General features: G+C 49.0%; 8 protein-coding genes across 16 annotated transcripts in view; 2 read left to right on the top strand and 6 right to left on the bottom strand.

The window, feature by feature from the left end:
* Positions 1–1,229: 1,229 nt before the first annotated feature.
* On the bottom strand, positions 1,230–2,593 carry LOC110561068 (cytochrome c oxidase subunit 6B2). Of its 4 annotated transcripts, none has more exons than XM_060367125.1 (4): positions 2,435–2,593; positions 2,190–2,357; positions 1,511–1,611; positions 1,230–1,419 (listed from the first exon to the last, which is right to left on the bottom strand). In XM_060367125.1, exons 2-4 carry the CDS (start codon positions 2,296–2,298, stop codon positions 1,366–1,368), a joined length of 264 nt encoding a protein of 87 aa, XP_060223108.1. In that variant the 5' UTR covers positions 2,299–2,357; positions 2,435–2,593; the 3' UTR covers positions 1,230–1,365. The 4 variants fall into 4 exon arrangements, with proteins under 4 accessions (XP_060223108.1, XP_021513003.1, XP_021513002.1 ...); XM_021657328.2 differs by having other exon boundaries at positions 2,190–2,315; positions 2,435–2,592; XM_021657327.2 differs by having other exon boundaries at positions 2,190–2,312; positions 2,435–2,590.
* A 3,398-nt stretch (positions 2,594–5,991) lies between these two features.
* Garin5b (golgi associated RAB2 interactor family member 5B) lies at positions 5,992–12,381 on the bottom strand. Its single transcript, XM_021657301.1, has 9 exons — positions 12,232–12,381; positions 11,858–12,012; positions 11,516–11,774; positions 8,604–8,628; positions 8,331–8,413; positions 8,144–8,247; positions 8,010–8,062; positions 7,851–7,916; positions 5,992–7,664 (listed from the first exon to the last, which is right to left on the bottom strand). Exons 1-9 carry the CDS (start codon positions 12,379–12,381, stop codon positions 5,992–5,994), a joined length of 2,568 nt encoding a protein of 855 aa, XP_021512976.1.
* Positions 12,382–14,078: 1,697 nt separating this feature from the next.
* Positions 14,079–19,232, bottom strand: Il11 (interleukin 11). The gene is made up of 5 exons (XM_021657329.2): positions 19,089–19,232; positions 17,371–17,543; positions 17,180–17,266; positions 16,927–17,088; positions 14,079–15,256 (listed from the first exon to the last, which is right to left on the bottom strand). Exons 1-5 carry the CDS (start codon positions 19,093–19,095, stop codon positions 15,086–15,088), a joined length of 600 nt encoding a protein of 199 aa, XP_021513004.1. The 5' UTR covers positions 19,096–19,232; the 3' UTR covers positions 14,079–15,085.
* Positions 19,233–23,981: 4,749 nt separating this feature from the next.
* On the top strand, positions 23,982–25,581 carry Tmem190 (transmembrane protein 190). The gene is made up of 5 exons (XM_021657304.2): positions 23,982–24,039; positions 24,131–24,166; positions 24,894–25,019; positions 25,108–25,192; positions 25,278–25,581. Exons 1-5 carry the CDS (start codon positions 23,982–23,984, stop codon positions 25,504–25,506), a joined length of 534 nt encoding a protein of 177 aa, XP_021512979.1. The 3' UTR covers positions 25,507–25,581.
* An 806-nt stretch (positions 25,582–26,387) lies between these two features.
* On the bottom strand, positions 26,388–31,512 carry Tmem238 (transmembrane protein 238). Of its 2 annotated transcripts, XR_009585500.1 has the most exons (3): positions 29,975–31,512; positions 27,837–27,932; positions 26,388–26,490 (listed from the first exon to the last, which is right to left on the bottom strand). XR_009585500.1 is itself a non-coding variant. In XM_021657321.2 (2 exons), the coding sequence occupies exon 1, from the start codon at positions 30,510–30,512 to the stop codon at positions 29,982–29,984; it is 531 nt and encodes a 176-aa protein (XP_021512996.1). In that variant the 5' UTR covers positions 30,513–31,102; the 3' UTR covers positions 26,388–26,490; positions 29,975–29,981. The 2 variants fall into 2 exon arrangements, 1 of the variants encoding a protein (XP_021512996.1); XM_021657321.2 differs by lacking the exon at positions 27,837–27,932 and having other exon boundaries at positions 29,975–31,102.
* A 1,449-nt stretch (positions 31,513–32,961) lies between these two features.
* Rpl28 (ribosomal protein L28) lies at positions 32,962–34,724 on the top strand. The gene is made up of 5 exons (XM_021657298.2): positions 32,962–33,102; positions 33,421–33,509; positions 33,604–33,727; positions 34,242–34,360; positions 34,589–34,724. The coding sequence occupies exons 2-5, from the start codon at positions 33,429–33,431 to the stop codon at positions 34,676–34,678; spliced, it is 414 nt and encodes a 137-aa protein (XP_021512973.1). The 5' UTR covers positions 32,962–33,102; positions 33,421–33,428; the 3' UTR covers positions 34,679–34,724.
* A 5,216-nt stretch (positions 34,725–39,940) lies between these two features.
* Positions 39,941–44,565, bottom strand: Ube2s (ubiquitin conjugating enzyme E2 S). Its single transcript, XM_021657341.2, has 4 exons — positions 44,355–44,565; positions 43,617–43,764; positions 42,267–42,457; positions 39,941–40,425 (listed from the first exon to the last, which is right to left on the bottom strand). The coding sequence occupies exons 1-4, from the start codon at positions 44,355–44,357 to the stop codon at positions 40,096–40,098; spliced, it is 672 nt and encodes a 223-aa protein (XP_021513016.1). The 5' UTR covers positions 44,358–44,565; the 3' UTR covers positions 39,941–40,095.
* A 12,842-nt stretch (positions 44,566–57,407) lies between these two features.
* Shisa7 (shisa family member 7) overlaps positions 57,408–65,311 on the bottom strand; it is an 18,333-nt gene continuing 10,429 nt past the window's right edge. For 4 of the 5 annotated variants that reach the window (XM_021657315.2, XM_021657316.2, XM_060367129.1 and 1 more), the window contains exons 4-6: positions 63,747–63,797; positions 62,776–62,925; positions 57,408–62,344 (exon numbers count right to left, since the gene is read on the bottom strand). In XM_021657315.2, coding sequence (XP_021512990.2) covers positions 61,704–62,344; positions 62,776–62,925; positions 63,747–63,797 — 842 coding nt within the window. In that variant the 3' untranslated portion in view covers positions 57,408–61,703. The remainder of the gene's footprint in view (positions 62,345–62,775; positions 62,926–63,746; positions 63,798–65,311) is intronic. The other variant, XM_021657317.2, reaches the window with a different exon arrangement.

The raw sequence follows: 65,311 nt of genomic DNA, 5'->3' as shown, positions 1-65,311 counted from the left end.
TATTATATTCTGGGACCAGAATAGCTGGCTGCTGATTGGAAAAGATGGGAAAGAACAAAGAATGATTTAGATGTGCTGAGTGTGCTAAAGGGGTCAGTGGAAGAAATGTCACCTGTGGAGAGACAGATGGCCCCATATGAGCACAGGGGTAGACCTACATTAAAAAAAATCAGAGGCAGGGTGCTGGAGAAATAGCTCAATAGTTAAAAGAGTATTTTCTGCTCTAAGTTCCAAGAGATCCAACGCTCCCTTCTGGCCTTCATGGGTACCAGGCAGTCAGAGGTCTGTGTGTGTGTATGTTTGTAGATGTATGCACACCTGAGTATTTTAGTCATGCACATATACATACACAAATATTCATACACATCTTTTAAAATTAAAAAAAAAAACAGACGATATGCTGGGCTGTGGGGCTGCTGAAGGATGGACAAGTCTCTGGGGCCTCTTTGGAAAAAGAGGCCTCTTATGGTGGGGGACAGGATGTTTTTGGAGGAAAATGGGACCAGTAGAGATACAGCATGGTAGAAAGCTGATAAAGTGTCAGAGCCAGGTGCTCAGAGAATAATGGATCAATATTGGATCATAGGATGAAGGTTCCTCAGGATCAGAGACTGGATGGGTGAGGTATGATAACCAAGATGGCCCAGGCAGGATGGGAGGAGGCTGAGATGTGGACATTTGAAGATCGGTAGCAGGCAGGTGTGGCAACTGAGACAGGATACCCTGGAACCCTGTAGGTGGGAGAACATTTTGTTTTGTCATTGTTTCACTGTGCAGTGTAGCCTTGGTTGGCCTTGAACTCACTATGTAGACTAAGCTAGCTTCAAATTCACAGATTCACATGCCTCTGCCTCTGGAGTGCAGATTAAAGGCATGGGCTATCTCAAATCTTGACTTTATGATCAGAGCAGAACCCAAGAGGCTCTCAGCTTGTTTCTACCTGGGAACTGTGTCTGAGTTAAGGCAGCAATCCTTCTTTCCCTCATGTTCAAAAGCAGCAGTGTTACTGCTCAGCCAGTAAGCACTAGCCATGTGTGCACAACAACCTGACTCTGGATTCCTACATGCAGGTAATAAGCCTAGTGCAGTGGCCTGTGGCTGTGAGCCCAGTGCTGGGGAGTTGGAGTCAGGAGGATCCCAGCTAGTCTAGTCCATCAGTGAGTTCCAGGATTAGCACCAGAGACCCTGTCTCAAAAACAGAAAACACAACAAGAAACAAACAACAAACATTAGCAGCACCATAACTTTATTCGTGGTGGTGTGGAGACAGAGTGGAGGAGGTGAGTAACCCAGGCTAGGGCATGGTGAGAGGACAGTGGCCACTGGAGGCTGATGGCTCCAGGGGAGCAGAGCTCAAGTTCATGGTCAGATTTTGCCTGGGAAAGTCCCCTGCTTGATCTGCTCGGTCCACTGCTGTACCTGGAGAGGCAGAGGGGACCCCCTGGTGTTTGCTCAGCCTGAGTCTGAGGCTACCACCCTCTCCGCCAGCCTCTCTTCTCCGCCTTCTCACCCAACTGATGGGACACAGTGAATGGAATACACGGAAATAGTACTCGCAGGGCTGCGTGTTCTTCCCGCGGCGGACCATGTTCTTCATGCACCTGTGGTAGTCTGCAGAGAGCCTCAAGGTGGGAGTAGAGTCCAGAGACAAGCCACGCCCAGTCAAGAACAGTAAACACACCTTTCCTCTAGACCTTGGTCCCACCCTACTATTCTTGCCTTGTCCTTCCAGGACTCATCTGCACCTGTTCCAACCATTAGGGTTCCTCCTTTCTACTATAGACTACCCGAGCCCCCAAACTCCCTTCTTAACTGAGCTACCACCTAGAGAGGTCTAGTCAGCATCACCTTGCCCCTCCAGTACTCAGTTCCAGATGACTACAGATCAGGCTCCTCCCTTCACCTCAGGTACTACTCCTTTTCTCTTGACCTTGTCCCCCTCACTCCTGGTCTTGCCCTTTACTGACAAGGCTTCATCCCTCCTGGCTCAGTCCATTTCACTCCAAGGCACTCTTACTCCCTCCAGACAAGTTGCCTCCCTCCACTCCAAGCCCCGCCCCTCCATGGCTTGGTCCCACCCACTTGGTGCAGGCCCCGCCCCTCCAGGCCACGGCCCAGCCTTCCATTCCAACGGTCCCTGAGGGTCTCCAGGTGGGGCCTCCCCTCTAAGTTGGCCCAACCGGTCTCACCCAGGAAATTCTGGTAGCAGTTACGCGTCTGGTTCTGGTTAGGGAAGCGAGGATCGAAGGGCGGCGTTGCCCATTGGCCCGGAGGGGGCTTCTGTGCTTCATCAAACATCTATGTGGCAATTCCTGCTGGAAGGGGTGTGGTGCTCCTTGAGGCCTAAAGAGAAGCTCCTAGCTTCAACCTTCCCAACTCCTGACCCATTCTAAACCCCATCCACCCTGTCCTCACCAGAATAAAGAGAACCAACCTAGCTGGAACACCAGGCCTGCGGAGTCCACGGTGACTTTAGCTTGAGAGTGAGGCTGAGGCTGAGGCTGATACCGAGAGCGCAAGGAAAAATACGACCCTCAGGCTGCATTGGTTGGCCCCCAGAGAGTCCCAGCCAATAGGAGCCGTCTGTAATGTGGAGGTGGGGTCACTGGAGGCCCCTCCCCCTGTTTCTTGCAGGCTGTGCCCTTGGGCCACCCGTGCACGAGAGCGTTCAGTCACCGAGGCCTTGAGTCTCAGACTAGGATTTTTAATCCCCCGAGTAGCAAGCTTCTCCCTGACATCTGCCCCGCCCCACCCTCTCCAATATATAAACATATTTAGCTCTGGTCTCTATGGGAGAGGGAGGATGTCCCCCTCCCCCACCACACACGGTGTTGTCAGCACTCTGCGTCTTACAGTCGGGGTGCGCAGCACCCTGTCAGCCTATGAGAAAAGGAGGAAAGAGAGTATGATTGCTGGCTCCTGAGACCACTCCTCCAGGGCCAGGTCTTCAGGGTCTCAGGGGTACCTGGCCCCACTGGGCTTCTGGACAATTTGCTGACAGATCGAGTCTCCTGCATTATGTTTTCTTGAATATTTGGGTCGCTGCTTACTGCTGGGAGAGAAAGGCAGAGAATGTTTTAATGGGCTAGCAGGGAGACAGGTATCTAAAGCTGTTATTTATGCCTTAAAAAGCAGTCAGTATATTATTCCTTTCTAGTTCCAAGAAATTTTGATCACACCTCTACACCCTTCCACACATAACACATTAGTAGTCATTCCTCATTCCTCCATCTCCAACTACTTTTAAACCACTATCTGCTTCCTGGCTCCACAGATATATTAACATTTCGTAGAAATATCTTATTTGATTGGCTTCTGGCGTCTGTTTCCTTCACTTGGTATATAATACTTTATTTTTGTTTTTATTTTTTCCTCCCTTGAGGTAAGGCCTGGAAATTGGCTGGCTTGGAAAGGGTTATATAGATCAGGATGGTCTTAACCTTAGAGAGCCACCCACTTCTGCTTCCCAAGTACTGGAGTTAACGTGGGAGAAGGATGGCATACCAAAGATGCTAAGCAGAGATCAGAGGACAATTTGTGGGACTTTGTTCTGTCTTGGAACTCAGCCTGGGATCCAGGCTTGGTGAAAAAGAACTTTTGCCTTCATGTTGAACTCCTGATCCTCATGCCTCCACCTCCCAACTGCTAGGACCAGAGGTGTGTACTACCACAACCAATTTTAGTTGGTGCCAGGATGAAATCCAGGGGCTCCCATCTGCATGCTAGGCAAGCAGCGCTCTACCATGTGAGCTATGTGTCCATTCCCTTTGTCTCATCTTCACCCTTCCTCGCTGAAAAACTTCCTCCCATCTCACAGTTCCGATAACTCTGCCAAAGTCACTTCACCTGAACTGTAGGCTCCTGCACATCCAATCACCTGTTACACATCTTCCCACTCATTTCAAGACCACCACCCGGAGCCCTTTCTGCTCTGTTTTGCCCCACTGCTGCCTGCTGCCTTTGCGTCCGACGGGTCTCTGAAACTCTAAAACACCTCAGCCATGCTCAACATCAGGGATGGTTAACGTTGTCAGCTCGACACGATCCAGCAGCATCTAGGACATGAACTCCTGGGCACATCCATGTGGGATAAATTGGGGTAGAAAGACCTAGTGTCAAAATGGGGCCACCATTCTGGAGTCTGGGGTACCAGCTAAATAAAAATGAGAAAATGGGACTGAGGAGATGACTCAGTGAGTAAACTGCCTGTTGTGAAAACATGAGGACATGACTTTGTAACCCTAGAACCTATGTCAAAGCCAGGGATGGTGGCACACTTCTGTAATCCCAGCACAAGCGGGCTTGGAAGCAGGTGGATGTCCAAGGATCATTAGCCAAGCCCATTCCATCCACAAACGGCAAGCTCTAAACTCAGCGGGAAATTGTCTCAAAAAACAAAGGGGAAAGTCATAGAGGAATACATGTGAAGTTGACCTGTGCCTTCCATATGTGTATGCACAGGCCAGCACGCACACCATCACCCCATGCACACAAAGAAGTAAGTGTGCAGACTTTACACCACTTTACAGTGACGGACTGTACCCTCAAACTATGCACCATTTCCTCCTTTTGTCTGGTATTTTGTCACAGTGTGGAGAACAGTAATATGTGACCCTTTCAGTGCTGCTCACATTATCGATGAGGCAGCTGCTACCCTTCAAAGTGTCTGCAGAATCCAAAGCTTCTTAACACCCTCTTGTCCAGGCCACCATCATCTCCTGGGTGCACTCCCAGATTCCATCTTCATTCCCTCTACGTTCTTGGCTCCAACAAACAGAGCCCTTCCCACATAAGCCAGTTCTAGAAGTGGCCTCAATCCTCCAGCTTGCTCAGAGCCAAAGGCACCATCCTTAAACTTGTCTGTTACAGTTCCTGTGTGAGGGGCTCTTTCACACATCCCCATACCCAGGGGCTCCTTTGACTGCATTTCCTACATCAGGATTCTGTGTAAGGTACACTCAGTAAGGGTACAGTGAGCATGCATGCCTCTGCCTCAGACACTTTACAGTGGCTGTTCCTTCAACAGCAGTGTTTCTCAACCTGTGGGTCGAAATCCCCCCCAAGGGCTGCATATCAGATATTTGTTATTATTCATAACAGCAAAATTACAGTTATGAAATACAAAATAATTTATGGTTGGGGGTCACCATATTTTAAAAGGGTCACAGCATTACAAAAATTGAGAACTGTTGTTATAGGAACTCCCTTCTCCCCAAGATGCTCTGACCCCTTTCTTCTTCCCAATAAGTCTTTCTGTTTTGAGATTAGGTCTTATGTAGCCCAGACTGGTCTCCAACTTCTAACTCATTATGTATAGCCAAGTCTGGTCTTGAACTCCCAATCCATCTGCCTTCAACCTCATGATAGCCAGGATTACAGGCACATGCCATTACACTTAGTTTCCTTGAGTGTCAGGCAATTCAAACGCAGGGCTTTGTGCATGCTGAGCACCTGTCATCTGTGCTACATCTCTAGCCCCCTCTTTCATGTCTTTACACTAACGACTCCAGCTCGGAGGCTGAGGCCATCTTAAGCCACTATGCTAGGCTGGGGTCTGTCCTCTGCATTGTGAAAGTTTGGCAACATGGGCTACCCCTGGCCTGTAGGTGCCAGGCAGTGTATCCTGCTTCTGCCACCCTCACTGCTGGATGCTGAATCCTCAATATTTAGGGTAATATCTGCTACACCACTAAGACTTCATATTTATTCCATGTCTAGTGACATCAGTATTGGGTTGTCTCTGTGCTAAAGTCTGCACTTAGCATATACAATGTCCTGAATGCACTGAGTTCAATCCCAAGAACCTGCTCCCTGTTCCCACCTCTCTCCCCCACCCATCTCCCTCCATGATCTCTCCTTTCTCCTCTCTTTCTTTTACTGTTCTCTCTTTTACATACACACACAATGAGAGGTGAGAGAGAGTATTAAAGTTGACAGTGGATGCCAGTCACTAATCCCAAATACCTGAGTATGATAGGCTCTTAATTCTCTCTATAGCTCCTCAGCCTTCCTGGGTGTTTTTCTCTTATTCTCCTTTTCCAAGACAGTGGGAAAAAGACTTTCTAAGGTTGACCCTTTCACAGCCAGAGGATGCTCTTGTGTTTGTGCCTTCTTGAGTTCGTGGTATTTTACTCCAGGCCTTTGGGACTTCTTGTCTAAGGTCTCTGTCACAGAGGTGGAGAATGTTGTGTAGGATGTTATTGGCTGTGACATGTCCTCCGAACTTGGGCTAGTCATGGTAATGGGAAGCGTAGACATTTCAGGTGTCTTCCGTAAGACGGATATGGAAGTCGTTGACAACTCAGTTGTGGGTTCCTTGGAAGTGCTCAGCGAGTCTTCACCTGGCTTCCCCTTCATCTGGGGCTGTGTGTTCTCCTCCTTCACATTAGCACTGGACTCTGATTGTTCCTTGAGCACTACTTGTGTAGCCTCTGTCAAGTGCATCTGGCTGATGTTAAGGGGCAAATTGGCCAACACAGACATGGCAGATCCTCTGGAAGTCATAGAGAACCAGGAGGGCAGAGACACAGTAGCTGGCTTCAGGTATTGGTGTTTGGAGTTGGCTATGATCATCATCTTGGCAAGGGTGAGCCCCTCCACAGAGAAGGGCCTGTTGTCCTCTGTGCGGGGGCCCTCAAGACCTACCTCCTCAGCCAAGACCCATTTCTCCTGCATCTCTATCTCCTTGGGCTTCAGATCAGGCAAGTTCACAGCTGTTTCCTCTTCCATCTTGTGGGCCCTGTCTTCCGACTTCTCCCTGCCCTTCAAGGCCTCCAGAGTGACCTCCTGCATTTTGCTAATCAAGATTTCCTTGGATTTCTTTTTGTTAGTGGTAGAGGACAGACGCGAGGACATGGTCTGAGCCCTCATGTCTACCACTTTTGTCTTCTGCCCTTCCACGAACATCACTGGTTCCTGTTTCCCTTTGGGCTTTTCTTGAAGCATGTCTCCTACCAGTAGCATGGTAGGATCCACAGGGGCCTTGGCCTGTGTGTTGAGAACGTTCTGCAATTGGGCAGTTGGAGCCTTCTGAAATTGGGCATTTAGTGATAGACAGTCCTTCTTTGGGGGCATGGCTTTCTGGGAACTTGCAGGTGCTTGTGGAAGCTTCTGAATTGGGGATAAATTTTTATTGGGTGAGACAATTAGAACTGGGGCCTTCGGGGGGGGTCCAGGAACAGGTGGGACCTTCTGGGGAATAGAAGGTGGAGCCTTATGGGAGAGGCAGGGTGGGGCTGAAGACTTCTGGGTTGACCGTAGTGCATCTGGGACCTTCCGAGCTGGAGCAGGCTCAGCCTGTACCTTAGTAGACTTGTCCAAAATGAATGGTGTTTTCCGTGTTGTGGCTGGGGCAGATGGAGCCTTCTTGCAGGACAGTGTCCCCAGATATTTTGTTGAGCCTATGGGCCTGGCCTTGTCTTTGGACTTTGGGCAGGAGGGGCCAGGTGGAATCACATAGAAGGCAGGAGGGTAAGTATACGTGTGCAAGGAGGAAGACAGACTGGTGGATTCGGTGTCTATGAGGTCTTCAAGGTCTCTGGACCACATGAAGGTGTCCATGTCACAGGAGTCCATGAAAGGCAAATCAGCGTTTTTGTGAGAGATACACTGTGTGGGTGTCTCAATTAGACCTCCCCGGCCCATGGTATCCTCAGAATCAGATCCAGCCTGTAGATGGATGAGGTGAGCAGGATCAGGGAAATACAAAGGCTTTCAGCCTTCCTCCTCCTGACCAGGATCCCACATCCCAACCTTCCTCCCTCAGACCCTGGAATCTAGGCCCCAGCCTCCTCCCCTGGACCCTGGAGTCTAGGCCCCAGCCCATAGCAAATAGCTGGCCTTTGAACTGGTGTGTTCCTGGTGCAACGTGCCAGAGATGATGCTGAAGATGGTTCGGATGGTGATGCTGTCCTTGTCTGTGGGGCAGAAAGAAGCCTGAGCTCTCTGGGAAAGGGATCAAACTCAAAAGCAGGTTCATGCAGGTGGCAGAGGGTGGGTATTGGCCATACCAGAAACCTGGATCACTGTGTCGGAGCTGTCAGCACAGGGATCTAGGCAGGACCTACAGAAGTGAGATGATGGGACGTTAGTGACATCTGACCCAGGGTCCTGCACACAACTGCCCCAAACCCCCATTACCTACTTCTTTTCTGCAACTTTCATCTGATCCTCAAGAGGTTCCAGCTGTGACCAGATGAGAGGCACAGAGTCCCCGACAGCCTGAGACCTGAGGGTGTGCTTGACCATCTGTCCATGGGCAGAGAGGAGACAGTCAAAGGAGTGGAGTGGCAGCCCCTGGGCCACACACATACAGACGCATGCATGCCCACACACACTGGCTGCCTCACCTTGGCCTTTCTTTGTTTTTGAGAAGAGAATATTTTATAAGGAAAGGTGCGCTCTGTAACTTGAACTGGAGAGAGAGAAGAGAGGAGGGTCAAGGACCTCAGGGGGTGCTGACATGGGGCAGACCCTGAAGACAAGGTGAGCTCAGCCCGGGACTTCAGAAGAAGCTGCCAAGGTGTTTGAGCCCCACCCATGCTTTGAAGGAGGGTACCTGACATGCAGGGGAAGATGGCCCAGCCTTGGCAGAGACGGCTCACCTGTTAATCCGGCTGGAGGCTGGGCCTGCAGACAGAGGGGCAGTTTTCAGAGGCCTCTTACTAGTCTCCCCTGTCTTATCCTCATTCTAGTTTAGTTTAAGATTTGTTTATTTTTCATATTATTATATGTGTAGGCATGAGTGCCTCCATGTATGTAGGTACACCATATCCATGCCTGGCGCCTGCTGAGACCAGAACAGGGCACTGGATCCTCTGGAACTGGAGTTACAGGTGGTTGTGAGCTGCCCTGTGTGTGCTGGCGAACCAAATCCAGGTCTTCTGCAAGAGTAGCAAACACCCTTAGCCACTGAGCCATCTCTCCAGGAACTCCTTTTTCTTCCTTTCCTGAGACAGGGTCTGTGTGGTCCCGTTGTTCTGGAGTTTGCTATGTAGACCAGCCTGGCCTTAAACTCAGAGTTCCTCCTGCCTCTGCCTCGTGATGCCAGGATTTAAAGCACGCACACATACACAGAAAAAGCATACACCACCACAAGCACCACTCTTTCTTTTTAGGTGTGTATTTGCACACAGTTGCATGTGTATGCGTATGTGTGTTTGTGTACAGATGCATGTATATGCATGTGTATGCATGCAAGTATATGTGTGTGCAGATGCATGTGCATACATGTGCTTGTGTGCAGATGCATGTGTATGTGCATGCATGCATATCATGTATATGTGTGAATGAATGTGTGTGTGTTTGTGTGCAGGTACCTGTGTATGTGAGTGTGCGCAGGCTGCATGTGTGTGTATGTGTGTGTGTGCGTGTATGCAGATCATGTTTATGTGTGAGTGAATGTGTGTGTTTGTGTGCAGGTACCTGTGTATGTGAGTGTGCGCAGGCTGCATGTGTGTGTATGTGTGTGTGCGTGTATGCAGATCATGTTTATGTGTGAGTGAATGTGTGTGTTTGTGTGCAGGTACCTGTGTATGTGTGTATGTCTGTGTGCAGGTGCATGTGTGTATGTGTGTGTGCAAGTGTATGTGTGTGTGTGTGTTTGTGTGCAGGTGCGTGTGTATGCATATGTGGTCAGAGAACCACCTTGCTGTCATGCTAGGGCAGGTCATCCACCTCCTCTGGGACGCTCTCACTGACTTGAAGCTCCCCAGTTAGATGATGGCAGCCTGTGAAGCCCTCGGAGTGTCTCTCCTTAGTCCTGGGATTAGTGTGCCCCACACCCAGCATGTGAAACAATTTTTTAAAAAGTACGTGTATGTTTGTGAATGTGGGTGCCAATGCAGGGCAGAGCCATTGGGCCAGCCAGAGCTCCAGGCGGCTGGAGGCCACTCCGGCAGGTCCTCCGTGCTCTGAGCCCCTGACCCGCCTCTCCAGCCCCTTAAGAGTTCACGGCATTTAACTTGTCTATCTTGGAGGTGCATGTGCCGTGTCCTTGGAGGTGGTGACAGTTTTAGGAGTTGGCTCTTCTTTCTTTGCAGGGCCGGGCCCCACCTCAGGTCGGCAGGCCTGGAGGCAAGTGCGTCTACTCACTAGTTCACACCTTCCGTTAGTACGTGAATTCTGGAGGGGGTGATTTGGGTTCTTGAATTTGCAAGGTAAATCTTTTATGGACTGAACTACCTTTCCAGTTCTTTGGTTTTTATTTTAACACAGGCTCTCACTCTATAGCCTACAATAGCCTGAAACTCACTATAGCCCAGGCTAGCCTCAAATTTATTGCAATCCTCCTGCTTCAGACTCCCAAGTCTTGGGAATTACAAGCATGAGCCAACAACCCCTTCCTTCCCACCATCAAGAGTTAGAAATTACAATTTATTAAAAATATAAACCTGCCAGGTTTATTCCTAGCACTTGGGAGGCAAAGGCAGGAGGCTCCCTCAGTTCAAGGCCAGCCTGATCAACAGAGCAAGTTCCAGAACAGCCAGACTACACAGAGAAACACTATCTCAAACCAAAAATAAAATAAAAAATAGAAATCATTCCCAAGAATGGGAAATGAGGCCAAGGCTGGCAGGGTGGCTCAGCAAGTAAAGGCACTTGCTAAGCCTGGTGACCTGAGTGTGAACCCCAGAAACTACATGGTAGGAGAGAACCCACACTCAAGTGTGCATGCATGCTCACACATGTGGGACTAGGCTAGTGAACTGAGGGTATAAGCCAGACTAACCTTAAATTTGTAACAGGCCTCCTGCCTTTATCTTCCAAGTGTTGCAGATTACAGGTACGTGCCTGGGTACCTGGCCACTTTTTCTGGTGTCTGTGTGTCTATCTGTATGTGTGTGCAAGGGTACACATGTGGGGCCAGAGGACAACCACAGGTGCCATTCCTTAGAAACTATCTTTTTGTGAGTGTTTCTTTCCTTTTGAGACAGGGTTTTCTCACTGGCCTGAAATCTACCAAGTAGGTCAGGCCAGGCCAGGATCCATCTGCCTGCCTCTCCAGCACTGTGGTTACAAACATGTGTCACCATACACTATACCCAGAATTTTGTTGTTGTTGTTGTTTTTTTTTTTTTTTTTAGACAGTGTTCCTCTGAGTAGCCAAGCTGTCCTAGAACTTACTCTGTAGACTGGGCTGGCCTTGAACTCAGAGCTCCACCTGCCTCTGCCTCCTGAGCACTAGGATTACAGGCGTGCGCCACCACACCCAGCAGCAAGCAGCATTTTTATGTGGTTTCTGAAGAATTGAACTCAGAGCCTCATACTTCCTACGCAATAATCTCTTTTCTAGCTGAGATGTCTCCTCTGCCGCATGATTTCTGTCTCTGTTAGCTACCCAGCCTGCAACTTCATCCCCAGCTTTTCTTCCTTGGTCCTGTGAGGCCTAGAACCCCCCTTCAGACCCGGCATTCTAGGACCCAGCTCCTCCCCCTCACAGGCACTGGGCTGTGGGTTCTCTTTCCTTTGTAGAATATGGACAGTGGTTTAGAGACCCAGCTCACTGAATTCTCACCTGAAGGCACCAGGTGGAGGCTGGTGCTCCGTCTAGGGGTGTGTCCAGGGGGGGCGTGTCCATGGTCCTGGGTGCCCAGGATAAGGTAGGCTGGTGAAGCAGGTTGATGAGGCGAATCCAGCGGTCAAACAGAAAGGCCAGCTCATGGTCAGGGGCATCCAGTTCCAGGTAATAGTAGCGGCCAGTGATCAGCCTCAGCTTCAGGCGCCAGCTGGGCAGATCGTGGACATAGAGGTGGGCAAGGTCTAGCGGGATCATCCTGTGGGGGGTGGGAGACCCGGTAGTTAGTGCCATAGATAAGGACAGAGTGGAGTGAGCTGCGGTGGAGCTGGAGGAACATACCTGGTGAGGTTGAGATTTTCGCAGTCCCTGTCCTCGGGGGGCTGAGCAAGTAACAGAATGTCAGGCATCACTAGGCCAGGCAAGGAGGCCGCGACAGCCATAGTCAGCTTGTTGGTTCTGTGGTGCACGAACGCAGGAGCCCCATGATTGGTCACCTGGGGCAGCCAGTGAGCAGGGCTGGGACCAGTTCTTTCTCCAGCGTGTCTCCAGCATCCCTCACCTGAGAGCCTCCTTTCTTTCCAAACCCACTTCCTACCTACTGAAGCTGAAATTCCAAATCCTTACTCAACCCACTCTGCCCGGGGGTCCCTCCCTCTTTCTGTGAGTGTCTCAGCCCTCCTCCCCCGTTTCCCTGGGGCACAGGGAGCCAGGACCTGGACAAAGTTACTCTCGAACATGGGCAGCGGGCGAAGGGGCAGGTACTCGCCCTTCTGGAGGGTCTTCTGTAGCTCTCCAAGAATGGGGACCCACTTCTGAGGGTCCTCGGGAGGCTGAGCACGCCCAATGTTCAACAGCCGTTTCATGGTGGCTGTCAGAAAGGCAGGTAGGGGTGTATAGATTCAGGGATCCAGGGCCCAGGTGGAGCCCTGACCCCCACCCCAGCCCACCAGCCTTGGACCCTTGGGCTTCAAGGATGCCAGGAGCTCAGCAGTGACAGAAAGTGGAGTGTCCCCAGAGCTGAGAGACTCTGGTATGGCCATGGCCCTGCAGAGCGGTAGTCAGCACTAGGCTGTGGGAAGAACTTTTGCTAGGGGCTTTGTGACCTCACTAGACACCAAGGAGCTGCTTCCTGGGAACTGTCCAGGGGCCTCATCCTTCTAGAATGTGGTGTGGACCCTGAGCGCTGGGGTAAGTGACTCAGAGCTCCACCAGAACACTCCCTCTCCCGGACCAAGACTGTGATGACACAGACCCCCACCACACCTGGAGTCTGTGTTAGTGCCTATACAGGGACCATTAATCCAAAGACTTGAATTAATAGGCCTAGCTCTGCCACTGCCCCTCCTCCCGACTCTCATCAAGAACCAGGCCCATGCTGAGCCTCAGTTTTCCAAAGGCTCCAGTGTGTGTGTGTGTGTGTGTGTGTGTGTGTGTGTGTGTGGTGTGCACAACTCTTGAATCAACTCAACAATGAACTGTAAAGAAAAGACCAACATAGCTGGGCATGGTGACCACAGCTGTAATCCCAGCACTGAGGATATAGAAGCAGAAAAAGTTTAAGTTTGAAATCAGCCTAGACTATATAACAATAACCCATCTCAAAATTAGATAGATAGATAGATAGATAGATAGATAGATAGATAGAACAAACCAAGGGCTTGGGGATACCGTTAATAGGTAAAGTGCTTGCCTGGCATGGACAAGGCCGTGGGTTCAATGCCAGTACCATAATTATATAAGGCCAACTACCTGTGGGACCATAATAGCAATAGGCTTGGCATGGTGGAACACTTTTTTTTTTTTTTGAGACAGGGTTTCTCTGTGTAGCTTTGACTATCCTGAATTTGCTTTGTAGACCAGGCTGGCCTTGTACTCACAAAGATCCTCCTGCCTTTGCCTCTCAAGTGTTAGGATTAAAGTTATGTGCCGTGAGGCCTGGTTGTGCACACATATTTAATCCCAGCACTCAGGAGGCAGAGCAAGCAAATTTCTATGAGGTCCAGAGCTCTATAGTAAAGACTCAAAAACAAAACAAAGAACCCTACAAAAAATAACTCCCTTCATTCGAGCCTCAGTTTCCCTCTTTGGTAAAACAGGGCATCTCTTTTGGACCTGGGACAATTTCTTTCTTTCTTTCTTTCTTTTCTTTATTTCTGAGACAGGGTTTCTCTGTGTAGCTCTAGCTGTTCTGGACTCACTCTGTAGACCAGGCTGGCCTTGAACTCACATAGATCTGCCTTCCTCTGTCTCCCAATTGCTTGTTTAAAGGAATGCACCACTACTCCTGGCTTTGGGACAATTTTTTTTAAAGCTAAAACAAGAAGAAAGAGAAAGAAAAAAGGAAAGAAAGAAAGAAAGAAAGAAAGAAAGAAAGAAAGAAAGAAAGAAAGGAAGGAAGGAAGGAGAAAGAAAAGAAAGCCAGGCTCACTATGGCCCAGAACATGAGCTCAAGTGACCATTTTTCTTGCTTTCTTCTGAGGCCTATATTGTGTGTGTGTAAAGTGTGTACAGTGGGGTGAGACAAAAAATGGTATTCTGTCATTCTAAAAATAGTGTTTATTATTGTTTTTAAATGTATCATGCAAAATACAGTCAGGGTAGAAACTCTGGAAAATACAAGCACAAACAATAAATGTCACCGCACGTGCCAGCTCTTGTTTTCAACCCTGAGACAGCCACTGTCAACATTTTGATGTTTCCATTTTGAAAAAATAAGAACAAACCATACTTATGTATAATAAGAGTGGTTCTACCATCTGCTGCTCCCGAGTCCCAGGGCCGCTCAACATCTAGAGCAGTCTTTTGCCAGGAGCTTCCCTTTTTACTAATTGGCAAGTTAGTATTCCATCATGTGGCTTTTTCTTCATCCACCTCTACCCCCATCCCTGCCGGAGGACAATTAGGCTGTTTCCCATTTGCCAGCACGAATGATCTAAAACAAACAACCTTGTACTTTGCAGCTCTGTACCATGCACGTGCTATTGGATATAAGGTGATGTTCTGGAACCTTCTGTTGAGGACCTTTGAAGTGCTAGGGTACCAGGTTAGACTCAGATCCCTCTGGCATACTCCTGCTAATCACCTCTAAGGAAATATGTATTTAAGTAACCCCCCCTTCTCTGTCACACACACACACACACACACACACACACACACCAATAAAAAACAAAAAACTTCTCACATTTTGATATAAAACCCCAGGCTTCCTTTTCCCCCCACCTCCTCCTCTTAACATAAAAAAAGTAATTGTTTAATAAATAATGTAGGAAGACACTGTGGTTAGACTTCATAGAAACCCCAAAATCCAGGATATCAGTTCCTGGTTTCTCAGGGTCTCAGATCCACCTGCCCCACCCACCCCAATTTTTTAAATAAATAAGTATAAATAAGCCACAGGTGACCCCCCCCCTCACCCAGGTCTCCTGGAGGGACTGCATCTAGCTGGGTGGGGGGGTTGTTTGGGGTGTGGCATGCCCCTGATCATCATGTCCCCTCCTCCAAGTACCAAAATAAATAAATAAATAAGATCTGGCTTTAAAGGACGATATCCTTGCTGGTGGCTTTGAGTCACAGCCGAGTCTTTAACAACAGCAGACCCCGCACAGCCCAGTCCAAGGTCAGGTGCAACCCTCCTAAGATGGCATGAGCAGCCCGGATGCTTCCCCAGGCTGAGGCAGGAGGGCCCAGAGGGACCAAGGGTTGCTCTGGGGTTGCCTGGGGCAAGGCCAATCGAGACATCTGTTGAAGACAGAAACAAGGTTAGCAAAAGGCAAGGGTCTTGGGTTCAGAAAACTGAAGCTGGGTTGGTTGCGATGGTTCTTGTCTGTAATCCCAGCACTTGAGAGGTCAAAGGATCAGGCCTTCAAGACTACATAGGAAAGGCAGTTTGGGCTACAGGAAATCCTGTCTCATTAAACAACAACAACAACAAAAAGGCCCCTTGTGGCTGTGGTGAAGGCATAATTAGTAAAATAATCACAGAATCAAGAGCACCTGAGTTCAGATCTCCAGGGCTCATGTAAAAAAGCTGGGGGGAAGTAAGGACAGGAAGGAAGATTCTCCCGGCTGGAATCTAGTCTTAACTGAATTGGTGATCTTCAAGTTCAGTGAGAAACCTTGTCTCAGAAAGCAGCCCAGAGGGCCGCAGAGATGGCTCAGAGGTTAAGAACACTGGTTGCTCTTCCAGAGGTCCTGAGTTCAATTTCCAGCAACCACATGGTGGCTCACAACCATCTATAATGAGATCTGGTGCTCTCTTCTGGCCTGCAGGTGTACATGCAGGCATAACACTGTATATATAATAAATAAATAAATTATTAAAAATAAAACTATCCCAAAACAAACAGCGTGGTCAAAGTGGTCAGGACTAGTCTCTTAGAGCTTGGTATCTAGGGACTTAGGGTGTGGGGCTAGAAGCAAGAATTTGAGACCTAGGGTGTTTACAGTCAGGGGCCAAATTCTGAAATCTTTTGGAGTATTGGGTCTGAGGTTTTGAAATTTGGGATCTTGATAATTTTTTAACCTCACAATACTGGAAATGAGACATAGGACTGGAGGGCTGGGGGGTTATTCTGAGACAAGATCTCATATAGCCCAGATTGGCCTCAAACTCACCACACAGCTGGGTTGGCCTTGAACTCTTCACTTTTCTGTTACCACCTCCCAGATGCTGGGAGCACAATCGGGTGCTACCATACCTAGCTTTACAAGACAGGGTTTTGCTAAGTAGCCATAGCTAGCCTGGGCTCACGAAGGAGGACTGAAACTGTGTCCTACCACTGGGTCTCCTGAGTGGCTGAGACTACAGCAACGGCCACCTGTTGTTGGTGCCCTGAGTTCTGGCACTGTAGTTCTGCAACTTCAGTCAGGAGACTGAATCTCAGGGGCTGGGTCCTTGAGATGTGAGGAGCCGGGGACTGGGATCTAGGGCTTCAGGTACTAGAGGTTTATAGTTTTTGGCATCTCTAATTCTAATAAGAAGATTTGGATCCTGAGGACTCAGGCTAGGGGTCTTAGTTCTCAGGATCTTGGGATTCAGGGTCTAGACTTTCAGACAAGTGGTCAGGATTGGGGTCTCATAGTATCAGGGACTGGGATTTTGGGGACACAAGACCATACACTATGGTGGCTTGCAGCCTTGGGGGTCAGTTAAGAGTTGGTCTGAAGGATTCTGAGGTCTTGAGACCTCAAGGTCTCACAGTTAGGCAGAGGCAGAAGCAAAAGCCAGAGGCCAGAGGCCAGAGGCACAGGCAGGTGGATCTGAGTTTGAGGCCAGCCTAATCTACAGAGCAAGTTCCAGGACAGCCAGGGCTGTCTGGGGGTAAGGGGAGAATCAAAATCTCAGGCCACCGTTCCTTGGAGTCAAAGGGATCGGAATGGAGGTAAGCAGTCTTGGATTCAGAGCATACCAAGAGCTGTAGACGGCGCAGTAGCCGGTCCAGCCTAGCTTGCAGAGCACCCAGCTCTGGCTCCAGAGTCTTCAGGGAAGGACCACCTGCCCGGCGCAGCCACTGTACATGCCGGAGATAGGACAGCAAATCTACCCGAAGCCTTGTCAGCACACCTGGAAGCTGGGGAACCAAGAATGAAAATCAGAGAATAGTTAGCACAACTCTCCCTCAGCCATGAGTCTTTCCACGCTCCCTGCCAGCCAGCTCTCACCTGCAAAGATCCCAGTGTCCCAGCGCTCATGGCCAAGGTAGGGAGCGAGTCCAGATTGTGGTCTCCATCAGCTGGGAATTTGTCTCTCTGGTGAGAAAGAAGCTGTGAGAAGGACCCCAAGCTCTCCCCCTCTTCGGGTGCCCAAGAGAAGTGACTGTCATCCTCTACATTCTGTCCCTCCAGTCTCCTACCATCTGTGCAGCTAGTTGCCGAGTGTCTGCCAGAAGGGATCGGGTCAGGAGGACAGCACTGTCCAGATCTGCACGAGGGTCTGGAGAGACTCGAGGGGAGCCAGATGGTGGCCCAGGGGCAACGGCTCTATCTGGCCAGAGGCTCAGCACCACCAAGACCAGGCAACAAACACCTGGGGACAGGAGGAGGGAGAAATCAGGCCGAACTCTGGGTTTGAGGGAGTAGGACTGGGGTCTGGGTTCCTGAGTCTGAGGAAGAAGGGCTAGAGACTGGAACCTGGGTCTGAGTGGGTAGGCTGGGGTCCAGAATTTTGGTTTTGAAGGAGGAGGGCTGAAGTCTGGACTTCATGGTCTGGAGGAGGAGGGAAGGAACCTGGACTCTGGATCTGAGGGAGGGAAGGCTGGGGCCCAGGATCCTGGGTCTAAAGGAGGAGGGCTAAGGGCTTGACTCTAAGGTCTGCAAGGAGGAGGCCTGGAGCCCGTACTCCAGGTCCTGAGGGAGGAGTGCTGAGGTTTAGACTCCTGAGTCTGAGGGAGGAGGGCTGGAGCCTGAACGCCTGGTTCTGAGGGAGGAGGACCTGGAGGTCTTGAGTCTCAGGGTGGGGCGCCCCAGGGTAGGTCGCAAAGCCCGAGCCCGAGCCCGAGCCCGGGCGGGCTTCCCTCTCCCTCCCTGGCTCTGGCTGCCCCGCCCGTCGGAGCAGACGCGGCCCGGGGCGGGTAGACGGGCCGGGCGTCTCCCGTCCGCCCCCGGACGCCGGAATCTGGGCCCCGGGGCGGGGCATGAGGGGGGAGGCACAGGCCAGAACCTGCCCCCCTCCCCTGCCCCGGGAGCCCGAGCTGGCCTGGGAACAGGGGTAAGAACCAGCGACTGTAGCTGACACCCGAACACACCGACTCCTCCTCAGGGAGGCTCTCAGACCCATTCCCATATGCCCACAAAGGTGGCTGCAGAAGGCTGGGCCTCTGGGTTGGGAGGGACCCTGGGCGCACCTGGTCTGAGAGCCGCTCAGGAACGCATGCCACTGGAGACCCGGCAGGCAGCGCTGCGGGCTCAGACAGGGGCTAGGGACAGCTCCTTTGCCGGCTACCCATCCCCCAGCTGCCCCGCCCACCTCTGAGACGGCCAGCCAATCAGAGCCCCCAGGGCCGCCAAACTCCTGTATCACACCCCCAGCCCGCCCCCTGGTCCCCTCTAACTGTGGCCAGTCCTTCGCAGCCCCTCCTCGACCGTCTGTTGGTGCACCGGTCCCCTTGCTCGTGCGCATCTGTCTGGCTCTTTAAGCCCTCTGTTCGCACCCATCTTTCCTGTCTCCCCTGCCTGGTCCCCATTCTCTGGGGCTGGCTGTCATCATCTGGGATTCTCTGCCTCAGTTTCGCTCCCTGAACCTCGCTGTTGGAGTTCGTGGTTGTCTCTGTTCCTAGCTTCCCACGACTCCCTGGGATACCCGGGCTCTTCAGGAACACCTCCCAGCATCTCTCCCTGTGTCAGTGTCTGGCTGGCCCTTGCCTCCTTCACTTGCTTTTTAATCTATGTCTCTCTCTCTCTCTGCCCATCTCTTCTCTCAAATTCCCACTTTTCTGACTGTTCTTTCTCAGTCTGCCTCCCCAGGACTCCTCTGTTCTGTCCTGAGTTCCCTGCTCTGCTTTCCACCCTCCCAACCCCCTCAATCCTTTCCCCCCTCCCTGTCCCCTCACCCCATGAACTGGAACCAACTTACAGTTCATGTCCCCACAGGCCAGGGGTTCCCCAGGGCAGGGGGCAGGGAGTCGGGGGGCCTTTAACCCTTCCCTGTCCGCTGCCGGGGGAGCCCAGGAGGTCAGCTGGGCCTCGGCCTGGGGAGGGGAGGTATGTGAGTGTGAGCAGCAAGGGCCAGGCAGTGAGGGAGTGTGTACGCCTGGGGGGTTATATAGGGGGCCGGGGCGGGCGGGCGGGGGGCAGGCAGCAGGGGAGGGCGGCCTGACACATCCTGACTCACCCTCCCTCCTGCCTTTTCCATTCAGACGAGCCGGCTGCCTAGCAGGGCTCACACCGCCTTGCTCGGAGGAGGGCACGGAAGGAAAAATTGGAAAAGTTGAAAAGTGAAGGGGGGGGGTGGTCTGAGAGGGGCCGGTGAGGTCATTGGCGTCCCCTCCCTCCACCTCCACGGGCTGGGAGAGACACACAAGGCTGAGGAGCTCCACTGAGCCTGGCTATGGGTGGGGGTCTGCATGAAGCAGGACTAGCCCTGAGAGATGGGGAGGCAAGTCAGTGGCCTGGGAAGATGGAGGCAAGAGGAGAATCTGAATGACAGAGAGGGATGAGAACACTGGGACAGAGATGGAGCCTCTAGAACAGAGGATGACTGAGAGATACACAGAGATGGGGACAGTAGGCTATATATATGGATACCCAGTCTCTGAGATGCAGGGACAGGCAGGTAAACTGAGGAGCTGAGGGTGTGGCTCAATTGGCAGAATGCTTGCCTCGCAGGCACAAAGCCATAGGTTTTCTCCCCAGCGCTGGGTGTGATGGCACACACCTGCACTCTCAGTACTTGGGAAGTGAAAGCAGGAAATTCAGGAGATCAGAGTCATCCTTAGCTATATAGTGAAGCCAGCCTGGGCTACTTGAAACACCATTTTAAAAAAAGAACCAGAGAGGGAAAGAAAAGACATGGACATTGGAAAGAAGATACAGGATGCAGAAGAATTACAATGCAGAGTGACCAAAGATGGGGTCACTTGAGAGACAGAGGTTAGATAAGTTGAGGACCAAAAGAGAGAGAAGAAGGCTCTCCACAGGGGTCTCTGGCTGTATTGCTCCTTTATCTGTAAATGGGGCTAAGAAGACTATGTTATAGGGCCATGGAGATAGGCCAGTGGCTAAGAGTGCTTGCTGCACACACATGAGGATCTGAGTTAAATCCCCAGTACCTATATAAACAAAAGCTGAGCACGAGTTACTGCAGCATTGTGGGTGGAGGCTTGCTGTCTTCCAGCCTAACTCCAGGAGACCCCTTTCTCAGGGGCATAGAGCAGAACAACCAATGTCACCCATGTCTGATCTCTTTGCACTTGCACACAGGTACAAATATGCACCCACACATACATACACTCCCATACACACACACCTTCCTACCCCTAATGCACAAACTACTGCTAGAGAGCCATTGCTGCTCTCACAGTCACGGTTTACCCGCTATACAGAGACACAGGCAGCCACTGGGAGAGATGGCAAAAGGGGGTGGGTGGGCACTAGAAACTAGACAGCCACATCCTGAGAAGAGGACATAATAGTCTATCCAGGTAAGAGCCTAACACACCAGTGCAGAACAGCAGCAATGCCCACACACCACGTTCAATGGATGACTATCTCTGGCTCAGAATTCACAACCCATCAAGGGATGGGGACAGCAAAATCAACTCACATACATCTCAAGAAGCCTCCTCCTCAGGAAGGAAATGGGAGAGCTTTGAATAAAGGACAGTGACATGAACTTCAAAAAAAATCTCTTTGCAGACCACCTATGCCTGTCCTTTGGAACTAATGCACTGGCTGGAGATGAGTGTGTGTGTGTGTGTGTGTGTGTGTGTGCTGGCTCTGGACTGACTGGCAGCCAGAGGTTTCCCCTCCCCACCTTCCACCACTAGGGGAGAAGAACTGCTCAGATCCCCTAGGAGGTGAGGTCACAGGGCCCCCCATGGTGGGACATGACCTCATCGACTCAGGTAAGAGCTCTTTCTCTCCCTTTCTTGGTCTGTCACACCACCCCTTCGAGGGGCCCTCCTCAGCCCCTGCTCCTGCTGGGACCAGGGCTTCTGACCACTGGGTCTCCGCCCCTCAAGGGGCCTGTTTCCGGCTGAGTCAGCGTGGGGGGCCCAAGGCTGCGTCAGTGAGGGGAGAGCTGACGTAGCCCCCCTCCACCATGGGGGCTAGCCAAGGTGACTCAGGCCACCAGCCTGGGGAATGGACTGGCCTGAGGGGATTGGGGACTGGGCTTCTAGCCAGACCTGGACCAATACCAGGGACTGCAAATGCCAGCCCCTTTCCCCAACTGAGATTCAAGAACTCATACCATCTTCCCACCTCCCTATCTCCCCCTGTTCCTCAAACCCAGGGTACAGACCTCAATCCTCTTCCCTCAGGCCCAGGGTCTCAGGTACCCAACCCTCTTCCATCATAACCAAAGTACAGATCCTATCTCTCTTCTTTCAGAACAAGGGCTCAAGATCCCAACTCTCCTCCCTCAGACCCAGGGTAAACCCTCATTTTTATGTAAGTAGAAGAAAATTTTGATGTCCTACAATTAGGGGACCTTTGTGTTTGAGGAAGTTTTTGAGTCTGGATCATGGGCTGGTTGCTAGTTCATAGTCCTGCCTCACTCTTCACCCTGTGGGTTGTGGGGAAAAGACTCATCTTCCCCAGGGTGACCACAAAAGGACTGAAGAGTGGACTTTGGGAACTCCTGCCTGGGTCTTTCCTGGGTGAGGGTTGGAAGACCAGCTCTATGGAAGTGAGACAGATGGGTTGGGAGACTTTGGGAATCCCCCCAAAATGACGAAAGACAGCAGAGATAAACAAATATAAACAGGACCTCACAGTGATAAGAAGACAGATGCAAAAGCTGGTAGGGAGACCAGCTTGAGTACTCAAGATCTCAGAGTGTTTAGAGGCATTTGAGGAGGTGTCCCTAGGATGTGGGGGTCTAGCCAGGGGGCCTTGATGGTGTGCTGGCTCCTGGATGAGCTGTTGCTGGCTGGGTGTGATGTCAGCACATCCCAGGCTGTGTGTGTCCGTCTGTCTGTCCCTGGGGGGTCCTGTCTGGCCTCTCAGGGGGTGATGAGGCAGGTCAGCCACAGAGGCAGCCCAAACCTGTCATTAGCGGTGAGGGCTTTGACGGTGCCCCCCCCAATCCCAAGCCGCGGTCCAGCGCCAGGCAGCCCCACCCCCACCCCCTCCTTGATCCCTGAGGAATCCAGGGAATTGGGAAGTGGGTCCAGATGGTGTTGACACAGGAAACGGTCAGCAGCTGCCCAGCCTCAGCCCCACAACCCCTCTGACCCCCACCCCCATACCCCCTGCTGAGCCCCCTCGGACCTGTGTCATCTCTGACGGAGTCAGCCCAGGGCCCACTCAGCACCCTCTTGGATGTTTACTGAGGACCCAGGGATGAAAGGGAGTCAGCCTTGTAGAATTCTTGGGAAACAGGGTCTGAACTCAGACCCCTCCCTCCCACAGAACAGACAATCCAGGCCTCAGCCCTTTTCTCTCAGATCTGAAGTTAAGGCCCTAGGCTTCCTCAGAATCAGGGGTCCAGACCCCAACACTCCTCTATCAGACCTACGGAGCCCTCCTTCTTCAGATCCTAGAGTCTAGAATCTAGTCTCCTCCCCTACTTAGACTCAGGGTTCATACCCAAACCTCAAGAGCCCAGGACCCAGCTCTCCAGACTCAAGACCCAGGGGTCCTTTCCCCAACTCTCCTCCCTCAGATCAAGACCAGGACATAGTCCTCATCTCCTACTTAGATGCAGGGGTCCAGACTACAGCCTTGCTTGTTTTTACACCCAGCTCTCCTGCTTCTCTAGGCTCAAGGGTCACAGTTTGCAGATTCAAGAATTCCCCTCTCCAGACCTCTTCGCTCCCTGGATCCAATCTCCCAGCCCTCCATGCCCCAGGCATCCCATGAGTGCAGGGCCAATTCTCTAGGAACTTGAGAGTTCCCGTCTCATATCCAAGTGGATAGATATTGGGCCCAGGTGAACTAGGAACCATAGTGACAGGGGCTCTGCTGATGCTTTCTGGAAGTCTGGTCCCTCAGCAATCTTGGGTAGAGCAAACACAAAGGGAAACAACTTGAGGTGCTCTAGTTTGTGTTCCCTCATTTACAGATGGGGAAACTGAGTCTCCTTGGGGACCTGAAACTCTTGGCAGAAGTCACCATCACAGGCATTAACAGTGACTGCATCTCAGGCTCTGCAGGGCCAGGCAAGGTCAGTCCCACGCTGTTATGTGTTCCCTAAAGCAGAGGCCCGGTGGAGCCTGAGATGAGACTCCCTAGGCTACCCCACCAGGCCCCACTGTCCTTTCCTCTTCCTGATTTGGTTGCTGAGGAAACCTTCTCTAACAATGGGGCTCAGTGAGTCCTCAGTGTCCCTAGGGCCCCCTTTCCTGGTAAAAGGACAGATACCCTACCAAATGAGGATTTCTAAACCTGGGTCTCTTGAGGCTGCTTCTCTTTGGATGTTGGGTTAGGAAAGAAAGGGATTCTGCAGCTCAACGATCTCCCCAGTCCCAGATCCATACCCTGTCAGGTCCCAGATGGATAAGGAGAGACATCTCCTGCCTCAGACTTTGTCCTGGTTTCTCTTTCCCTCTTCCCTTGCTGAGAAGTCTCTAAATCTGAAATTTCCCAATGCCCACACACCTCTTCTCCTAAGTAAGGAGCTACTTCCTAGACAGAAATGTTGGAGCCGGGACACCCCTCCTTGTGAACTTTTTGCTGAGGGGATTCCCTGGCAACAGAACTAAGAATTCTGGGCTGAGGCTTTTTGGGCGGGGCCCAGTTGTTGCTAGGGTGATGTCCTTCAAGGTTTCTCTCCATAGAGGCCCCAGAGGTCTGGGGAGGTAACATGGTGGGGTGTGGGATCTTAGCTTTGGGCCTCCTCCTGCTGATGCAAGGCTCAGTAGGTGAGGGTACTGATAAGAACACCAGGGGACTGTGGACAGGGCCATCTTGGCTGACACACAATCTCCCAACATCACCCCTTTTCTCCCACAGATGCGAATGGAATCCAGGGATTTTTCTATCCATGGAGTAAGCAAGAGCCATCCCAAATTAAGACTGCAGAGTCTGAGGGAGAAGGGCTTGGGGGTGGACCCCTGGGTCTGAGGAAGGAGGGCTAGGAATTAAACCTCTGGGTCTCAAGGAGGGCTAAAGCTTGGACTCTTGGTCTGAGGGAGGAGAGCTGGAGATTGGTCCCTGGGTCTGGAGGAAGAGCTAAGGCCTAGGCCTCTCAGATCTGAAGAAAGAGGTCAGGGGACTCAACCTTAGGTATGGAGAGGCGGGGCTAAGGCCTGGACCCCCTGGACCTGAGGCAGAAGGTGCGGAAACTTAACCTCTGGGTCTGAGGGAGGAGACGGAGAGCCTGGAAACTTTGACTTTAGAGGAGGAGGGTTGGAGCTTTGATCCCAGGGGTCTGAAGGAGGGTTGGGGCCTAGAACCTTGGGTCTGAGGTTTGAGGAGGGTGATCTGGGGCCATGAGGGAGATAGGCTGTGGAATGGACCCTCTGAAGGAAGAGGGCTGGTGTCTGGGTGTCCAGGTTTGAGGGAGGAGGAGTGGAAGCTAACCCCTAGGCCTGAGGGAAGAGGGCTCCGGGTGTAAGGCCCTGTGTCTGAGAGAGATGGCCTGGGTCTGGACTCGGGTCCAATAAAGAATAGTGCCCAATACACAGCACCCAAGCCCCTCAATCTGGCCTAGGCACTCATGTCTGGAGCCTTCAGGGCCAGTTCTGTTACTTAGAGCCTACTTTGGTGGCCTTAGGTTGTGAGGGAGATGTGTGGGACCGAGAAAGCTGTGGGGGTCAGGCAGCAATTGAGAACCCCAACCTGTGCCTGCGCTTACGATGCTGCTACCGGGATGGTGTGTGCTACCATCAGCGGCCAGATGGTGAGTGATCTGGCCCAAAACTGGATGTTTCAGAGGGTGAGGGGCCCAACTGCTGGATCCCTGGACCTTCCTCCTTCCCTTTTTCTAGAAAACATGCGCAGGAAGCACATGTGGGCACTGGGCTGGACCTGTGGCAGCCTGCTCTTCCTGATTGCTGGTATCTGCCTCTTCTGGTGAGTACGGTGTGGGAGGTCAGCAGGTGTGGTTTTCCACAGAAGGTGCAGCTGGTTCAGGCTGAATATATGCTCTCTCCACCAGGTGGGCCAAGCGCCGAGACATGCTGCACCTACCAAAATTTCTACAAGGGAAATACAGCCTGTCTCGAACAGTCTCCCTACTGTCTAAGGACCGACCATCGGGCAACAAGAAGTCACCTGCGGGTGCCGGCTCTGTGACCGAGGGAGCAGAAGCCTCAGGAGTAGGAGGAGGCACTGAAGCAGAAGCTACGGAAGCCGGGGAGGAAACAGAGGGAGGCGATGATGACTAGGGGCAACCCTGGAGGACCCCTTAATACATATATGGCATATAAATGTGTGTCTTTTTTGAGGTCCGTGGGGGAGCGGGTGGCTTTGTGGGAGCCTTGCACACTGTGCATGTCCACTCGGAGGAAGAGTAGGGGTACGGACTGAGTGGGAGCACTGGGTTGTTCTGATTTGGAGCTGTGAGCTCAGTGTAGAGGGGTCTATTATGAGTGGGTTCTGGGGATAAGTCATGTGGGTCTGAATTGTGGAAGGGACCGGCGGGAGTTCTGGGCGTGGGAGCTTGTGGGGAGCCACAATGAAGTGAGCTCAAATGGGGGGAGGTATTAGGAACACATATTGGACACACATCACAGGGGAAGTCCTGCTGCTTCAGGCAGTGTTGGTGACTGATGGGCCCCTGCTCTCACATATCTCATGCCCCTTAGCACTAATGCCTGACTGGGTATAGAAGAGTGTGGCCATCACCCAGCTAGGACTTCAGCTCCCAGAATCCCTGATGGCCAAGCCTTTTTTTTGGAAGCGTGTTGTATTCACACAGATTCAACCTGTCCAATTTGCTCTCCCTTCTAGTCTTGCTGGCATCCTGTATCCACGCCACCCTCTGTAAGGACCACCCCGCACAGTAAACATCTTGCAAACTCAGTGTGACCCTGTATCTGCTCTTCTTGGAAGATCCAAACTACCCTAGCGAAGTCTAGGATGGGTAGATGGGTCTGCACTCACGATCCTTCTTTTTACTTTCCAGGTGCCCCTAGTGAAAGGCCAGTGAAGAGCTGAAATCCTATACCCCCAGGCACCAAGAACAAAGGTGGCTTGGCCTGGCATTTTTCTGCATCATCACCCCCCTTTGCCAGTTTGGGCCTTTAACCAGACAGGCAAGCAGTGCTCCAAACTGAAACATTTATCCAAGTGAGGGGACAGTTGGGTTTCCTGGGGCTAAGTGATGAACAGGGCAGCGGCACATCTCGTCAGGTTGAGGATGAGGGTGTCTGTGGGAAGAAAAGGTGGGGTTAGTGGCTACTTAAGATTGTTCCTCTTCTGTCCTTTCATTTCATCCTGTCCCATGAAAAGCCAGGGAGCCCCTTCCTCACTGAGTAAGCTCACCTGGACCTCCCTCTGCTTGCTGCAGAGCCCCTAGGGTGTGTGGGCACAAATTAATGTGCTTCTCACTCCCCAGAATCCACTGACAATAGGTGCATTTGTGGCAGGAGAAGGCATAGAGACAGAGGCAAAGTCACAGACCTGGGAAGTCACAAGGACAGGGAGATAAACAGAGATGGAGAAAACAGGCAAGGATAAAGGGAGAAACAGCTGGGGGTATCCCAACACCTGGAAAAGAGGATTTTTTAAAAAAGATTTACTTATTATTTATACACTATTCTGCCTGTGTGTGAGCCAGAAGAGGGCACCAGATCTTAGAGATGGTCATGAGCCACCAGTGGTTGCTGGGAATTGAACTCTTGGAAGAGTTGGAAGAACAGCCAGTGCTCTTAACCTCTGAGCCATCTCTCCAGCCCCGGCAAAGAGGATCTTCAAGGCCAGTCTGGACTGTATAGTTTGAGCCCAGCCTGGGCTACAGAGTATGATATCCTGTTTTTAAATTAAACCATGGGATTGAAGAGATAGCTTAACAGGTAAAGTTGCCAGCTTACAGAGCCTGAAAACCCAAGTTTATGGGGAGAGGGGAGAGCCTACTCTCACTGGTTACCCTCTGACATCTATACACACCCCAGAGCACACACACCCACAATAAATGTGATTAAAAGCAAAATGAAATAAAATGAAAACCAAACCAAAAAGAACCAAGCCAGACATAACCTAGCTTGTTACATGCCTGTAACGTCAGCATTTAAAATGCAGGAGAGTACCACATACTAAAGTTTAGCCTAGTATATATAAGACACTCCAGGCCAGCTTATGTTATATAATGAGACCATGTTAGGTGAAAGGAGGAGGAGAAAAAGATTTACCCATGTGTGGATTTTGGTCCCCATGTGATTTGTCATTACTATAGCGTACCTATGTGTCAAAGTTCAAGTTTTTTGAAGCCCACTGAAATGTACGCTTCGGAGTAGTGTTAAGGATCTTCAAGAGCCATTTTCACTACAGATGGTTATTTTGGCATATGTCAAATGTTGTAAATCCAGCATTTGTTCATGCTTCACATATAAATAGTTGTCAGTCTTTAAATATTGTCTGTAGTTTTCTTTTTAATGCTTTTTATTTTATGTGTATAAATGTTTTGCCTCCTTGTATATCTGTGTTCCACATGTGTGCCTGGTGCCTTTAGATGCCAGAAGAGGGCATTGAATCTCTTGGAGTTATAGACACTTACTTGTGAGCTGACATATGGGTTCTAGGAATGGAATTCAGGTCCTCTGCAAGAGCAGTTGGTCCTCTCACCTCTGAGCCATCTCTCCAGCCCGTTTTGCTGTTTTGAAACAGAGTCTCACTTTGCAGCCCTGGCTGGAACACACTACATACATTAGGCTGGTCTTGAACTTGGTGTGATCCATCTGAGTTCTGGTATTATAGGGGTTAGATAACCAACAATATCTACTTTTTGTTTTGTTTTGAGGCAGGGTTTCTTTGTGTAGCCCTGACTGTCCTGGAACAATCTTTGTAGAACAGGCTGGCCTTGAACTCACAGAGATCCTCCTGCCTCTGCCTCCTGAGTGATCAGATTAAAGGCATGAACTACCACACCTGGCCTAACAATGTCTAGTAATATATATTTTTTTAATTTTATCTTATTCCCTGTACATTAGTATGAAGACTAAGAATCCCTGAAACTGGAGTTGTAGACAGTTGTGAGCTGCCATGTAGGTGCTGGGAATTGATCCTGGGTGCTTCGGCAGAGCAGACAGTGCTCTTAACCACTGAGCCATCTCTCCAGCCCCAACAATGTCTGCTTTTATGTGGTGCTGGGAATTGAACCCAGGGCTTCAGGCATGCTAGAGAAGCTCTCTACAACTGAGCCACACACTGTCCCAGTTGTTCATTCTTAAATCAGTTTCCTCACTCGGCCCATAGAACATAGAATCCAATTCTTAGTACTCATAAAGCACAGAATAAAATTAGTATTACTACGGATGCCCAGAAGAGAATTAAGACTGTCTCAGGCCAGTGAGGTGGCTCAGTGGGTAAAAGTGCTTGCCATGTAATCCTGACAACCTATGTTTTCTGGTGGAAGGACAGAACCCATTCAGGAAAGTTGTCCTCTGACCTTAACAGATGCACCATGGGGTACTCACTAGTATGCATGCCCATGCGCGTGCACAGACACACATAAGGTTTTTAGGATTTAATTCTTTTACAAAAATGCCACCTAGGAAACAAATTCAATCATTCCCATCCATCCACAAACCCATCCATTTATTCATATGTCGACCTACCTGCCCAAACTATCTCCTGGTTATGAAGGATGTCTGTCTGTCTGTCTATGGTCTGAGAGATAAAAATGCCCATAAAATGTGGAAGAAAGGGAACTAAAAAGCAGAGGTTCCACAAATCAGCAAGTGGCCTGGGTTTAATGAGAGGGCAATAGAGAACCCTAGCAGGTCTTTGAGTAGTGGCAGAAAAGAGAAGTGCGTTTACGAAGGAGAATACAGAGGTAAAGCAAGATGGCTCATTCAGTCAAAGGTGCTTGCCACAAGACTGATGACCTGAGTTCCAGCCCTGGGGCCCGCATGGTAGAGAGAGAAGAGATGCCACAAAAGTCCACCCACACCCACAACCACATATACACAAGTAAATGTAATTAAAAAATAAAATTTGGGGGCTTAGAGAGATGCATGATTAAAAGTACTTTTTCTGCTCTTTCGGAGGGCCCAAGTTCAGTTCCCAACACCCATGTCAAGGGTTCAAAAAACTGCTATAACTCCAGCTACTGGGAATCTGACACCCTCCTTCATACAGCCTCTGCCCCCCCCCCCCCCCCCCCACACACACACAGGGACAGGTATGGTGGCACATGCTTTTAATCCCAGCACTCAGGAGGCAGTCTGGCAGATCTCTGTGAGTTCAACAACAGCCTGGTGTGTGTCCCAAGTTTCAAGCCAGCCCGGGCTACACAGTGAGACCTTGTCTCAAACAACAGAGAAAGGGAAAAAAACAAGGGTGGTTTCCTTCCCTCCATGCCCACTGGTTCTTCGCCTCTGACTTCTTAGGACTACCGGTGTGTACAAATGGAGCTCTTCCGCTTTCACATTGGGTCGCCCGGGCAAGAGTGGCACCTACTTTCGGGGTTTCTTGTACAGTAACAGTAATGATCTCAGAGAACTGGGTACAGAGAGAGGATGCGATGAGGCCTGTTGCACGTGGAGCAAAGGAAGGAGGGTGTGCCGGGACGCCTAGCCTTGTCCCACCCATCTTTCAGTGTTTCTGCTATCTCTGACTCACTCCACTCCGGTCTCCCCTTTCCGCGACGAGCCTGTCTCCCCACCATCTCTCACTCTTCCCAGGTGTCCTCACCTGAGGCTCACTCGCTGCCCGCGCCCGCCGTTCCGGGCCCCGCCTCAAGCGTGGCGAGCTGCAGACGCACGCGGCGGGAGCCGGGGGCGGCCGGCTGGGGCGCGCGGGCCGCTCTGTGCGCGGCGCGGAGACCCGGTGTCCCCCGGGGACTGGCGGTGGCGGGCGCCGACCAGCGGCGGGACAGCTTGCGCGCGAGGCGGGCGATCGCCGAGGGCCGCAGGCCGTAGTCGCGCTCGAGCTCCTGGCGCGATATCTCGATGTTGCCGGTGTACCAGAGGATCCAGCCCAGCAAGCTCAAGAAGACCAGCAGCGCCCCCGAATAGATGAGCAGGTCCCCGAAGTCGCGGCCGCGCACCTGCAGCTGCGCGAACACGCCGGTCAGCAGCGCCGCCATGCCCGCCACGTCCAAGGCTACCGCCAGCAGCAGCGCCATGCGGCAGCGGCCCAGGCCGGCCGCGGGAGCGGGAGCGGGCGCGGGCGCGGGCGCGGCGCCGGCCGTGGACGCCTGCGAGCCGCACACCGGTGCCGCCGCCGCCATGGCCCTCGGTGGCCCGCCGCCGCCTGCTCCCCGAGAGCGTCCGGGGTGCGGCTGCCCGGGGCGGGGTTAGGGCCCAGCGCCAGGTGTGCCCAGTTCTTGAATGGTCACCTGAGTTGGACTGGAGCTCACAGCCTAGATCTGGTGCCCGCGTGAGGCTCTGTGTGGCTCTAGAGATCTGGAAGGGAGCACTAGCGCATGACCCTCTCCATTAAGGAGAGCCAGATGACTATGGCCAAACTTGAGGATGGCATAACTTGAGGATGGCTTGATGTTGTTTCTATTTAGTGTCCGCCTCCCGAGGCCTACCCAAATGGGGATCAGAAACAATACTGGACAGGCTGGGGATGTTCATTTGGTAGAATGTTTGCTTATCATGGGCGACGCCTTGATTCCATGCCCTGCACAAAACAAAAACATTCTCTGGGGCACAGCTAGAGCTGGACTGTAGTGAAGCACGCTTTTGGTGTCAGCACTCAGGAGGCAGGGGGATCAAGGCCAGCCTGGTCTACAAAGCTAGTTCCAGGACAGCCAGGGCTGTCTGAGAAAACTGTCTCAAAACAAACAACAACAAAACCCAAAATAACAAACTTTACCCCACCATGGCTTTTTTTGTTGATAGATGCTTCTAGAAAAAGATCTTTCTCTTCTGTGGAAGCTGATCCCTGAAAAAGGCTTTGACTTCAAGAGAATTTAGAGGGTATGGCCAGGGCACTCTGGAGATGGGAGGCGGCATGGGAAATGGTTGGAGCAACCCATGTGGAACACTTAAGGGAACCAACAGCTGTTCCAGGAAAGCCCAGATCTTCCATGCATCTGCCCATAGACAAATTCATGCTCCCCTGCGGTGGGAAACTTCAAGACAGCTCTGTTAAGGTTTCAGAGTTGGAGAAAACTCAGGATGATGGAAGATGTAGCCGTACACGCATACACACACAGAGACACACAGATTAACTGCAGTGGGCTAAGGGACTGTATGACCAAAATACATTATATAACATGAAAATGTCACATAAACCCACTTTATGCATAATTAACAAATGCTAATAGTTTTATAAAGCTGGTCTACAGAGCGAGTTCCAGGACAGCCAGGACGAGACAGAGAAACCCTATCTTGAAAACACTGTCCCTTTCTTTTATTAAGAAAGACTATGGCCAGATGGAAGGGGAGGAAGACCTCCCCTATCAGTGGACTTAGAGAGGGGCATGGGAGGAGGTGAGGGAGGGAGGATAGGATTGGGAAGGAATGAGGGGGAAGGGGGCTACAACGGGGATACAACAAAGTGAATAAAATGTAATTAATGTAAAAAAATAAAAATTTAATAAAAAAAAAAAAAAAGAGTGTGGCTGGGTGTGGTGGTACATGCCTGTCTGTAATCTCAGCACTCTGGAAGGCAGAGGCAGGCTTATGTCTAGGAGTTTGAGGCCAGCCTGGTCTACAAAGTGAGTCTGGACAGCCAGATATTGAAGAGGACAGATATGGAGTAATTCTGCATAGACCGAACCAGGAATGAGAGAATAAAGATGGAGCTGTGCAATTTTAGAGCAGTCTGAAAATGGTCCATTGGTTAGTGGGGGAAGATAGTTGAGTGATTACAAAAAAATAATGGAACCATCCAAAGACTCCATGCCATAGCAAAGCTTAAAACAGTTCATGCATCCATTTAAAGAACAAGTCTGAGTGATGGCTCAGTGGTTAAGAGCACTTGCTGTTCTTGCAGAGGACCTGGGTTTGGTTCCCAGTTCCCATGTGGCACCTCACAACTGCCTGTAACTCCAGTTCCAGGAGATCAGTTTATTATTCCACAGGTGAACACAGAACCCCTGTACATCATAATGAAAAGTAAATAAATTTGGGCTGGAGCGGTGTCTCAGTGGTTAAGAGTACTGGCTGCTCTTCCAGAGGACCCAGGTTCAATGCCCAGTACCCACATGGCAGCTCACAACTGTCTGAAACTTTAGTTCCAGGGGACCCAACACCCTCACAGACATATATTCAGGCAAAACACCAATGCATAGAAAATAATAAGTAAACAAAAATAAGTGTTTAAGCCTGGCGTAATGATGCAGCTCTGGAATCGCCAGTATTTGCAGCCACAAAGCTAAGGCGGGAGGATCCGAGTTCGAAATCAACTAGACACTAAATAAACATCAACTAGGCACTAAATAAACTAGAAATCAACTAGACACTAAATAAACATCAACTAGGCACTAAATAAACATTCCAAAATGTTTATCTAGTGCCCACTGTGTGCCCAATGCTAACTGAATAGATCAGAGTGATGCGGCTGAGAAATAGGTCTCGGGGCCTCTGCTCTTGGAACCACTCGAAAAGCCAGTCACGGAGCTCCTAAAACTTCCCAAGCGCCCACGGTGTCTCATCGTTCTACCGCGAGAACTCGCCTCCTGATCGCCAAACGAAGTTTCCGAAGGTTCCCGAACGGCGTGCGAGGCGGAAACCAAGGACGGGAAGAAGCTGGGCGGCCGACTTCGGGAGCGCCCAGGGAGGAAGCGGAAATGCGTTGCCATTTTAAAGGCGACGTCCCGCCCCTAGGGTTTCCTTTTCCGTCTCCGGCCGCCGTAGAGTGAGGAGGTGAGTGCGAGTGCTATGTCCGTCCCGCGTGGCCGCCATCACGCGCCCACCGCCCCCACCTCCCAGCCTATTTTTTCTCCTTGTGCCCAAGCGCCATTTGTAGCCCTCGTCTCCGCCGCAGGAAGTGGAGCTTTAGTTTTCCTGCCCCCACCTCCGTCGTGCCCGCTTTAGTTCGGCCTGCCTCCTTTCGTCACTCATTCCGGCTGGCAGAGCTCTTGCTCGTTGTCTTCTGTCGGTGCTTGCTCCCATTTACTTAGGCGCCTAGCCATGGCTTGCTGCTCTGCTTGACATCTTTTCACGTGCCCCGTTTCTCTGCAGCCGTCGACATGTCCGCCCATTTGCAATGGATGGTCGTTCGGAACTGCTCCAGTTTCCTGATCAAGCGGAACAAGCAGACATACAGCACCGTAAGTGGGGCCCATGGGTGGGGCACTCTGGCTCCTGAGTTCTGGGACATTCTCAAATCGTGCCGTAATTTGCCATCTTCTGCCACCTCTTCAGGAGCCCAATAATCTGAAGGCCCGCAATTCCTTCCGCTACAATGGGTTGATTCATCGCAAGACTGTAGGAGTGGAGCCCGCGGCCGATGGCAAAGGGGTCGTGGTGGTCATGAAACGCAGATCCGGTGAGCCTTTGCAAACAACAGGCCTCCTTACTAGGGCCCAGAGCATCCCTGCTGTCGAGGGTTAGCCAGGGAAGCTCCTGCCCTTCTGACCTGCCAGCTATGTAAGATGATTATTTAAAGTTAGAAGTAGAGAAACTTAGGGATGCTTCGCTGAGGGCACTCTGTAGAATTATGTCTCTTTTCGGACTAAATTACTTTTCCTTTTAAAGAATGTCTCTCAATATAGATCAGCTTGTTCTGGAGCTCAGATACCCACCTGCCTCTACCTACTGATTGCTGTGATTAAAGGGTTGTGCTGCTATATCTGGGATTTTAAAATAGCGGAATGGGTTTTTCACAGGCTTTGGTTGAGACTGACCTATGGTGGTCACCCAGTGAGTGAATGGGTAGGTGGGAAGACAGTTGGAAAAGGGAGAGAAAGCTCTTGATGGATGAGGCTGTGTGTTCCCATCTGGCAGATGCTCTGAAGGGCCCACCCACACAGGTGAACTGATTCCTAGGCTCCTCTTACTAGGTCAGCGAAAACCCGCCACTTCTTATGTGAGAACCACCATCAACAAGAATGCTCGGGCTACTCTCAGTAGCATCAGGCACATGATCCGAAAGAACAAGTACCGCCCTGATCTGAGAATGGTGAGTAAGGGGTGGATCCTTAGAGCTGGAGGGCAGCAGGTGAAGGAGGACACTTTACCTGAGGCACTGGATACAGGCCTGGCTATTTGACCCTGCTTAGCTGGGGCTAGACTGGAGAATCCTTTGATTCCCCAGCCTTAGGCAGCCTCTCTGTATGCCTAGGTAGCAGGCAGCAGTAAGTTGCAGGGTCTTTGAGTTGGTGAGCTAAGTTCCCTATCCTTTCCTCAGGCTGCCATCCGCAGGGCCAGTGCTATCCTGCGAAGCCAGAAGCCTGTGGTGGTGAAGAGGAAACGGACCCGCCCCACCAAGAGCTCCTGAGCACACCCCCAAAACAATAAAGAGTCCACTGACTTTTTCAACCATCTCCATTGATTGGGCCTCCTTTTTTGTAGCTCTTTGGTGGTGGTGACAGGTGGGGAGTGGAGCATAGGGTGATAGTTCCCTTCAGTCTAAATGTTTTCTATGTAAGTATCTAAAACACTGTCTTCAGCCTGGAAGGAAGCAGGAGCCATCTGGGTACCAAAGGAGTGATGCAGGGCAGTGAAGAGGGTTGTAGAGGGCTTTTCTTTCCCTTAGAGTGAGGGTAAATGTTTATAGGCTTCTAACCAGCTGACAGTGTCAGAAATCTGCCTAAGCTTGAGAATCTTAACCAGCCCTCAGTCCTCTGATAACCTAGATTCTTTGTTCTTGAGTTGACGTGCCTCCTTTCAGAATAAAGTGTGTTAATACAAAGCTTTTGAGAGTGAGGCAAGTGGTTTTTTTGTTTTGTTTTTTCTTTTATTTGACCTGTGAAACAGTGACAATCCTATATATTCCATTTTGGCTGAGTGTCAGCTGGGGCTTCCTGCTGCTGCAAGAGTGTTGTTGACCCTGGGAAATGTCAACAAAATAGTTTTTACCAAATCTCATTTATACTTGTAATCTCCGCATTCTTACGCTGAGGCAGGAATATTTATGGCTAGTCATCTCTCAGGATACCCAGGACCCGGTCTTAAAAATAACTGTGTGAGGCCAGTATATAGGCGTGTTGAGGTATATAGGCATGTTGAGGTATAGAGTGTGAGGGAAGTAATACAGTATGCTGATGTACTGAGTGGCCATTTGTCACCCTATTAGCTCCATTTCATGTGGAGAACTTGAGGCACACGTGGAAAAAGTACCCATACCATTGTTGCCGAAATTTCGTCCCTGCTCAGACCTAAGAACTGCCTGAGCTGAAGCTGGCCTTCTGGGACTGATAGAGATTGTCCACCCCCAGTCCTGCTTAAACTATTTTCAACCCAGATTTTAGGGGATCCTGTTGGAACTCTTGGTACTCTTTATCTCCCTCAACACTATTAAAGAGCCTGCCTCAGTTCACCTCAGTGAGCTACAAGTCTACCTGCTGGTACACTCAGGGTTCTTTTCTCAGTGCCAAGACACACGAGGCCAGCAGGGCCACCCAAATGACTTATTCACAGGAAGTCTTAAGTTTTGGGTTTTCCAAGACAGTTTTTCTGCAGCCATGGCTCTCCTAGAATTCCCTCTCTAGACTAGACTGGCCTCAAACTCAGATCCATCTGCCTCTGCTGGGATTAAAGGGGTGTACCACTATTACCCACAGTAATGTGTTTTTAAACTAACTTCTTACGATTTTTATTGGGGTATACATAACATGGATTTGTTACGTGGTAAATACATAGAAGTCAGGGGAGGACAATGTCCTCTCTCTATTCCTTTTTAAGACAGTCCAATTAAACCTGGAGGTGCTTGGAAGGCAGCAACCCCAACTTAATGCCAACCTTGGTGCTAGGGGTCCAGTACAGCTGTGTGGCAACACCTTGCTTTGTGTCCATGAATTCATATGCATGCCACAGTGAAGGTTAAGGGGACAATTTAGTGGTTCAGCCAATTTTTTTTTTTTAAGACAGGGTTTCTCTGTATAACAAGAGCCCTGACCATCCTGGATTAGCTTTCTTTGTAGACCAGGTTGGCCTCTACCTCCCAAGTGCTGGGATTAAAGATACCAACACTCTCTGCTGTATTTTTTTTTTTTAAAGGCAGGGTTTCTCTGTTCCTGGCTGTCCTGGAACTAGCTCTAGAGCTGGGATTAAAGGCATATCCCACCACTGCTGAGCTTAATTTTTTATCTATTATAATGACTCAGGTTTTGTCTATGTAGTCCAGGCTGTCCTGGAACTCACTCCAGACTGATCTCAAAACTTAAGAGATCCTCCTATGCCCTGGCATTCATTGCATGCCACCATATCCAGCTGTGATTGATGTTTAAATGTGTGTGCTGCTCCTTTCCTTGATGGCATGGACATAGGCTGTCTCTGCTTCAGTGTTGGGAATACAGTTTGCACTATCACACAAAATTCAGTCTTTCATACTACACAGTGCCCTGTAGGTTAATCACATGACATACCTGTTTCCTTACATGGCTGAGCAGGGCTCAGCTGTAAGTCTTCAGGTATGGAGGTGGGATTTTTGTGCAGCTAGAACTAGTAAGAGGCTCACCTGTACTTGTCTTTTGATCTGTAGTTTTTCAAGAGAGGGTTTCTCTGTGTAGCCCTTGCTGTCCTGGACTCAATTTGTAGACCAGGCTGGCCTTGAACTCAGTGATCAACTTGCCTCTGCCTCCCTGAGTGCTGAGATTACAGGCATCCGCCACTGCACCTGGCTTGATTTGTAGTTTATTAGCTCAACAATTGCCTCCATACTTAAATGAGAATGCTCATGAGCACTTGGAGGAATAGCTTAGTAAGGTCCATTCTCAGGAACTATTGGGCTTCTCACAGCTGTAACACCAGTTCCAGGGAAAAACGTTGTTGGGCTCTATGGGCACTTTTGTTCCCACACACAGCCATACAGATACACAAATATATATATACATGAAATGAAGCCACTATATAACTTTGGCACTTCATCCAGGATCTACTAGTTAGTGGTGTGTAAGAGGTGCTCAGCAAATATTTGCCAATGAATGAGCACTCCTTCCAGTTTTTGTTCTATATATACCACAGACAACTAGTGGAGTCACACAGGAAACAACACAATTCTCAGCATCTGTGGATAACAACTTACCAGGGTTGATTAACCCACACCTTGGAGTTGTAGAGTTGGGAGCCAGTAGGTAGAAAGCACCTACACAAGGTAGTCTTCTTCCCCAGAAGGCAAATTGATACGGTGCTTATGCTCAGATTCATTTACCAGCAAGAGATGCCAAGGACTCAGTTATCTCCAGCAGGTTAAGGACCAGAGCAGTCTCTCTCTTTTTTTTTTTTTTTGCATGAACAGTGTCTGAGTGACCCAGGTCAGCTGAGCTAACCTGTACTGTACACCCTACCCATGGTCCTTGTCCTAACACTGAGCACATTACAGAGATCCAAATGTAGAGGGAAAATTGTCAGGGTTTTTTGTTGTTTTTCAACTAGTATTGGCTCAGCATACTTAGCAACTTTCAGTTTTCTGTGCTCCCAACTGTCCTATAGAAGATAAAATTGCTGGGCCGGGTGGCACTCCCAGCACTCAGGGAGGCAGGTCTCTGTGAGTTCAAGGCCAGCCTGGTCTACTAGGTGAGTTCAGGACAGCCAAGGCTACAAAGACTTTAAAAAACTTAACCAAACACATATATGTATGCACTAGTGTTCACCTCTAACTGAGAAGTCAGTTTGTGGTAAAATTCAAAGTACGGCTGTATCTTACCAACCATGTATGTTTTGACTTTCCCCACAAAATATACATGGTTCCTGATTACATCGGTAGTCTCCAGTTAAGGAACCTGGTGCCAGAGATGGTATGAGAATGAATTATTCCAATGCAGAACTAAATACTTTATTTCCTTCCTGAGACAGGGTTTCTTTGTGTAGCCTTGGTTGTCCTGAACTTGTCTTGTAGAACAGGCTGGCCTTGAACTCAGATCTGTTTGCCTGGGCTTCCCAGAGTGCTGAGATTATAGACATGTGACATTGTGCCCAGCAACATACATCTTTAAAAAAAAAAAATCAAATCCTCAAGAAACCCACCCAAAATCAGCAGTAAGTATATAATCTCAATATTTATTAATAAGTTGGAGGCCCATCAAGGTTAGGAGTGAGATCCTGTATAAAAGACCCATATACTCCCCAAACAGGATACTTGAAATTGTCTTCTTATAGACTGCCTGCTTCTCTTATATAGAAACTTTAAATACAGGGCTTGAGATTTCTTAGATCAGCTATATTAAACTTGGTCTGAAAATATTTTCTTCATACAATCCTTTGATTTACTTGTCTACGTCCCTGAATCTCTACAGGTTGAGACTTAGATCTGATGGCCTCCCCAGGTTCAATCTCAGTAGGAATCTCAGGTTACTTTCCCAGGTTGAAACTCTTGGTTTTCACTGCTTCCTTTATAGTAAAAGTAGAAGGTAAAACGAAGTTTTTAACTTATTTTTCATTTCTTTTGGAGAAAGGGTCTTACTATGGAACCCAGGCTGGTGTCACACTCCTGAGAGTTGGGAATACATAGGCTTGGGCTACCATCCTCAGCACTTAAGTTTTGACTTGGATATTTTTACTTACCTTCTCCACATTTTAACATATCCCTTCTCCTAAAACAATTTTAAATGTGTATGGCATGCTTGTGGTTGAAACACAACTTGTGGAAGTTGGTCTTTCCTTCCAACATAGCTTCTTAGCCATGAGCCATCTTACCATCACCCTCCGTTTTTGAAGCTCTTTTTGGTGTCAAATCCTCTAGAGCTGGAGTTTTAGGCAGTTGTGTACTAGGAACCTAACTCCCGAAAGAGCACCATGTACTCCTAACATTTGAACTATCTCTTCATCCTTTTCCCTCCTTTAATGATGAAACTGGTTCAAATAACCTAAGCACATTAACAGAAAGTATATACTGCCCTCTGGTGCACAGACCTAGAATCTTTTCCACCTACGTTACAACAAAACCAAGATTCCTGTCAGTGATCCTGGATTTCAAACTGTTTAGTATCTAGGTTTTTTTTTGTTTTTAATGTTTATGTATGTTTTGCCTTACTATATGTACTGTGCACCATGTATGTGCATGGTGTTGATGGAGATCAGGAGGTGGCTAGAGTTCCTGGAACTGAAGTTACAGTTGTAAACTAAATTATTATATGGGTGTTGACAAATAACAATACTTTTGGCCTGTAAAACCTTAAGAGCAAACTTGAACTTGTCTTTGAAGGCATAACTTAGCTTTTACTGGTCAACAAAAATACATATGGTGCAGATTTTACACACGGGAAAAAAAGTCATTAAGGCCAGAGCTCAAATGAGATGTGACACAGGAGATGTAACTTTGCTCCAAACTAGGACCAAGTTAAGACTGTCTAGACCAGCAGTTCTCAACCTGTGGGTCTTGACTTGTTGGCAAACTTATCTGCAAAAATACTTACATTATGATTCACAACAGTAGCAAAGTTAGTTAGAACCACTGGTCTAGAGGGAATAATGAAGACAGCAGGTTCCTGCTGCAATTTAGATGCTAAGTCCCACTTCACAGTGGTTCAAACCCTGATACAAGATGAAATGGGGCAGAAAAATGCCAGCTGCTCTAAGCCACAATATGGGCAGAGGTTATAGATACTTCCAGGCTTTTCCAATTTTTTATTTAAAAAACCAAATCCAGGTTCTGGTGCCCCCCACTCCCCCACCCCCGCCCAGCCATAATTTAAATAACTTAGAGACAGAGTGGGAGGGACAGAACAGAAGGGATTAAGTAGAGAGAAGAGCCCACTACAGTCGTCTCAGTGCCCGCTTCTTGTCCAACTTTTTCTTGGCTGCCAGCTTCTTATCTCGCTCACCTGCATGTTTTTTGGCCATGGGACCCTCAGCTCCTCCTAGGACCCCTGGGGTCATAGGGTCAGTGGAGGAGGCTGCAGCCCCACTGGCCAGGTCCCGAGTAGCCTCAGCCCTCCCACTGCTGGTGCCACCTGCACCCCCATGGATTTCTGTGAGCAGACGGGCACGGGCAGCATACTCTTCGTAGTTCTCCAAAAGCAGGCGGCCTGCCTCCTCGTTAAGTGCAGACTCTGGGTTAGGGTGGATCAGCAGGCACTTGATGGTCTGTGGGGAAAGGACCTACAGTCAGGGGGTCTTGTCCAGCTCAGACACCACACTGGCTCTTCCTTTCACTCCCAAATTAGCTCATGCATGTCACCCTCAAAGGCTACTTTACCTTCAAGGAATCACTGTCATGGTTAAGGCCTGACATTGCTAGAGGCCTTTCCCCAACTGGCCCTGCCAGTTTCCTGTAGCCAATGTGGCTTAACCACGCTTCTACAGGTGAACAGATGTCCTAATCAGGTGAGAAATTATTCAAGGGCACTTAGGATTGGAGAACTCACATTTGGTTTCCATATTACCCCTCAAGGTACAGAAACCTAAAGTGGCCATTGGCTTTAACAGGAATGCCAAATTCAGAGCCATTGGAATATATTACACCCAAGAGGGAAAATACTGACCACGGGCATTAAGTATGATATATATCCATCCAATCCAGCTTATTCTAAATTGTTAGTTCAGAGGCTCCATGAATAAAACAGTCAGTCTGGAACTAGGATGGCTGGCTACAGGTGCTTCTAAGAGCTTCTGTGGCACATGCAGAGCACCTGAATCAGTAGGTGTTACACTGAAAAGGAATTATGGGGATCTCTCCCTCAACTTTTACCATTGCACCTCCAAACTGGAGGCCTGGCTGTCCTTGATACAGCTCCCTCTTTAACAAGCCCAAAAGCAGACCCAATATAGCCAGCTAGCAGTCCCAGTACTTTGGGATAGAACCAAGCTTAAATGACATCTAGTGGAAGGCAAAGCATGAAAGGTTGGAGGCTGTTTACCTTAAAGCTTAATCCTTTCCAGATGCCCTGAAGGAAACTCCAATTCTCTACCTTCACTACCATTAGCCCCAGAGGCTCATTAGAAATTAAAGGAAAAAAAAAGTTAAATCTATGGGAGGGGCAAAGGAGGCACCAGGTGACCCAACTACTTTAAGTGGCCTTTAGGGACATCAGAGCACTGGCCTAGACCAGTCATCTGCACCTCAATGAGCACAGAACTGTGGCAGTCCTGTACACAACAGATGCTGAAGAGTGTCCCCTGCCTCCACTCACAAGATGCCAGCTGCAGTATTGACAACCAAGCTCATCTCCTAACATTACAAAAATGTCCCAGGCAGAGTAATCAACCCCAAGCTAAAAAAATACTACTACAGGAAAACAATTCTGATGTTGATATGGGCCTGGAGAGATGGCTCAGAGGTTAAGAGCATTGACTGTTCTTTCAAAGGTCCTGAGTTCAATTCCCAGCAACCACATAGTGGCTCACAACCATCTACAATGAGATTTGGTGCCCTCTTCTGGCCTGCAGGCATACATGTAGACAGGACACTGTAAAATAGTCTTGGGGGGTACGGAAGCAGTGTTGATGATTGCACTATCACTCGTTTCAAGAAAACAAAAAACAAATGAATGAACAAAATACCTACTACAACAAAACCCACCCAGCTGAGGGGTGTGGGTAGCTCCAGCTTCTGGGGAGTTTGTCTCTATTTACTTACTTGTTTGGGTCAAAAGACCTAATAACCATGGCCAGAGGATCACAAGTTCAAGGCCAATTTGGGCTAGTAAGCAAACAAACTTAAAATTGTTGAAATTTATGATATGTAAATAAGAGTCCCTAAAACCACACTGCTTTCTACCTTTCATAAAACCACACTACCACACAAACACAGTTGTTGAATATGGTGAGGGGCCTATCCCTTAACAGTGCAAAAAGAGTGCTTGGTGACATAGGCCAACCCTTCTACTATTTTTCAGAAAGGCTGGGAACCTTACTTTGACTCTTGCCCCCTACTATTCCACAGTTGATTATTAGGAATTAAACAAAGTACAGAGACTGAAACTCACCAGCAGCACATGTCGGATGCCCAACTCAGCTGTCCAGTCCCTCTTGAGAACATTGACACAGATCTCGCCATTGGGACCCACATTTGGGTGGAAGATCTTAGTCAGGAAGTAGCCCTTGGGTGGGGAAGCAGGGAAGTCCTTGCCCAGTAGGAGCTTCATGCGGAACAGACCTCCTGCATAAGGGGTCCCCTCTAGAGCAGAGAAAAAGTACACTACTTTAGGATATCCTAGCATCCTTCAACATCTCACAGACCAGTTTCCTTGGGTCTGGCTGACAGCCAGTCAATCCCACCAGGCTGGGGAAATTTAGACCAACAAAGAACAGTTTCCCAGGTGCTACAGCTACACCTTGACTGTATTGTATATGCCTTTTCCATTGTCCACACCCCACGCTATCCTTGATTCCTGGACCCCCACTGTCACAAAGGGACCCAAACCCAACAACTTTTCCTGCAAGCCATTTCCCACCCTCTCATGTTTTCTTCTTTTTTGGCTTTCGAGACAAGGTTTCTGTGTAGCCTTGGCTGTTCTGGACTCATTTTGTAGACCAGGCTGGCCTTGAACTCAGTGATCCACCTGCCTCTGCCTCCTAGAGTGCTGGGATTATACTGTGCTCGGCAATGGAAGGTGTTTTCATTTACCTACTTGCTTGGGTCAAATCTGGTAATCACAAAAAAAATGCAGTTGCTAAAATAGTTAACATCTCAGCACTACAGAGTAGACAGTTCAGGATTCTGAAACTGATTTTAGCTGAAATCCAGATAACAGGCCAGGCAGTGATGGTGCACGGCTTCAATCCTTGTACTTGGGAGGCAGAGGCAGGTCGATCTCTGTGGTTCAAGGCTGCTCTGATCTACAGAGAGTTCCAGAACAGCTAGGACTCAAACAGAGAAACCGTCTCAAAAATAAAAATCCAGATAACAAATGAGGTCTGAAAAAAAGAAAAATTATACGTTGCTTAACACATGCAATCAGTTCATTACCACCTATTTCCCTTCAATGCCTCCAAAGTCCAGATACTTGACAGTCGAATAGTGGGTATTGCTGATGATATTCCCACTACCTTGTGGACTTTCTTTTTCTACTCAGTTCATAAGCATCATCAGGTCACACTTCACAGCCTTAACCCAAACCGAGGCCAGAGCTCTATTACATGATCAGTGACCAGGGAAAAGCAAGCATACTTGATATTTGTGGTGTCCCAGAGTACATCACTGGCACAACGATGTAACTGATCTGCCCCCAGTTTGTCTACAGCACCTGAAAGGCTGCCTTTGAGTTCAGTCTGTTCCACAGCCACTGGACAGAAGAATCTAGTAAGTGGCCGTTCCCTTTCGTGCCTACACTCACCAGGGCCCTCGATGGTGACCTGCAGGTCCGTGAGATCCTCCTCATTGGGGAAGACTTTAATGCCATCAGGTGGGTCTGCTGTTAGTGTTGTCACCTCCTTGTACACTAGGCGGATGATGTGGGGAGGCAGATTCTCTACGTTGGAGTTCTGGGCACGGATGGAAAAGGAGAGTAAGTAGCCCGAAAGAGCTGGGAATAAGGATTCGGTAGACACCAGAAAGGTGACACTACTAGTACCAGGCTGTCAACCATCGCTGGAAAACTGAACCCAGGATGTTTCTGGCCGTTGCCCCAAATCTGACCGGTCCATGGAAACGCGAAGTTGTCTCGGAAAGGGCTTCTCGGTGGCTCCTCACACCCCGAACGTCCCAAAGATGGCTCTTTAAGACGCGTTATGGGCCCACTAGTGGTTCTAGGTGGGCCTAAGGCCTAAGCCTGTGCCCTTCCCCTTAGTCTTGAACCGCCACCCACAAGAAAAGAAATAAATAAAAAAGAAACCTGGGAGAGATGGCGGCGAGGTGTCCTGATCCTGAAAACACCCACGGGCGGGCCGCAAGGTGCCCAAATCCCTTCCCAAGGCTCCGAGGGCCTCCCGTAAAGGCCTAGGACCGACTGCTCGCTCCGGACGCCTAGCCGTGTCACCACAGCACTCGAAAGCTAGCTAGGAACACTTGGGACGCCGCAGCCACCTTCTTTACCAGAGTCCCCAACCGCCCCGAGGCCGCCCGCGTCGCTCACCATGACTTCGGCTGGCCGGGGGCGGGTCCCCCCGGCCCCCTTCCTGCACTTCTCGAACCGTCGGCCGGGGCGGGGGGCCCAACTTCCGGCCGCTGTGGCCCTGGCGAGGGCCCCCGAGGCCCCGCTGCGCTCTCCAGTAACTTCGACGCCCGCTACAAAACGCTCGCAACGTTACGTCCGCCTGGCCGCACTAAGCCGGCCGCGCGCGCAGCACCGCGCCTTTATAGCCGCCCGCAGGCCCCGCCCACCCCGCGACGCGTCCCGGCCGCGCACGTCAACGCGCACGTTGCCTGACGGTCGACGCGCGCTCCTCCGCTCTTCTCAGAAGAAGGGAAGAAGTTCGAATCTAGTTTGTGGAGCGGGCCATCCAATGAGGGCTCACGCCGGCTGAGGAGGCGGCCTGGGCGAGCCAAGCAGCGGAACACCCGGGGGGGGGGGGAGAGAGAGAGAGAGAGAGGGGCAGGCGGCAGCTCCCGAGGCCACGCGGCCGCTCATTGGCCCGTTTGAATGAGACGCCGCTACGGCTCGGGGTACGCGCGCGCGCTCCGGCCTCGAGAAAGACTAACGGTCGTCCAGGGGACGGGGCGGGGCGGTGGAAGGCGGGATTTGGGGGCCCCGACCAATAGAGAGGGGTGTTCGTGGTCTGGGCTTGAGGGGCGCGTAGGATCGGAGAGCTTCTAAGGGGAAGCCATTTTACCATGATAGACGCTACCCCTGGCCAATGAAATTTCTCCGTTTCTTCTGTGTATACAAATAAGTACCCTCTGAGGCTGGCAACCCGGCCTGGAAGCCAAGGAGAGGCGGAAGCCGGATATCCATCTGAAATTGTCTATGCGGCGCCATTTTGTGCTGTGGTCCCTATTTACGTGTTAAGAACCACCTCAAAATCAGGTTAAATGTCTCTGAAGGCTTGAACTTCCTGGTCCTCTAGAGTATGGCTTGTGACACCTTTGTTACCCTTAAGTCTCTTTCGTAGCTAGTAAACTCTGGGATACTTTGGGATGCCAGGGAAAGAAGTCAGGGAAGTCTCTCAGCCTTAGGGTGTGGCTCTGTGACTGGCCCCAGTCAGGTCTATCTAGTCTGGGAGTACTGTCTTTGGTGTCTGTCAAGTCTTTCAGTTGCCTGAAAACCTGACTGAAGTTTCAGGGCAGACCTTTGGAAACGAAGTGCAAGGAGAACTGGATATGGAACTTGAGGGTAGCAGGATACTGAAAAATAAGGACATCACACCTAGATATAGTAGCAGAGCAGGATTTGTTGTAGATATGAGGGAGATAACAGCCAGAGGCATATGGAAGGGTCCAGACTGAACCATGGCAGGAGGGTGAGAGAGGAAGAGAAGAGAGAGCAGGGTCAAGTAGATCAAGAGTAGACCCTCAGATCAAGAGGCCAAGAGAGCTGTTAAACAAAATGGCTGCATTAAGTAAGGCATCCCAAGCTGAGGGAAGGGATTTAAAGCCCAGCCCAAGGTTGGAGAAGTTGTGGGGCTGGGTGAGAAGCGCTGGGAGGAACCGTAGGTACTAAGACTAGTCTAGCATCTCTTTGAGACACAACAGGTTTTCTTCCCTGTCAGAGATTGGAATTCGAGGCAGAAAAACAGAGGGGTGCCTGTACAGGACAGGCATCATAATGTGTGGACTTAGGAGTTCCTGTTTCAAACAACAGCAACACACACAAACGCAGAGCCTAAAAAAGGTTGCTTGTAGCCCGGTTGGTAGAGTGTTTGTAGAGCACATTGGAAACCCTGAGTTCCAGCTCCAGAAATACTTTAAAACTGTTTGGTAGTATATGTCTGTAATCCCAGCATATTTGGGAGATGGAAGCAGAAGGATCAAAACTTCAAGGCCTTTTTTTGGCTACACAGCAAGGTTGAAACCAGTTGAGAATATGTGAGAGTCTAAATAAAGAAAAAGATAATAATAATAGAAAAACCTAAAGAGGGGAAGGAAAGGGAGATAAGGGAAAGATAATCAGAGTGACTCATTTACATGAACAGTATAGCTTTTCAATATAGTCATTTTGGATCATATACTTGTGACAGTCTGTACTGAATTGGCTCCAAAAAAAAAAAAAAACAAACCCCACAATTCTTGCTGTGAACTATATAGTCAAAAACATTAAAAAAGGGGATATAGGTCAGGGTAATATGGGGTGGGGTGATGAGCAAATTATTATATACGATATGAAAATAAAATGAAATCTTGTACACTACAAAACTTTGAAAAATGCTATTTGGGGGTGGGGGCTGGAGAGATGGATCAAAGGTTAGGAGCACTGGCTATTCTTTTAAAGGTCCAGAGTTCAATTCCCAGCAATCACTTGGTGGCTCATAGCCATCTATTATGAGATCCTGTGCCCTCCACTGCCCGGCAGGCACACATGCTTGCAGAATAATGTATAAATAATAAGTAAATAAATCTTCAGAAAAGAAAAATGCTATTTTTCATAGTATACATAAAAATTGAAATGAATCAAAGATCTGACTCAGAGAACAAAAATTATAAAACTCATAGGAACAGAAACAAAACATGGGGACTGGAAGTATAGACTAGTGGTAGAGTGCTTGCTGACTCTGTTAAACTTTTGTCTTTTTTCATATTTTAGACAAATACTTGAGAAAAATACTTATTTTAGCCCATGGTTTATGAAGTTTCAGTCCTCTGTGGTGAAGGTGTGGAGTAAAGAAGCTGATCAGAATCATGACAACAAGGAAGCATAAGAAGAGATACACCTTCGGAAAATGGTTCCTCCCTCTTTTCCTCCCACATACACTTCTGTTAAGTTTTTTGAGAGACAGAATTTCACTATGTAGCCATAGCTGGCCAGGAGCTCTTGTGTAGACCAGCCTGGCCATGAATTCACAGAGATCACCGGACCCTACTTCCTGACCTCACCCTGAACTCATTCCCGTTACCCATCATTTAGCCTATGGGATGATACTACCCACATTCAGGTCCCTCAACCTTAGTTAACCTCCTGGACCTGCCCTCCCATATACACCTAGAGTCACTTCCACTGAAGTATGGTAGCATGGCAGAGATCCAGAGAGAATTACACTGTCTCCAGGAATCCCATGCTTGGGAGAGAATAGGTTGACCCCAGAGGAATAGCAACTCATCTTGCAGGAAGACATTTTACAGTTCTGACAACCTGTCTCAAAGCTAAATCTGCACGAGCATATTTCCTGAGTCTTGTTTCCTATTTTCTGTAAAACTGTGGCTTTGTTAAAGGGAAAGCAGAAAGAAACCAAGGACCCTTTTTCCTGACTAATTCTGGCCGTAGTTGTAATGAAACCTATTTTCTTTCACCAATTCTTTTTTAAAAAGTATTTATTATGCACATGAGTGCTTTGCCTGTATGTATGTATGTATGTATGTATGTATGTGTACTACATGCATACCTGGTGCCCAGGAAGTTTAGAAGAGGGTGTCAGATCCCCTAGAACTGGAATTACTGATTGTTGTGGACCACCCATGTGGTGCTGGGGGCTGAACTTAAGTCTTCTGTAAGAGCAATGGGTGCTCTTAACCACTAAACCATTTGTTCATTGTCAGAACAGGGTCCAGGAACTGAGTGCTTGTAAGAATACTCTAAAAAAAACAGGTTTTGTAACCTCAGTTTCTTCATAGAATTGTTCTTGGAATGTGTTTTGATATTCCTGTGTTCTCCCCATGTATAGTGGCTAGGAGTGAGTTTGTTTACTGGTGTTATTAAATTAAATGTTTTAACTATTCTTTATATACCTCTATGGAAAAACATGTTTTTTTGCCTTGTGTAGTTTGTTCTTGTGATTGTATGTAGCTTGAACTCATGATAACTTTACTCACATGACTTTTTTTTTTTTTTCCTTCATGGTACAATTGAGGGGTTCTCAATCCTCAGGGTATAAATCAGAGATTCTTAAAATGTGGGTCCTGGCTACTTTGGGAAGGGAGTCAAAAGATCCTTTCACAGGGCTTGCCTAAGACCATTGGAAAACACAGATATCTACATTATAGTTCATAACAGTAGCAAAATTACAATTATGAAGTAGTAATAACAATAATTTTATGGTTGGGAGTCATCACAACATCAGGAACTATATTAAAGGGTCACAACATTAGGAAGGTTGAGAGCAACTGGAATTATTGTCTGAGGCTTTGAATAAAGTTTGCTGTTGCAGGAGACTGGTCTGCCTCATTTATTGGTTCCATTCTCCCAGGTCCAACTGCCTTTCTGGTGGTTACAGTCCAGCCTTATTTGTATTTTTTTGAGATAGGGTTTCTCTATATAGCCTTGGCTGCCTTGGCCTCTCTTTGTAGACCAGGCTGCCTCTAACTCACAGAGATCTGCCTGCCTCTGCCTCCCAGAGTGCTGGGATTACAGCCACTGCTCAGCCTCCTTATTTTACAAATTTTTGTCTTAAGGTTTTCTGCTGGTCTGGAGATGAGATACAAGCCTCAAGTTGGCTGGATGAAGCACTTCTATTTGACTCTAGCATTACCAGTAAGCAAACAAAACAAAAATATATAGGGGTAACTGTTCATGACCTTGGGTTAGGCAATGGCTTCTTACATATGATGCCAAAAAAAAGCAAAAGAAAACAAGATTTCATCAAAACCAAAAATTTTCATGTTCAAAGGACCATCTGAAATGAAAAGATATGGGTTGGAGTGTGGCTCAGTGGTAGAGGGCCTGCCTAGACTCTGTCAGTGAGGGGCTGGAAGTATAGCTCAGTGGTAGAGGGCCTGCCAACAGTCCACCAGCCTGTGCTACAAGACGCTCTCAAGATGAGGGATAAAGTACTTGCCTTGCAAGAGTGAGTTGATCTAAAGTTCATGGAATCCATCTAGAGTCCAGGTACAGTAGTATGTATTCATAATCCCAGGGGAGAATAGGAGAGCCCCAGAAGCTGGGAGGGCAGCTGGCCTGGTGCATGCAGCAGCAAAGAAGCGACCCTCCCTCACAGAAGCTGTACATGAGAAGTGACACACAGAATGTGCATATATAAGCCTTCACACAGACACAGGAACAAGAATTATGAACATATATGTATGCACTACATTAAAAATTTGCTTCTGTCTGGTATTTTGCCACATAAATGAGAAAGGTAACTAATGTGGAGGGTATGAGTTGCTGTCAAAATTGGAGCCCACTGAAGAGATCTGGGAATGCTGGCAAGGTACTGTAGACTTAAACAGGGTAGATCTCATTGAGAAGGTAATTTTGGATTGGAGAATGCTCAGGGAATAAAAACACCTACTGCTCTTGCAGAGGCCACATCAGGCGGCCCACAGCTGCCAGTAACTGCAGTTCCAAGGGATCCAATACCCTCTGGCCTCTTCAGGTACCAGCACACATATAGTACACATACATTCATGCAGGTACCCACACAGACACAAAATATTTTTTTAAAGATGACATTTGAATTGGGAGTTAAAAGAACCAAGGGAGGAAATTGTATAAGAGCTCAGAGGAAGACTTTTGATGACAGAGGAAACAGTTGATGTCAGGAGTGGGCCTGGATATTAGCAATCTCGGACAAATAGCACTGTGTCCTCTTCTATTTCCTATGCATCCTTTTATGCTGTGTGTGGATTCTAGAAGGTTCCCTGCACTATGACACCCTGAGTCTCTCCAAGCAGTCACTTACTGTCTTTCCACTTGTATCTGCAGCTGATCCGAGGAAATAGACAAGAATCCCTTGTCATCTTGGGTGGGAGGAGGCGCCTCACTGATTTGTCAGTGGACCAGGTGCTCCCTCTAGTGATAAACCCAGAGCACAATACAGAGGCTCTGCATTTGGTAACACGTTTTTTGTTTTTTGTTTTTGTTTGTTTGGTTGGTTGGTTGGTTGTTTTTTGTTGTTGTTGTTTTAAATTTCAAGACAGAGGAGTTCTCTCTGTAGCCCTGGCTGTCCTGGGGCTCCCACTGTAGAGCAGGCTGGCCTTGAACTCAGAGATCTGCCTGCCTCTGCCTCCTGAGCTCAGGGATGAAAGGCGTGCACCACCACTGCCCACTGAGGGTTTCTTTCAGAGCAGCAAAGCAGATGCATGTCAAAAGTAAACAGGGTCTGGGGGTATGGTATGGCTCAGTCAGTAAAATGTGTACCACAAAGTATGAAAACCAGAGTTCCAGCCTAGCGTAGTGGCACGCGCCTTTAGTCCCAGTATTCAGGAGGCAGAGATGGGCAGATCTCTGTGAGTTCAAGACCATCATCCTAGTCTAAGACAGCCCAGGCTACAAAAATAAACCCTGACTGGAAAAACCAAAACCAAACCAAACCAAAACAAGAACAAAAAAGAAAACCAGAGTTCTATTTCCTAGCACTCATGGTCTTCTAGGTTAAAGCTGGCATTGGCCCACAAAAGGTCTTCAAAACCCAATCTGGGGATGTAGTTCAGTGGGTGGAGGGCTTGCCAGTCATAGCCTGGGTTCAAGCTTCAGCACCACAAACAAACAAACAAACAAACAAACAAACAAACAAACAGTTGTAAAGCTGGCTGTGGTGGTGCATGCCATTTCTCCAGGCAATCAGGAGGCAGAGACCAGTGAATTCCCGAGTTTGAGGATAGTCTTGTCTATAGTCCACGATAGCCAGGGCTACACAGAGAAACCCTGTCTCAAAAAATAAAGCCAAACTAGTGTGTGGTTCACACACATAATCCCAACACTCAGGTAGTAGAGATCGGTGGATCAGGAGTTCAAGATCATCTTTGGCTACATGGTCAGTTTGAGACTAGCCTGGGTCGCCTAAGACCCTGTCTCAGAAAAAAGTGATAATAAAACTTGTTTTGCTTTTTTATTCTAGACAGGATCTCACTATGTAGCTCTGGCTGTCCTGGAACTCACTCTGTATACCAGGCTGGCCTTAAACTCACAGGGTACTCTGCCTCCTAAATGCTCAGGTGAAAGGAATAAGTCACTATTTCTAACTAATTAAACATTTCTTAAGAAAGGCAAGCTGGAGCCCAGGTGTGGTGGAACACACCTTTAATCCCAGCACTCAAGGAGGCAGAGGCAGGGGGATCTCTGAGACTTTGGGGCCAGCCTGGTCTTCAGAGTGAATTCCAGGATAGCCAAGGCTACAGAGAGAAATTTTGTCTCAAAAAACCAAAAATAAATAAATAGAATTGCTTGACTGTTGGATTTACTGGCATGTGCTTTTACAATCCCAGCACCTAGGTGGGAGGACATCTGGGCTACCAACAAGATCCCGGCTTGGGGCTGGAGAGATGGCTCAGCAGTTAGGAAACACTGTGCGATCAGATCCCAGCCTGCAAGTAACGCCTGTAACCCTAGCTCTGAGGGATCTGACCTCTCTTCTGGCTGCCTGGTGTGCACAGTGCTGGGTTTACAAGTGTGCACCACCACATTTGCCTTTCTCTGGTGAGGAGATTTGTTCATACTGAGCAAGCACTCTATCAGCTGTGGGAGTGTGTGCACACATGCACACATCCTTTAAAGAAAAAGACCAGCTGGGCAGTGGTCGTGCACACCTTTAATCCCAGCACACAGGAGGCTGAGACAGGCAGATCTCTGAGTTTGAGGTCTACAGAGTGAGTTCCAGGACAGCCAAAGAAACCCTGTCTGTGGAAAAAAATGAAAAAGAAAAAGAAAAACAACTTACTTATTGTTATTTGGTGTGTATGGGCATTTTGCAAACACACACACACACACACACACACACACACACACACATATATATATATATATATATATATATATATATATATATATATATATGAACATGCAGTGCCTGAGGAGACCAGAAGAGGGCATTGGATCCTCTAGATCTAGAATTACAGATTTTGAAATGCCATATGGTTGCTGGGACTGGAACCCAGGTCTTGTGCAAGAACAGCCACTGTTCTTTGTCACTGATTTATTTACAGGTGGTGGGACCTGGGAGAATGGAGCCAGTAAATGAAGCAGACTAAAGTCTCATTCAGTAGCCAGTTTTATTCAGAGTTTCAGACAATTTATCCCCTGAGAGTTAAGAAAGGTTACCTGAAAATCCTCATGTGTTCAGGCTGTATACAATCACAAGGACATGGCGAAACGTGTTTCTGTATAGAGTCATGTAAAGGATAATTTAAACATTTAATTGAATAACACCAGCAAGCAATAAGGAGTATTCTGAAGCAAACTGACTCCTTAGCCACTACATCTGTGAGAAACAGAAAAACACATCTAAAAACAGTTTCATGTTTTGAGGAAACTGAGGCCACAAGACTCTTGTACTCAGAATTTTCCACTCACTTTATTCCTATACCGTGTTCTGACATTCTTAACCATTGAGCCATCTCTCCAATCCCTTGTACATAGATTTTATCAATCTTAGACTGTTGTGTTCTTCAAAACTATCCCCTAGGGCCTCAGGGGACCTCCATGGGAATCTTTGCATGGGAAGAAAATTCCTGAAGAGCCTTGGTAAAGTACAAACAGGTGATTTGGCCACACGGACACAGGAGATTTTTTACTTTATTTTTGGACTAGCTGTAAGTTTGAGGTTCTCTGCAAGGGCAAAGCTAAAGAAAGGTGAAATTAGCAGAGTAGTGGTACAGCGGTGATACACATCTTTAATCCCAGTATTTAGGAAGGAAGCAGGTGGATCTCTGAGTTTGAGGCCAGCCTTGTCCAGGACAGTTAGGAGTGCATAGAGAAACCCTGATTGGAAAAATCAAATAAGTAAAATAAAGAGGTGAAATAAAAAAGTACACACCTTGTGTAAATTTTTGAGGTTCACAAGTCACAGGTTAAGAATAGCTGCTCAGAGACTGTGCTGTTAACACTATGGAGCTGGGAACTGGGAAGGATGGGTGTTAGGTTAGAAAAGCAGAAGCTCAAGGCTGCACCCAGACTACTCCTCCTCCTTCTCCTCGCCCTGTCATCGTCCTCCCCCAACCCGTCCTTTTCCTCCTTCTTCTTTCTTGAGACAGGGTTTTTCTGTGTAGCTCTGGCTGTCCTGGAGCTCAATCTGTAGACCAGGCTGGCCTCAAACTCACAGATCCACCTGCCTCTGCCTCCCAAGTGCTGGGATTAAAGTCAAGTGCAGCCACCACCGCCGCCGCCGCCGCCGCCGCCACTGCCACCACCACCACCTGGCTGAGATGCACCCAGACTTCTTGAGTGCCCCCCCCACTTCTAGAGTGCAGTGTAGGAGGAGATGGCTCTTTTCCCTCCCTCCTTTCTTCTTTCTTCTATATAATTTTCATGACATTTATGTATGTATGTATAGAATTTCATACATTACAACATACATGTGGAGGTTTGTGGGTACAGGGAGTCCAGCTCAGATCATCACGCTTGGTGGCCATCATTGCATGTGTGTGTGTTTGTGTGTGTGTTTCTGAGACAGGGTCGTTCTATATTGCTCTGACTGTCCTGAAACTCACTGTGTACATGAGGCTTGTCTTCTGAATGCTGGGATTAAAGGTATGCACCACCCCCTGGCTTGGTTGACCGTCATCTTTACCAGCTGAGCCATCTTTTCTTCCTTTCTCTCTTCTTTCTTCCCTCCACCCTCTTCCTTCCATCCTCCCTTCCTCTCTCCTCACCTCCCCATCTGTTAAAAAACAAAACAAAACAAAACACTTTATTTTTATTTTATGTGTATGAACGTTTTGTCTGCTTGTATGTCAGTGCATGCAGTACTGTTGGAGGCCAGACAAGGATGTTGGATTTCCTGGAACTTTACAGGTGGTTGTGAGCCATCACATGGGTGCTGGAAACTGAACCTAGGTCCTCTGGATGAGCAGCTGGTGCTTTTAGTCAACTAGCCATCTCTCCAGCCCCCACACCTACACCCATTTCTCGAGACAAAGTTTCACTGTGTATCCCTAACTGACTTGAAGTGCTGTGAAATCCTTATGCCTCTGTCTCCAGAGTTCTGGTTTTACAGGTATACACCACTAAGCTCTCTCTCTCTCTCTCCCTCTCTCTCTCTCTCTCTCTCTCTCCCTCCCTTTCTCTCTCTTTCTCTCCCTCCCTTTAAAAATATTCATTTTATTTTGAATTATGCTTGTGTGTGTGTGTGTTTGTGTACACAGGTGTGAATACAGGTGCTTGGTAAGCCAGAAAAAGGTGTCAGGTCCTAGAGGACAGATTTTGAGAGCTGCTGGAGTCAAGCAAAGGTGGGGAGGGGCCACTGAAGAAAAGGAATTAGCTTCTGAGTCATCTCTCCAGCCCCACCACACCCTTTTCTTTCTGCTAAAATTTGCTGTATAATGAGGATGACCTTGAACTTTTTGAATTGTTGTTTTGTTTTTGAGATGGTTTTGTTATGTAGTCTTGGTTAGCCTATCATGGCTGTGTGGCTGTGTAGACCAGGCTTGCCTGGAAGTCCACTTTTCTCTGCTTTCTAGGTGCTGCTGTTAACAGCATGTGTAGTGCCTTGTGAGGCTGACCTTGAACTTCTGATCCTCCAGATCTGCCTCCCAAGTATTAGGTTGACAGGATTGTGTCCCACTCTTTCCTTCTTTTTCTGTTATTTTGTCTTTTTTTTTTTCCCCAGAGCTGAGGACTGAACCCAGGGCCTTGCGCTTGCTCTACCACTGAGCTAAATCCCCAACCCCTTTCCTTCTTTTTCTAAGTTTAATCACATGTATGTATGTATGTTGTATGTGTGATATATGTGTAGGTACAAGAGTGCCACTGCATGTGCGGATGTCTTTCTACAAACTGGGTGTCAGTTCCCTCATTTCAGCATGTAGGCTCCAGGGAGCAAACTCAGGCCGTCAGGCTTGGCGCTGCGAGCCTCTATACACATAGCTAACCCACTGGTCTGCCTACTGCTTCTTACTGACGACATCAACCTGAATGTTGCCTAGACATTTGAGTCACAAAAAGGCCATCTTCATTGTTTTCCTCCAGATGACTTTCACTGTTCAATTCTTTTCTTTTTTCCTTTCTCTCTGTACAGATAGTTAGGTGTGCATAAGTTAAATATATGTCTGATACACTTGTATTATTAGATGAGGAAAAGCAGGTTACAGAGCAACCTATATATAGGAAGACTGCTTTGTTGAGGGGAAATGTGTTTGCATGTGGAAAATTCTGGAAGGAAGCATAAAAATGCAAATCGAGTTTGACTGACTGGCTGATGTTCACTTGGCCCTCTCCTCGATTCTCTGGATCCTCTCATCTGTTCTTCTCACAATCACCGTCATTGTCAGGGTGCATTTGGCTGCCAGGAATGGGAGCCCAATCAAGAGAGGCTTGTGAGAGAATGCAGGGACTTCCGAGGGCCATTTGCTCCTCAAGAACAGGGACTTATTTGTGCTGTTCACTCAATTTTGTTAAATAAATCTGCGAGTTGGCATAACAAAAATATGAATCCAAGCTGGCTCCTTTGAGTCCCTAGCTAGGGCTAGGTAGTTACTGCCTTCATACTATTTTGGCCCCTTTCTTATTTTCCCCAGTTCACATTCCTTCTCTCTCTCCCCTTTCCTCTTTCTCATTTCCCTTCATTTCTCTTTCTGTTTTTTTTTTTTTTTTTGTGTGTGTGTGTGTGTGTGTGTGTGTGTGTGTGTTCTGGGGCAGAGGCAATTAAGACAGAATCTTGCTATGCAGCCACGGCTGGATTGGTATTCACTATGTAGCCCAAGCTGGCCCTGAATGTTCTTATGGTTGTGTGTATGTATTCATATGTGTTAAGCCCACGATGTCCTTCTGTAGGAGCTGTCCCCAGAGCTTGTGGATTAAGCTAGCCAGCCAGCCCTGGGGATCCACCTGTCCCTACCTTTCCAGTGTCCTTGTGCCTAGCTTTGTGTCTAGACGTCAGAGATTCAACTCAGGTCACCAAGAGTGGGTGCCAAGCACTTTCCTGACTGCACTGTATTCTCAGCCAACTTCACTCTATTTTATTAAAGTAGGTTATCATGTAGCATAACCTGGTGTCAAGCCCTTGATCTTTCTATATCCACTTCATAAATACTGAAATTAAAGACATGTGCTACACTTGTCTTGGCCTTGAACTTTTGATCCTGAGTGCTGGAATTATAGGCATATCCCATGATGCCCAACCCTGCCTGCCTCTGCATCTCATCTTTCACCCTCCAACTCTTATTCCATGTTTTGTTTTGTTTTCAAATAAATACTTTGAGGTAAGGTAAAAATATTTGCAGAGGCAAATAATTAGTGACTCCAAGGAGAGAACTTTTTTAAATTTTTTCACATCTATCTATCTATCTATCTATCTATCTATCTATCATCTATCTATCTATCTATCTAACTATCTATCTATCTATCTAGTGTATATGTGTGCCTGAGTGTTCATGCACACACATGCATAATGCAATCACACATTCAGGTGAATAATGGATTGTACACTGGAGGACAATTTGCAGGTGTTCGTTCTGCCCTTGACCATGGGGCTGCCAGGGATCAGATTCAACTCACCAGGCTCCACAGCAGGTGCCTTTACTTGCTGAGCTACCTCACTGGCCCAGAATTTTTCTCAAAGTTCACAAACAGATGTATGAAGGTACCTCCTCCCCGAAGCATGGCCTGCAGGCGAGCACTAAGACGATGATTGTGGCTATCACCACACAAATATTTTGCCATAATTAGCTTCAATTGTCATCTTGACACACTTGAGAAAAGGAAACCTCAGTTGAGAAATTGCCTTGTGGCCATGTGTGTGAGGTATTTTCTTAATTGCTAATTGGTATAGGAGGGCCAAACTCACAGTGGGTAGTTTCTTCCCTAGGTAAGCAGGTCTGAGCTTGTGTGTGTATGTATATATATACATGTATATATGGGTGTTTTATACACACACACATATATATTTATGAATAATATAGATAAATATAAATTGATATTTATATTTGTATAAAAAAATTTTAAAAGAAACAAAAGAAAACTGAGAACTAAAAGCACATTAAGTTGCCCCTTCTCTGACTCCTCAGCTTCATGGGTCACAAGACAAGGAGATTTCTGGAACCATCTTTAGAAGTTCCTCCCCTGAAAAATATTAGGATGCCTTTGGCCAGACCTATACTCCAAGGCACAGACAAAGGGGGCCCCCAATTTCCCAGTGAACAGGAGAGAAGAAAATCTTGAGACAGAAGATCAGGAAAAACAGCTGTTTATTCCAAAACAGAAAACAATATCACCCCACCACCACCACTGCCACCAAGTGCCAGATCTTCTTGCTATCCTCACCAGGAAGTTGAAGGTGGATCCAGCACTGGAAGGAAGAGTGGGGAGGGGAGTAAGAATGGGATTCAGAGGTATGCAGGGGCCTCTGATGTGGCACTTTTGATCTTGCCTCTGACACCCTCTCTGCAGCCCCCAACCAGAAGGGAGCATGTTTTCCTGTATGGCAATGCATGTCCTGCCCATGTCTGTTTGTGTGTTTACTGGGGAGCAGGGAGGGGTGGGGAAAGACTCAGAAAGCTAGGTCTGGAAACGTCGTGGTGATGGTGGGGGATGAGCAGAACAGGGCCTGCTAGACTACCCTCAAGACCTCTCCCCACTATGGCTTTATTGAGACAAGAGGTCAAGGCTTCAGGGTAAGGCAGGTGAATAGAGGGTGGAGGCTGTGGGGAGGGCAGATCCCAGGAAGGACTCAAGGCTAGGGTGGAGGGAAGGGAGGGAGGGAGAGAGAAAATGGGGCAAATAAAAGCTGAAAGCTCCTGAATCCCTCCAGTTCTGGGGGCTGAAGGAAGCTGTGTTCTGTGGGGGGTGTTAAGCTTGCTTGAAGGGAGGCCCTAGAATGGATGGGGATGGAGCATCTATTAGTTAGGAGACTGAAAACCTGGCACTGAAGTTGAGGAGGATTGGTGGCAACCTCCTACTTCCTTCAGCACGGTGAGAGCCCGGCACCATCCATCCCATCTAGGCTCTTGGCAAGAAGGGATGAGCACAGAGGCCAATATTTGGTTTGGGAGGGAGGTATAAGAGGGAGAGGGCGGCCCAGAGGAGGGAGAAGAGCCCCCCTCCTCACCTTGGGGGTTGGGAGGGGGGCATGTAGCCCTTTGAGAGTGGGGAATGGCCGCCCCTTGAAACATGGATATATATATATATATATATATATATATATATATATATATATATACAGAGAAGTGGGTGTGTTGGGGTTAGATTGTGCACTGGGTGTTAGGGACTCCCTGAAGCCCCTGGGTACTCCCTGGTATGTTAGGGAAAGGGATGAAGGAGCACCCTTGCCTTTTCAGGTGAAGGAAGCAGGGGTCAATGCTCTCAGGTACACCCATCCCAGGAACAGGCCAGCAAGTGGTTTATCAGCCGTGGCATCTTCCTATAGGCCAAGGTTCTCTAAAGAGAGTTTGGTCCAAGCTAGCGAGTTCTGATCCTGGTGGAGTCCAGGCAACAGGGATTGAGTGGGGTAGGGCAGTGATGTCATCCAAGGGCTGGGAAGCCCCACCTCTACTGCTGCTGTGCAGAGGTCACTGAGTTGACCCTGTCACCGATCAGATGGCTGGGTGAGGGACAGTGGCAATACAAGAAGAGTTTGGATGCACTCACCATTGGGCAGAAGGAGGCTGGCCAAAGCCAAGTCTGTAGGTGAAGCTGATCCAGGTATCTATGAGATCAGGAGTGAGGCAGTGACATAAACAAGAAGGGCCAGAATAGGGGTGACATTATCAGAGGGAGACAGCTGGCTCCACCCTAGTCCTTTGGAGGGAATGGGAAATGGCCTGTTGTGCTGGTTCCCCTGAAGGGAGGAACTGTAAATGCCATGAGACCCCAGAGGACAATTAAAATGTAGCCTGTCACAGCATTTGGATCCTAAGATGGTGGATTCTGGCAGATGGTAGACAATTGCCATGGGTCCTGGAAGATGAGGACACATTGTTCTAGATCCTGGGTGGTGGTGACACATGGTTTTACATGGATTCTGGGAGGCAATGGCACCATGGCTGAAGTGAACTCTGGGAAATGATGACATTATTTGTTGTCATGGATCCAGGGAAGTGATGGCAACCGCAGTTATGGTAGACTCCAGGGATGCTATCACTGGATCTCAGGGATCCTAGGTCATAGAGACACTGGGGTTAAAGTGGGTCCTGGGGCATGAAGACACCATTGGCTAGTATGGCTGCTTGGAGGCAATGACACCATGGTTACAGTAAATCCTGATGAATCATAATGGGGCATGATTGAAGTGGTCCTGGGAGGAGATAACACCGTGGCTCTCATGGGTTCTTGTATATGATAATTGTGACACTATTAGATGGATCCTGGGACGTGATGATACATGGTTTCATGAATCCAAGGACACCACAACTGGAGTGGATTTTATGAAATGGTGACATCATAGCTATGGTGGCCACTGACATAGCCACCACAAAAACATGGTTAAAGTGGATCCTGGGAGGTAACATTGCAATTATAAGGAATTATAAGAAATAGTGGCACGTTCATTCCTAATAAGTCCTGGTAGAGAGTGCCACAATGAGGCATAATGGACTTTGGAAGGTAAGGACATCATCAGTCATGGTACAGCCGGGGAGCCAAGGACACCATGCTAGTAGTGGCTCCTGAGAGATGAGGACAGCATGGTTCTGATGGATCCTGGGAGATGATGAGCATAGCATGGTGGTGATTGCTGGGATATCATGAAACCAGCATGGCTGTGATAGATCCTTAAAGATGAGGTGAGCATGCTGTGAAGGATGGGGGGAAGTGATGAGAACATATCTGTGATGGATCCTGGCACACAATGACAACATGTTGCAGTAGATCATGGGAGATAGTGATGACAACATGGATCCTAGGAGATAATGATACAATGTTTGTGAAGACTGTTAGGAGACAATGATGACGCCGTTAGTGGTGATAATTCCTGGAAGATGATGATATAGTAGTTGAGGTCTTATGGAATCCTGGGAAATGACATAGTTAACACTGGACTATATAGCTGTGCTATTATGAAAGGACACTGGGTGGCATTGCCAATGTCATTGGCAAGGTCAGCAGCACATATACCCCACCCTTCCCCTCAAAGAGAGATGGGAATTCTGTTGGCAGAATTGATTTCTTTAGATATGGCAGAAAGAAGTGATGCCAGCCTTTGACCCATCTATGATTCCCAGGATTTTAGAAGCCTCATGGATCAAAGTGGCATCCTGGGAGCTGAAGCTCATCCATGGGTGCCATCCCCAAGGACTCACTGCACAGGTCCAACCTTCCTGTAGAGAGGCTAGTAGACATCCTGTTGGCCATATCCCTGGGGTCATGGGAAGAAACCATGGAGCTTAGTTATAGGGAAGCAAGATAAGAACTCTGACGATGTAATTACTACCATTGGTCATTTGGAGTGATGACCACCTCTGAGAAGAAAACTCTATGATGATGTCCAGGCAATGGAGGCTGTCACCACCAGCTTCCTGCATACAGATCACTGTCTTGGCATCCCCAGTGCTGACACCCCTCATATTACATCTCAGGACAGGCTACTTTCTCTGGCATCTTCCTAGGTGGTCTTAGGCTGGACATGTACAACTTTCTCATGGCATGGCACAGCAATAGAGGTGTCTTCCTGGTGTCATTTCCAAGTGGGTGATAACTGGTGGTCATGCCACAGAAGGACCTCTTCCTGGAGCAGTTCCAGGAATAGGTGGTCATTTCTGGTAATGACATCATATGAAGAGGCACGGTCCCTGTGATGGCGCCATCGGGCAAGGCACCTATTCTGGTGATGGCATCACAGGAGGGAGGCAGAATCCTGTGACAGCATTGTGGAAAGGAGGCCTAATCTTTAGTGAGGACACTTTAGTGAGGGCATGGTCCCCTTCAATGTGTCCCAGGAAAATGGCTTTGTCTGTAGTGGTGGCATCATGGAATGGAGGCATCTTCTCCTTGGTAGAGAAACATCTTTCCTGTGATAACAATTGCTAGAGGCTTCGGATGATATCAAGAAGTTTTGAGAAGTATGAGATTTGTCTCTGTAATGACATTGTAGGAAGAAATATTTGTTTCTAGAGATGATGGGATGAGACAAGGCATTGCCTGTGGTGACATCACAGGAATGGAGTCTCTGTGGTGATGTCATGCAAAATGGACACAGCCTTTAATGATGACCTCTTCCTCTGTGGTGACCTCATAAGAAGGAGGCTTAGTCCCTGCAACGACATCATAGAACACAGACATATTTGCTAGCGATGACCTCATGTATAGGCCTCTTCCTCTGGAATGACATCATGGGAAGGAAGCCTTGGTTCAAACAGTGACAAAGTTGGAGGAGAGATCTCATCTACTATGACATCCCAAAAGGAGGCATGGTCTCCAGTCCAAGGGCCCATCTGGTCTCAGACCCTTGGTGTGTACGATAAGCCTGTGATGGAGATCTGGCCTGGGAGGAGGGGGCCTCAGAAGCCACAACCCCGGCTCTCCAACCCGGCCTCAGACAGTCACTTCATTCTTACTGGCAGTGCGCAGGTGCTGGGGCAAGTGGTGGCCAGGAATAAACTGCAGCTGCTCCAGGGTGCCCTGGCGCTGGAAGGGTGGCCTTCGGGCCAATGTGCCCCCACCCCCACCCGCATCGGACATCCAAGCTGGCTGAGGAGAGCCGTGAAGGGCATGGTGATGGTGGGCATGCAGGCCTGATGGAGGCAACCCATGCAGTGGTGTGGGAGGACCCCCAGGCCCCAGCAGTAGGTTGGAGTGTGAAGCTGCCAGGCTGGCCCGGGTGGTAGGATCTGGGGGGAGTGCGGGACTTCGTGGGGGTGACAGCAGGTGCTCTCGACTCTGGCGAAGGGCATCCGGTGAGGAGAGCAGCAGGTGTTCCTGAGATACCAGGCGAGCTCGAGGCAACGTGAACTCATAGCGGGAAGCTCGACCGCCATCACCCAGCAGGTGCTCCTGGGACATAACCCGCCGAGGGTTGGGTGCTGGTGCCAGGCCCAGCTCCTCGGGACCACCCCAGCCATCCATGCGGTAGCCACCTCCAGTGCCTGGCCTCCGGAGTGCATGCAAGGGCAGTGTCCCTCGAGGCATCTCCAGATGTCTGCGCTTCAGGTAGGCTTCATCCAGATCTTTCTCAGCTGGAGGAAAAAAGACAGAAAGATTCCTTGACAACCCAGAGCCTTCCTTTTCCAGCATCCTTACCTAAAACCCAAGAAGCACCCAGGAGTCCTTAAAGTTTGGTCAACAAGAGTCACCAAACTACACAGGGTATGGTGGTTCACACTTGCAATCGCAGCAATAGGAAACCTGAAACAGGAAACCTGAAAATTCACCTGGGCTGCATAATGAGTTCCAGGACAATGTGGGTTACAAAGCAAGACTCTGTCTCAGAACAATAAAATTAAACGCAAATAAACAAAAACCTGACCCAACCCAAAATATCTCAGGTAATATGGAAACAAGTAGGAAAAAAGCTGGTAGGAAGATTGGAACCTTTTGCCCCATTCCCCACCCCCACTGCTGACTGCGGTGCCAAAGGAAACCCTGGGGACCGTTGACCCCGGCTCACCCAGTCTCTTGAGGGAAGAGTATCGATTCAGTTCTGATTTCACAGCGGCCTCGTAGGAGGGGGGAAGATGAGAGAGGTTGTGGAAGGATCGGGAGCAGGACAGCGTGGAGTAGTGCAGGGAGGGGCTGGGTGGTGGCATGGCACGCCAGTCTGTGGTAGGGGGAAGATGAAGTCAGTGCAACTCCCCTTCCTCAGACTCAAACTCTTCTCCATCAGACCCAGTGACTCAGAGCCCAGCTCTCCCCATCAGACGCAGGGATCCAGACCCTAGCCCCTCTCCCTCAAGCCCAAAGGTCCAGATTTCATCTCTCCCTCAGATACAGGAATCCAGATCTTACCCCCTCCCCACTGAGACCCAGCTGATCTTTGCTTAAGCCCAGGAATCTGAGCCCCAACCCTCTTCCCTCAGACTCAAGAGTTTATACCCCCAGCCCTCCTCCCTTAGGCTTAGGATTTCAAACCCCAGCCCTCCTCCCACAGCAAACAGGTGGGACCCAGCCCCCCTTTGTCGTACCCACGGGTCAATGCTCTAACCATCCTCCCTCAGATCTACTAATTCAGGCTCCAGCCCTCCTCCTTCAGAGGTCTAGGGCTTGGGGGGTGAGGATCTGGGGTTCTAGTCTACAAAAGCTTCAACCTTTAGGAGTCCCTCCTTTTCCACCACAGTGGACAGGATTGTGGTTGAGGATGAAATCACATTCCAGGTTGGGGGCCGCTGGCATTTGTTAGCACCCACTGAATCCTGGCCCCAGCTGGGGATGCATTCCACGCATCTTCCCAAAACTTGACAGGAAGGAGATCCACCATTTCCGGTGTCCTCTCGAGGACACTGCAGCTGCCTTGGTGGCCAGCCCCACGCGAGCACCGGCTCACAGGGGTCTTACTGGGGCTCCACCCAGCACCAGGCTGGGGCTGCCCACAGTGGGGCCTGAAGGACCCCGATTCTCAGGGCGCCTCGGCCCTCTGCGTACCCAGTGTGGCAGCACGGTGCTTGGGGCTGTTGACGTTGTAGTGCAGGTTATCTAAGGGACCGAGAAGGGAGGTGACACGTCACTGTCATCGCCATTCCAGCTAGTATTCCTTCCCGGAAGTGTATCACTTCTGGCTCTCAGTTCAGTACAGCCCCCACCCACTCACAGGTCGACTTATTCTCTTGGCCCCCTTGGGGAAACAGAGGATGGGGGCTCAGAATCATGAAGGGGGGGAATGAGATGTCCCTTTTCTACATTCACTCCAATACCCAGGCTAGAAATCTGGTGGTCTTCATACTATCTCCTTCTCTCTCACCATTCAGGCCTGATGGCCCCTCCTGACCCACATCTCTGCCTTGACCCACACCCTCCCTCTGAAATCACCAGATATGCCTCCTGTTTGCCATCTTCCCAGTCCACATTAAGGCAGGAAGACCCACAGTGGCTCCCTCTCCAGCACTCAGATGCCTCCCATGGTTCATCCCCTACAGGAAAAGTGGAATATAGGGGTGGTGTCTGAGGTTTGCCACAGGGCTTTTGCACATTCTGCAATGCTGGTTTCAATGCCTCAAATCTCTTCCTTCCCTCTTGGTCTGAAGAATGAAACCTCCCTCAAGATCTATGTTGAGGCTTCATGCAGTAGCTCATGCCTGCAACCCCAGCACATGGGAGGCTGAGGTAGGAGAACTGCCGTGAATTCAGGGCCAGCCCAGAGTTCCAGGGTAGCCTGGGGCACAATGTGAGACCTTGTGTTGGAAAAAAAAAATTAAACCAGTTGTTGGTGGCACACACCTTTAATCACAGCACTTAGGAGTCAGAGACAGGCGGATATCTGAGTTTGAGGCCAGCCTGATCTACAGAGTGAGTTCCAGGGCAACCAGGGCTAAATAGAGAAACCCTGTCTCGAAAAGAAAGAAAGAATCTGATGCTGTGACACAAGCCTGTAATCCCTAGCACTTGAAAGATATAGAAAGAAGAATAAGAGGTTCAAGTTCCACTACATAGGGCCTTGGAAGCCCAGCCTGGACTACACGAGACCTATCTGAAAACAAAACCAAACACAAACAACAAATAAAATTCAATAACAAGGCAGTCCCCACAAAGACCTAGTTAGAATGCCCTCCATTATTGCTATTGAAAAATCATGTCCCTCCACCCTGACCTTCCGTTACTACACAGGCTATACCCAAGTCTTCTGAAGCTCTTTTGCCTCTTATCTCTTCCATTAACATGGGTCACAGATTCAGAACACAGTTCTTTTTTTTTTTTTTTTTTGGACAGGGCTTCACCGTGTGCTGGCTGGCCTGGAACCCACATAGATCTCTACCTCCCTCTGCCTCCCGTGTGCTGGGATTAAAGGTGTGGCTTTCTTCTTATCTTTTGCCAGACTGGAGATGGAACCCAGGCCCTGTGCATGCTAGGTAAGTATCCTACCACTAAACCACATTCACAAGCCCTCATTGTTGAATTCTAGGCAAATGCTCTACCCTGAGTTCCATTCCTGCAACACTCGTGGGTTCTAGCCCTGAGCTGCACCTCTACACTTTGGTTTTCTTTCTTCTTTG

The sequence above is a fragment of the Meriones unguiculatus genome, chromosome 14 (assembly GCF_030254825.1).
Source record: "Meriones unguiculatus strain TT.TT164.6M chromosome 14, Bangor_MerUng_6.1, whole genome shotgun sequence".
Taxonomy (NCBI): Eukaryota; Metazoa; Chordata; class Mammalia; order Rodentia; family Muridae; genus Meriones; species Meriones unguiculatus.
Note: the sequence above shows the minus strand (reverse complement) of the source record. Positions and strands in the feature narration are given on the sequence as shown.

Excerpts from the sequence above, each read along its gene's own strand:
- Garin5b (XM_021657301.1), bottom strand. The coding sequence starts at position 12,381 with ATGAAACGGCTGTTGAACATTGGGCGTGCTCAGCCTCCCGAGGACCCT. Across the intron at positions 8,629-11,515 it reads CCTCCACCTGGTGCCTTCAG|GCCCAGCCTCCAGCCGGATT; the intron begins GTGAGAATTCAG and ends CTCTGTCTGCAG. Across the intron at positions 7,665-7,850 it reads CACGTTGCACCAGGAACACA|GATCTGATTCTGAGGATACC; the intron begins CCAGTTCAAAGG and ends ATCTACAGGCTG.
- Ube2s (XM_021657341.2), bottom strand. Across the intron at positions 42,458-43,616 it reads GGTCACCATCGAGGGCCCTG|AGGGGACCCCTTATGCAGGA; the intron begins GTGAGTGTAGGC and ends TCTCTGCTCTAG. Across the intron at positions 40,426-42,266 it reads GCATCCGACATGTGCTGCTG|ACCATCAAGTGCCTGCTGAT; the intron begins GTGAGTTTCAGT and ends CTTTCCCCACAG.
- Tmem238 (XM_021657321.2), bottom strand. The coding sequence starts at position 30,512 with ATGGCGGCGGCGGCACCGGTGTGCGGCTCGCAGGCGTCCACGGCCGGC.
- LOC110561068 (XM_060367125.1), bottom strand. The coding sequence starts at position 2,298 with ATGTTTGATGAAGCACAGAAGCCCCCTCCGGGCCAATGGGCAACGCCG. Across the intron at positions 1,612-2,189 it reads CTGCTACCAGAATTTCCTGG|ACTACCACAGGTGCATGAAG; the intron begins GTGAGACCGGTT and ends GGCTCTCTGCAG. Across the intron at positions 1,420-1,510 it reads CACTGTGTCCCATCAGTTGG|GTACAGCAGTGGACCGAGCA; the intron begins GTGAGAAGGCGG and ends CTGCCTCTCCAG.
- Rpl28 (XM_021657298.2), top strand. The coding sequence starts at position 33,429 with ATGTCCGCCCATTTGCAATGGATGGTCGTTCGGAACTGCTCCAGTTTC. Across the intron at positions 33,510-33,603 it reads ACAAGCAGACATACAGCACC|GAGCCCAATAATCTGAAGGC; the intron begins GTAAGTGGGGCC and ends CCACCTCTTCAG. Across the intron at positions 34,361-34,588 it reads ACCGCCCTGATCTGAGAATG|GCTGCCATCCGCAGGGCCAG; the intron begins GTGAGTAAGGGG and ends TCCTTTCCTCAG.
- Il11 (XM_021657329.2), bottom strand. Across the intron at positions 17,089-17,179 it reads GGACACTGGGATCTTTGCAG|CTTCCAGGTGTGCTGACAAG; the intron begins GTGAGAGCTGGC and ends TTGGTTCCCCAG. Across the intron at positions 15,257-16,926 it reads TGCGCCGTCTACAGCTCTTG|ATGTCTCGATTGGCCTTGCC; the intron begins GTATGCTCTGAA and ends TGTCTTCAACAG.
- Tmem190 (XM_021657304.2), top strand. The coding sequence starts at position 23,982 with ATGGTGGGGTGTGGGATCTTAGCTTTGGGCCTCCTCCTGCTGATGCAA. Across the intron at positions 24,040-24,130 it reads GCTGATGCAAGGCTCAGTAG|ATGCGAATGGAATCCAGGGA; the intron begins GTGAGGGTACTG and ends TTTCTCCCACAG. Across the intron at positions 25,193-25,277 it reads GCTGGTATCTGCCTCTTCTG|GTGGGCCAAGCGCCGAGACA; the intron begins GTGAGTACGGTG and ends TCTCTCCACCAG.